The 69,769-nt window shown below is 40.2% G+C and overlaps 6 protein-coding genes across 9 annotated transcripts; 3 read left to right on the plus strand and 3 right to left on the minus strand.

Moving 5' to 3' along the window:
• Positions 1–12,572: 12,572 nt before the first annotated feature.
• LOC121180807 (transmembrane protease serine 6) lies at positions 12,573–23,929 on the minus strand. Its single transcript, XM_041036457.1, has 18 exons — positions 23,855–23,929; positions 22,992–23,124; positions 22,446–22,588; positions 22,159–22,226; positions 21,698–21,885; positions 21,447–21,488; positions 20,879–21,083; positions 20,576–20,712; positions 19,951–20,063; positions 19,752–19,861; positions 18,595–18,737; positions 18,400–18,498; positions 18,036–18,149; positions 17,567–17,683; positions 16,889–17,057; positions 16,025–16,302; positions 14,418–14,554; positions 12,573–13,531 (listed from the first exon to the last, which is right to left on the minus strand). The coding sequence occupies exons 1-18, from the start codon at positions 23,927–23,929 to the stop codon at positions 13,367–13,369; spliced, it is 2,436 nt and encodes an 811-aa protein (XP_040892391.1). The 3' UTR covers positions 12,573–13,366.
• A 1,092-nt stretch (positions 23,930–25,021) lies between these two features.
• Positions 25,022–39,147, minus strand: LOC121181144. 3 transcript variants are annotated; one of them, XM_041036969.1, is made up of 12 exons: positions 36,213–36,352; positions 34,056–34,128; positions 31,142–31,200; positions 29,358–29,560; positions 29,056–29,173; positions 28,879–28,969; positions 28,477–28,564; positions 28,255–28,382; positions 27,887–28,094; positions 27,492–27,585; positions 27,324–27,387; positions 25,022–26,403 (listed from the first exon to the last, which is right to left on the minus strand). In XM_041036969.1, exons 4-12 carry the CDS (start codon positions 29,458–29,460, stop codon positions 25,420–25,422), a joined length of 1,878 nt encoding a protein of 625 aa, XP_040892903.1. In that variant the 5' UTR covers positions 29,461–29,560; positions 31,142–31,200; positions 34,056–34,128; positions 36,213–36,352; the 3' UTR covers positions 25,022–25,419. The 3 variants fall into 3 exon arrangements, with proteins under 3 accessions (XP_040892903.1, XP_040892904.1, XP_040892902.1); XM_041036970.1 differs by lacking the exons at positions 34,056–34,128; positions 36,213–36,352 and adding an exon at positions 39,002–39,147; XM_041036968.1 differs by lacking the exon at positions 34,056–34,128 and having other exon boundaries at positions 36,213–36,364.
• Positions 39,148–39,908: 761 nt separating this feature from the next.
• On the minus strand, positions 39,909–44,278 carry LOC121180057 (3-mercaptopyruvate sulfurtransferase-like). Its single transcript, XM_041035181.1, has 2 exons — positions 43,572–44,278; positions 39,909–40,806 (listed from the first exon to the last, which is right to left on the minus strand). The coding sequence occupies exons 1-2, from the start codon at positions 44,140–44,142 to the stop codon at positions 40,508–40,510; spliced, it is 870 nt and encodes a 289-aa protein (XP_040891115.1). The 5' UTR covers positions 44,143–44,278; the 3' UTR covers positions 39,909–40,507.
• A 785-nt stretch (positions 44,279–45,063) lies between these two features.
• On the plus strand, positions 45,064–47,309 carry rps19bp1 (ribosomal protein S19 binding protein 1). Its single transcript, XM_041036986.1, has 4 exons — positions 45,064–45,230; positions 45,430–45,609; positions 46,067–46,164; positions 46,548–47,309. Exons 1-4 carry the CDS (start codon positions 45,176–45,178, stop codon positions 46,695–46,697), a joined length of 483 nt encoding a protein of 160 aa, XP_040892920.1. The 5' UTR covers positions 45,064–45,175; the 3' UTR covers positions 46,698–47,309.
• Positions 47,310–47,421: 112 nt separating this feature from the next.
• Positions 47,422–52,860, plus strand: LOC121181161 (apolipoprotein L3-like). The gene is made up of 8 exons (XM_041036985.1): positions 47,422–47,525; positions 49,011–49,061; positions 49,937–50,038; positions 50,134–50,173; positions 50,263–50,314; positions 51,041–51,170; positions 51,332–51,520; positions 52,043–52,860. Exons 1-8 carry the CDS (start codon positions 47,517–47,519, stop codon positions 52,469–52,471), a joined length of 1,002 nt encoding a protein of 333 aa, XP_040892919.1. The 5' UTR covers positions 47,422–47,516; the 3' UTR covers positions 52,472–52,860.
• An 865-nt stretch (positions 52,861–53,725) lies between these two features.
• On the plus strand, positions 53,726–58,651 carry atf4a (activating transcription factor 4a). Of its 2 annotated transcripts, none has more exons than XM_041035999.1 (4): positions 53,726–53,892; positions 54,945–55,124; positions 55,517–55,819; positions 56,817–58,651. In XM_041035999.1, the coding sequence occupies exons 2-4, from the start codon at positions 55,076–55,078 to the stop codon at positions 57,803–57,805; spliced, it is 1,341 nt and encodes a 446-aa protein (XP_040891933.1). In that variant the 5' UTR covers positions 53,726–53,892; positions 54,945–55,075; the 3' UTR covers positions 57,806–58,651. The 2 variants fall into 2 exon arrangements, with proteins under 2 accessions (XP_040891933.1, XP_040891934.1); XM_041036000.1 differs by having other exon boundaries at positions 56,820–58,651.
• Positions 58,652–69,769: the final 11,118 nt, after the last annotated feature.

Here is a 69,769-nt window from a genome sequence, read left to right on the forward strand (position 1 = left end):
GGAAAATGTAATGGTAGACAGAGACAGTGGCATGATGATGAATTTTCATCTTCTGTGATTAATGGAGCATAAAAATTACTCTTGACTTTTTGCCTTTTTTATTTTCTTGTAATGAAAAAAGAATGAAAAATTCCTTTGAAAGCCCTTAAAATCATTTTCCTTCAGTTCTGATATAAATAGGAATTTTTCACTTCAAGAATCCAACAGCAAGTCAAAAGTTACTCATCTCTGTGAACTTACTTTTTTTGTGCTTCCTCTCCACGGAGGGTGATTTGAAATAACATGAGATACTAAAACATCAGAAAAATGAGAACACAGTGTTGAGCGGATTGCTTACAAGAAGCTCAGTGCTGATTATTGAGGAAAGGTAGGCTGGTATTACTCACTCACTCTTATAGTCCTGATTTAGCCAGGGGGCTTGTGAGTCTTTCAATCTTCAAAGCAGGTATTATAGTACATTTTCCAAACAGAAGACGCCTGTGTGGCGTGAAATGCTGTTCATTTCAATCACTGCTCATTACTGCTTTCTGCTTCCATATGTTCTAAGTTAGTCCGCACTTCCTCCAAGTTCCCATTCTGCTCCTTGGCTTCGAACTATACTGTGTATGAATGCATATTTTATCATTAACAGCGGGCCGAGCAGGATCAGGGTCCTGCATGACTTGGCTGCAGATGTGACTTGCATGTCTGTGTTCATTTGATGTGGAATTTGTTGAGCTTACCAGTTCATTGAGCGAGCAGAGAAGAGAGTAAATCAGGAGACTTCATATGGATGGGGGGGGGGGGGGGGGGGCGTCGTCCAAGTCTTAAGTTGAGATGTCACTTTCTGCAGGTGGGGAAGTGTCTATGCTGACAACACAATTTCATCTGGGCAAACAGGGAAAATTTATGGCATCACAGTAGGGGAGTAGATTTAATATGTATTCACAGCTGTGGCCCTATTGAAGATGAAGTTGCAGCTGCTGAAATCATTAGTTTTACATTAAAAATGGATAAAAAGAAAAAAATACTAGGCGTAATGTGAAAGTGTTACTTGTAGAGATAAACTCAGCAACGTATCACCTGACTCTTCAGTATCAGTGTTTTAGCCTCTTTCAGCTCATTGTTTTTGGTTTTCCAGCCTGCAGCTTTACTGTTTTGGTTCACCATTCTCATCAGCATTGTTTCCAGTAGCAGTGGGCACCTGTTTTCAGTGGAAAAAGCTTTAAAATCCACCGTACACCACCTGCCCAGCGCAAAACAAATAAGCAACAAAGTCAGTGGAGCATTTAGCAACCGGACAACCAGATACTTCCTTCAAGATTAAGTGGATGGCAAAACAGAGCTAAAAAGGACAGTGAATTTTGGACTTACATTAACCATGTCCAAAAACACAACTCTAAACAAATGTTAATGTTGCTCTGTATCAGCTGCTAACAAATTTGACCCGAGCTAAAAAAGGATAAAACCACATTTGGTTTAGCTTGAGGTGATTAAAATCCAGACATGGCTAAACATAATCTCAAAACCAATTACGGAACATTGGATATTTAAAGTAGTAGCGTTGTTATAAATGACACAAATGAGATGCTCAAATTTTTTCTTTTAACGTGGCCTTCTTTGAAAATTCAGAATCATAAAACTTCAAGGGGTTTTCTTCTGGGAGTTTGCTTATCCTGCTTCATCTGCTTCAAAAACTAGTTTTGAAGATTAAAAACCCCACTGCACTATACTGAAGAAATGAGCTTTAGAGAAAGGTTTAATATTTATGCTTTCACTTAAAAATCAGGTCAAATTAACCAGGATTAATCATAGTTTAACACAGGCTTGAAGTTAATTTAAATTCACTCACCTTCATGGGTTGATGAGAACTGGTGTACTTTTCCCTTCACATCTTGCTGAATGCAGCTGTGAGCTATGAGTAAATAACAAAGTTCGGAGATGTAAGTGAGGCTGAATGTCCCCCAAGCAACTCCACATGTCAAAAGTATTCACAAGTATTCACAATTCATCTGGTACCTTGTTGTATGAATGTAAAACTTTTGTAAGACTGCCTGTGTGTCACATCTTTTGTTCTGTGTGTGTCTCTGTATCTCTGCTCTTCTTTGTCTCTTAACATCTTTACCAGCATTGTTTTTTTTTTGTGTGTCCCATCTGTAGAAATTCAACATGGAAGATGATGAGACAGATGGTGGGAGGGTAGGAGAGACCAGGGGAGTGTGTGTGTGTGTGTGTGTGTGTGTGTGTGTGTGTGTGTGTGTGTGTGTGTGTGTGTGTATAATGAATACAATTCAGAGGGGGCTGGAGTGTGTATTTCTGCAGCCTCTCTCTCTCTCTCTCTCTCTCTCTCTCTCTCTCTCTCTCTCTCTCTCCTTTGTTTCTTTCTTGAGTGTGTGTGCTTGGTTGAGAGGTAGAGAGGTAGAGAGAGGCACCTCTGTGAACTGGAAAGATAATCATAGAGGGACAGCACAAGAGAGTGTAGTTATGGATCTAACATAAATGCCTGCATAGACACACACACACGCCTACACACACACACACACACACACACACACACACACACACACACACACACACACACACACACACACACACACTTCATTCTTTTCTTCATTCTTTTCTTCATTCCTCTTGACTTTAGACTTTCCTCAAAGACTAAAATATATATATCCTTCTTGAGCTTCTCAGCTTGAGCTCTGGTTGGAACACAAGTTGAAGGGAAGATTTTCAAACACAGAAACACTGATACACACATGAAGCCAAGAGATTTGAAGGATTTGTAATGTACAAATATGGCATCCACATACACACCTTTGTTTCTGTTTCTCCGTTATTGGGATTTTGCCTTTCTCTGTTTCACTTTTTTCTATTTATGTCTCGTGTATTTATTTTCCTTCCCTTTGCATCAGCGCAAGCAGTAACAAAAAACAACTTTTCAGCACACAACTTGCTTCTAATGTCTGTGTTTACTGTCAGTGCAGGAAGAAGTGTTTCCTTCATTTAGCAAGGTGGAACAAAATGTTTTTAACTGTAACCATGACCTTTCTCTAAACTTAACCAAAGTGCTTTTGGTACCTAAACCTTAGATGGAAGTCTGGATGAAAACTCTGGTCTCTGGTGTGACATTTGTACAATCACCATTCACCCACCCACCTCCTGCTTTTAATAAATCTAGTTCTTAGTTCATTAAAAAAATAATAAAAAAAATCTTCCTCTGGACATAATCCAGATCATGTTTCCCACAAAACGTATTTGCTGCTGCACTTTAGTTGTATGTAAAACATGATTTCTAGGAGGCAAAGTTGGACACAGAGTGTGGGTATGAATAACTCAGCCAACCAAGAATAATATCAGGATAGCACATTTATACAGTGGACCAAAAGGTTGTGGTCAGACGGAATACAAATACTCTTGTGATCAATGGATAAGGCAATTTCGTATTCAGATGCTGTCTGACAAACAGTTTGCACTGACAGAAGGAGAGATGAAATCAATGGATTAGAAAAGGAGGGGGTGGGGAAGCAGTTCCCAGGTGATACTTGATTGTCACCAGGTACAGAAGTGTGACCTGACAGGGTAAGTATTGTGTTTAAATGAGACCAGAGAGCAGAGGGAATGAGGCAGTATTTGTAGAAAAACCTTATAGAGTCACTGAACATAATCCAAAGTCAAAGTTAGGTCTAACAACAGGGTTGCAGCCCTTTGAATTAATATTTCTCTCCGTACCACGAACAGATTGTTTCCGTTAAGGACCATGACACTGAATGGCTCTGATTTAGTGCTACAGTCTCAGATCTGGACCTCAGTGTGTACACTACAACTTGTCTCTGTGTGCTTTTGGTTAGTTTACTCTGTCTCCGTGACTCTGTCTCCTGTCCGCTTCTGTCATTTCAGCAGCTTTATTGGTTTATATACCTGCAGTTTTCTCTAAAGTTAAAATACAGCGGGATCTGGAGGATCAGTGCATAAAAAAATGTGTCCTCTCAGATATGCCAAACCTGCCGATCTCGCCTGCCATGTACAAGTCTTGAAGGACTGCATGAGTCACTCACTAGCTGTTGCACTGGATCAAAGCATGAAATATAGTCAAAGAAAAACCTTGTACTCAAAACAAATCAATATTAAATCAGATTTTGTTGTAAAAAAAAAAAAAGACTTTTTGTTATGAATTTTTAATCTCAGTTCATAAAATGTGTTTACTCTCAACAACTTATAAGAAAAAAGAAATGCATTAATCTATCTAAAGTCTCTGGGTATGCTTTAATGGTGTGGTTTTGCAGCCATCATCCTCACATCCATACTAAATACTAAATACTTTCTGCTGTTTGTCTTGTCATTAAATTGTGTGTCTCATTTTATGTAAAATCTGTGTCTGTGTGTCTCCATGTCTTTTGCATAACCCTTCCCTCCCTCCCTCTTTCTTTTTCTGACTAGTTTCCATTGCATTTAACATTTTCGGAGGAAAGGGAAATGTTTTGTTGCCCCCTTGTCTCTAATAACTCCTGGTTTATGAGTCAGACACATAAACCTTGGAATAACCTTCCGTGGACTGCTCTGCTCAAACCTCATTATCGCAGGCCAAATTTGGATATACATGAAATTAAAGTTTTATTTAGTTCACTCTCGCCCTTTCACTTTAGGTTTAATTAAATTGCAATTCATATAAGAATATGCACCACCATTTCAGCCATAGTTGACTGGAATGATGGCCAAAACTATGGCAACAAGGCTGGGCTTACAAAAACAGGTTTTCCTTTTATTTCTTGCACCTGACTATTGTATCATATAGCACCCTCTCATTCTGTCTCTCTCTCTCTGCCTCTTTTCTGTCTCTTTATGCCCAGCATTTTCTTTCTTCCATCTCTTTCTCACTATTACATCTTCCTCACTCGTTGAATCCAATTTTCTCCTCTTCCTGCCTTCTGCCATCTCCCATCCTCCTCGCTCTCCACCCCCACTCCCTCACATCATTTAGGTCTTTTCATCTCCGGGTCATGCTGTCTATTTGATTGGAGCTCGCCTTGATGGAGTTTTCCATCCTGTGGCTTTTTTTCTTTTTTGTCATTTTCAGTCCGTCTGTATTATTCCCATATCCTCCTCTTATATTCTTAATTTTTCATCTTTATTTGAAGTAACTTTGAATCCTCTTTCCTTTAGGCCACCCTCTGTCTTTATTCTTTTTTTGTGCCCTACTATCTACATTCTCCCTTATGCTGTGCCATCACCTCTTCTTTCTTGTCTTTTTCCAGCTCATGTTTCCGTTCCCTCGGCTAACAACTCTTTTTTGGGCTTTTGCCTGATCTTATATTCCTCGGGCTCCCACTGCTATTCTCTCCTATGACCCATTTCCATACTACAAAACTAGTATGTCACCATTTAGTAGGAGACTCAGTAGGAGACTCACTTAAGGTTCACTTAAATCAGTGGTGGCATCATCACAGGCATCATAAATAAATGTAAGCTACGAATTGGAGATAAATGTACGAGCCTTGCAGGGACAGGTGGGTCACATCTATTGAATTAGCTTTAATGAGAGCAACTCTTCAACATAAGTAAGAGGAAATGATGTTGCAGTGTGACTCCCGTCTGTTGGTCTAACACTTTGGTCCAGAGTGACTCAACAGCTGTTGAGGCAGGTAACAACAGGTCAGAGTTTCCACTTGTCCGAAACTTTAGCATGTTCCCATCTGCTTCCTCATCTGTATCTCCCACATGACCCCCCAGTTTTTTCTAAAGCTGATAAACTTGACAACTATTTTTTGCTCCGTGTATGTTTGCCACGCTTCCACGTTATACAAGTGTTGGACAGTCGACAACATATCTCCAAAGCAGATAAACCTTTGATCTCAGGTGCCGTTTGCACAAGTGCAGTGAAACAACTTTGACTGCCATGTATTTACAGACATCTGTTTATCACGGGATTCGGAATCTAGCACCAGTAAACATTTCAGTAAAACAAATTTTTGTGACCAGTAAGCTTTTACAAAACAGTCTAAAAATGCTACAGTGGATGGAAAATGTTTGACATGTAAACTTCACTTTCTAATTGATCCAACTCCAAGTCCCTTTCTTTTTTCCTCCTCCGGTTTCTTCATCTCTATAGCAGCGAGCTGCAGGCAGTCACCATGAGCTGCAGCCCTTCAAAGCTTTGATTAAATGTCAGTTTCAGAGGGAGTGGATGTGGGTCAGGCTAATCAGAGCACTTCATGCTTCTGCTCACAAAGTAAGAAAATATAATGAGGTTTATCCATCTTTGTCTGCCTCTTAATATCTCTCACTCTTTCTCTTTAGTCAGCATTTCTCTCTTTCAGTGTCTCTTCTCTCTTTCTCGTTGTTTTGGTGCCCTTGTTGCACAAATTGGGGAAAAAAAAATCTTCTCCAGATATAAACAGTATAAAAAATGTGTTTACTTCCTTCAAATTTGTCTTTCACTGCTCAACACAAACAAAACTACAGCACTCTTTTTGTGAGGAGTCACCCATGTGTCTGTTTTCCTCTGTGTGTGTTTGATGTTAGACTGTGATTTTCCATACGCAAGTTTGGGTTATGTATTTTACTTTGTGTGCGTGTCTGTGTTGTTTTTCACTCACAGCAAAAACCCACGCAAGTACTTCAAAGCTCTCAAGCAAAGCTCACTTTCCTTTTTTCTGTTGTCATTGTTTTCTCTGCTAGCTCACTTTCCTTCTTTGCATACATTCTTTTATTATATTGATATGGCATGTATACATCGCTAAACTACCCTTTGCCCTTTCTTTCTTTCTTTCTTTCTTTCTTTACGTAAATTGAGGATAGATGGCGCTCCAGAACCAGTCAGTAGACTGAGGCAGCCTTGAGCATTTCATCTGGGAAAATGAGCCACACCTGATCCCCATTAACCTGGGAAAAAAACGCACAAGCTGTGTCCTATTTCAGGGGCTTAGGCCGCCTCCTTCTGACTCCTCATTTCAAGGCTGAAAATGTCACGATGACTTGACAGGGTTGTCCTGTACCAAATGATCCTCCAAATTGTTCTGAGAAATGCAGCCTTGTTATGAATTTATACGACACAAGGTGCACAAAGGTGCAGATTTAAAATACCGGCCCTGAAATTAGTCACCCAGCACTTTTTAAGGTTACCAGTAGGTTTTTAAGGCCACGTGAGAAAAATGCTGGAAGTCAGAACCAAAGAAGCTCATCAGTGCTCCACTCCCCAAAAGACTCAAGGCAGTAAAGCCTGATGAAAAAAGCTATAGTGGCTGGAGGTTTTTGTTTTTTTCCAAAACTTCTGTTGAGTTGCAGAGGACGCAGTGTAGCACTTTAGCTCTTTGTTAGTATAGAAACTGTACATAGCCTGTAGAAAACGTGTGCTTCAAAGTCCTGCCCCTCTCCTTATCCTGTCTCAAGTAATTCTTTTGTGTCTCCTTCTTTTTCCATGTTTCCTGCTGGACCCCTGCACATTCTCATCACCCTCCTCCCACATCCTCCTTCTCTCTCTCTGTGTAACCACTTCTCCCAAGATAAATCTCAACCACAATGAAAACACACAGCCTTCAGCTGTTTAACCCATTATTGCAAAGAAGGAGAGGGAGAGGAGCCCAGGGGAGCAGTGGAGGGATGGAGGTGAAGGAGGGGAACGGAGAAAAATTAAGCAGGAAGGTTTTTTTTTCCTTTTGAAAAATCACGATTGTGAGTAAAAAGAAGTGCGATTTAACAACAATGTTAAATCCAGTAGCCTAAATCATAACGTAACATGGAAGTTGCAGCAACTGAAAGTCTGACTAGAAACTGAGTATTACAGGATTTCATTTTTGTCAAAGATTATCTCAGTGATTAAGATAAAATACATCTCATACATTAAAACATTATCTTTTCATCGCCATCAGATTTGGCCAATTAGGTTGTTTGTGTTCCATTAAATGAACCGAACTGCTGGTGTTGGGGATCGATCTTAGAAGACTGCTTTCAGTTTGATGTTCAGTCAGAGATCACTGTGTATAAAAGACTGAATAAGGCAGAATAACATGCCAATGCTGGGGGTTTCACAGCTGCCGTAACCTTAATCTGCAGGCAGCTGTTTTTATCCACCCCATCAGTTTGTCTCCATGGCACTGTCAGTCGATTAGTTCGTTTTTTCCAGTACTGTTGTCCAGAGTGTTACATCTCCACAAGTATTGGATTGATTGCCACAAATTTTTGGCTCACACATTCTTCCCCAGGAAATGAGTCCACGTCACCCGGTGACCTCCTGACTATGCACCCCACACCAGCAAGAGGACAAAATGTCCACTTGTCAAACACTTCATTTCATCAAAGGTATAGCATAGCATAACATACTGGTCACTGACATTTAGCATGCTAACATGCTAAATGTTTGCATAAACAGAGAGTTTGACATGAACAGAGAAAGTTTGACATGATATAAACTCTTGCCTCCTACATAATCTGCTCTTATATGCTACCAAACTAACCACAAGTCAAATAAATGGAAGCACATTCAACCTTTAATAGTGTTACAAACTCACTTAAGCAGCACTATTGAAGGTCATTTCAGTTTTACTTCTGCTCTGTTTTTATTCTCCTGTTCCTAAAAAAGTGCTTCAAGAAATTCACTGTTTAACTAACTTCTTGTATCAAGCTACACTTGGCCCAGATCATGTTTTTGTATTTCCTTATTATTTCCCAAAAAAATGGGGTAACGAATGAAACTCGCTCCACTTTCTCACTAGCTTGTGGTGTTTGTCATCAAAACAACGGCTCCCCTTCGCACTCCTCTGTCTTTCTTTGAATTACGATGATAAATACACTGCATCTTAGCCTGCATCCATGGCGTGTGCTCAGTTGTTTCATAACTGTGAAAAATTGGTTTGCAAATCTTATTGTGCATGAGGACACTGCTTACATTACTGCAAGGCCAGTGTTCATGGTTCAGTGAGTGCAGTGAAGATGTTTTAATCTTGCAGCCCTGAGGACAGCAACTAAACTACTGGATGGAGATTAAGTGGATTCCTTGTTGCTGTGGACAAAGTTATTACCACACACACACTCAAACAAGCTATAGCTTTATCTAAAGTATTATTGCAAAGACTGAGCAGAATGCATTTTGTGCTTTGACCTTGTTTATGAGGACACATGTGTTGTGTTAACCTCCAACTGTGAGTTTTAGAACATGTCCAAGGTCACCAGATATGTAAGCCATCACATGCAGGTTGAACCAAATTTCTATATAAGGCTTTCAAGATCATCTTTGCTTTCTCCACTGGAAAATAATTACTCATGCAGTGTTATACTGCTGATGACTACTGGTTATCTGATATTACCTCTCTTTACAGAGCACCTCCAAGTACTTATTTGCTATGTCTCAGCACACTGAAGCTGTGACCAGCAAGTCACCTCATGTCCATTCATTTCCCCAACAAGTTGGCTGACCAGAGAAAAACATCTGTGGACAGGCATCAGTGTCTCTAGCCAAGAAAAGTTGGTCACAGCTATACACAGTTTTTTTCTTTCCAGTCATCAACCCTCAGCTTCAGCTGGCAATCACTTATCTGCTCTCCATAGTTTCCCTGCTGATTTTCTTCACAAGAAAACAGATTTGCCAGCTCAAAATGTAAGAGAGGAAGATTCCAACCATTCAAAGCTTCCAAGTTATTGTCAGCTTTTTTTTAGTTCACAGTAATAAACATCTCAGAAATTACATATGGGATTGTTTCTGATAATTGCTGGAGTCAGATGTATGCTCTCTATACTACCTGTGACAGTATCGAGTCATGTTTCGCTCATGCAAACAGAGAATTTTGGGAAGTATGACTCTGGACGGGCTTCAGATTCCTAAGAATACATTTTCATGTAGGTGATGATATTCCAGTGTTGCATGTTCTTCCATACCAAATGTAAATATTGTGGTCACTGACTGATAAGATTTTAGTAAAGACAAGACAAGTCTGCTCCATTTGTCCTACTGTTTTCACAGGCAAAGCAAAACATAAGAACAGCAAGATGGCCGATGTCCATAATATAATAAACATCCCACGCCAAGTCTGCCCGCCTTTTCCTTCTGGCTCGCTCCTCTGCACGATTTTGGATAATCACTTTCCTACTTTGGACTGCACTCCTTTTCAAAATAAATATGCTGATTGATGGTTGGGTTGATCTACAGTATACGGATGGATTGCCGTATTGTTTGAATACATAAATGATTAGCTGACAGAAGAATAAGAGATTAAGGGGGCTGCAGATCATCCCTGTAACTCAATCAATGTCTGTATACATCTTCAGTCTGGCTCTCTCCTCTGCACTGTCACAGGCTGTCAGTCAGTGACCTTAAAAGCCCCCCAACTCCTCCAAGGCTGTGTGGGTAACAGCTCACGATGCAGGAAAACAAACTGAAACACTGCGCCGTTTCCTTGTTCCTCCCAGGGAAATAATGTTTATGAACTTGCATGGCTGATAAGTAACAGATATTTTAAGAAAAGCATCCAATTTTTAGAGGGTAAACAGACACCTGAACCTTTTTAAGACCTCTGGGGATATATGTGTGTGACGTCGTCTGGGAGGCTGAGAAAGTCAAAATATTTTTTCAATACAACTTCATCTCAGTGGCCCAGTTTGGTAAACTTTACATCTCTAAAAGAAAGCGCCAACAACTGACACTGAATCACAGATGGAAACCATATTTTATTCAAGTTTTATTCTTAGTACATCGCTGTGGACTGGATTACATTTGCAGACATCAAAATGGAGCAGTCCTGTGGCATCTCGAATAGTTTGTCTGACAGTGTGGACGTAATTCAGTAAATCTGAGAAAGACACATGGATAGCGATTTGCAAAACATGTAACGTCGAAATTTCAAGAGGGGTTGCATCTGCAAAGAATTTCTTTAATTTATCACCTGAAATCCAAACATCTCAGTTGCTATGCTGAATATGAGAGGAACGCAGTGCAGAACAGTAAAATCCCTCCCAGCACGCCCACTCCATCTGTGGCGGACGTTTTTGAAAAGGCGAGGAAGTTTAAACCTTAACAAAGCGCTGCGACTCTTGGTGCATTTGTTGTTGTTAAAGGCCTACGGTTAACATATGGGCTATGGCAATCTTTGTTTTGATACACTATTATGTTATAGTCCTACAGCAAAATTTTTAAAAAGCACTTGACTTATATGCATTTGTGTTTTTATGAGAGAACATATTTAATTTTACAATCTTGTTTAAATTGACTTATTCTTTGAAACATTCATATTTATGTAATCGCAATGCCTCGCAATTTTAGTGATGTTAGTACACAGTCATAGCCATAAATGCAATGGTACTGATAATTGGCATAATAATTTCTTTTGGTTTCGGTTTTCGGCCTTGGTTTCCTCATATTCGGTTTTCGGTTTCGGCCAAGAATTTCCATTTCAGTGCATCCCTAGTTCACATTAATCAAAAATGGTGATTGTGTTTGTCCATTCATGTACACGTACCCTTTGTGTTCAACTGCACCCCCTGATGGTGGCCAAAGGGAAGACACCGTTTGAAATTCAAGAAGGCAATGTCATTTAACCCTTTGAATGTTTGAGAAATCTGTCTGCTATTTTAGAATCTAAATGTCAGTCACAATGTCCCTTTGAAATGATCTCTATAGAGAAGTGTGAAGGTCATTTATAAGCACTGAACATTTCTGTGTGGGCCACTGCCATGATGGATGGTTTCTGTGGCCCCCAGAGGCCAGTTTGAGCACTGTAGTTATGCTACATAGAGCAGAACTGTCATTATGGTTTAAAGCCTAATAAAATGCCAATTACACAGAAAATGGGAACTTCCAAATATTGAAACATCCCCTGAGGACTGGGGCTCATATCCAAAGTGAAAAAAGATGAGTGGGAGAGAGGAGAAGTTAATGAGACAGAGAACAGGGAAGATAGAGAGGAATACTAGGCAGGTTATAGACAGACAGAGGGAGACAGACAGAGACAGATAGACAGACAGACAGATAGATAGATAGATAGACTTCCAAGTACAAACCCTCTTCCTCCCACTTTTCTTTACAAATCACAATGACTCATGAGCAACTAGCCACAGGGAGGGATGCCAAGCTCTGGCACCTGCTCCCAGTCCCTTTTGAGAATACCGTTGTTGTTGATAATAAAATCAGTTGAAAAGAAAAATTGGCTCTCCTCAGACACTGTGATTCATAGAGCCCAAAAATAACCGCTTACACTCTGAAAAAGTGGCTTGTGAAAGAGGACATTAAACCTTACACCTGCAAACCTGCAAAGGTATCTTGTGAAATCAGGTGCCAGAAGATGAAATATTACCTCAGATGCAGGTGTATGTATTTCCACAAGAGGGAGGTGTCAGTCAGAAATTCATACACTGTGTAAAGGAAGTAGTTCTTAGACATGCTGGCAGAATGGCACTGGTAAGGCAATGTCAGTCAGATGGCTGATCAAGAACTTTGGTACAGAAATGTGACATAGCACATGAACATTTATTGTCCCCAGAGGTTGCATCCTGCTGACTCTAGTGATCCCTTAACTTTTCCTTAGCAGGTCAACGTTTTCACTTATCCTTTGAAATTTCTGCTTAATTTATTGCCACAAAATTTGCGACACGTGTTCATGATTCTCAGAGGATGCATCCTACTGACTGACTAGCATTTTTAGTGACATGTGTCAGCATCTTGTCAGATGGATTGCCATGACATTTGGAACAGACATTCATTCCAGGATAAACTAACATTGATGATCCCTCAACATGTCATCTAGTGCCACTGAAAACTACCTAGTGCCATTTTAATTTATTAATTCAGTACTACAAAACTAAGGACATTTCTATCAGCCTTAGCTGAGCTACACTTAGTGCTAATTAGCAAAGGTTAGCATGCTAACATGCTAAACTAAGATGGGGAACATGGTATATATTAAACACCTGTGAAACATTGGCATGTTTGTGATTAGTGATTTTGAACATGTTGGCACGCTAACATTAGCATTTAGCTTGAATCACTGCTGGCTACGTACAGCATGCCTGCACTCATCTTGCTGTATTTCATATTCACTTCCAGCCAACAATGCCCTAAAACACAGTACATTGCAAACTTGATTTTAAAACAGAATCATGTTTTACTATGGGAAAAAGAGTCTATAAGTCTTTGAAATATAGATGATCCAGTCTGTAAAAGAGTAAATGATCAAACAAAGGATTACATTAGCTTTTGCAAAGCACCTCAAACTTTCATTATGCATTATCATTACATTTCAGTACTTTTGTGATCTGAAAACTGAGGGTTTAGGCATGTTCTTTTTTACTGTATGCTGGATTTATAAGATCATCTGCCAGTGCTTTTTATGCTCATGTGGATAATGTTTTCATTTGCACTGGGATGAAGAGAATATTGATGCAGGGATGATCATTGAACCTCAGTGTCTCAGGGGGTGTTGATGACATTCTTGATCCAGTCGGTGAGTCTGGTGATGCGAGTGTAGACGCCATAGTAGTCTGGACGACCGCAGCCTTTGCCCCAGCTCACTACCCCGGCCAGGAACCAGCGACCCGATGGCTTCTGGCAAACCAGGGGCCCACCAGAGTCTCCCTGACACAGAAAGGCAGAGCAGGTTTAAAGTGAGATTTTATATGGCTCTATGCACAACGTGACCATAACAACTGACAAGGCTAATGGTCAGTACTGGTGATTCTGGTGAGTCTGAGGCTATGATATGACGTCACTATTCTATGATGCACCCTATCCATGAGTTTATATTAAGTGGATCATTCTGTGCATCCCACACTGATGTTTACATTTCAGTGTATTAGATCCTCTTTAAAATACTGCAGGAACCATACTGAATACTAGATAACTGCATGTAGTGCCAAATATAAAAAAGTCTGAACATCTGATTTGACTTGCATCTATTTATTTATTTTGTTGGACACTTGGGGGCAGCACAACAACCTCTAAACACAACACTGACTTACAGTATTAACACCTTATGGAGGTGACAATGTATGCAAACGGATGCCTTTTTACATGTCAGGCAAATATAGAGCAACGTTAGCATATGGAGTTGTGTTTGTGTCCACCTAACAAATATAAGTCCAGTATTCACTGTCTATTCAGCTCTGTTTTGTTCCTCAACTCCTAAAGGAAATATTAGGCCGTCTAGCTGCTAATTCCTCCACTTTGTTCACCAGCTAGTTTCTAGCTGTGTCCTCTATTTGGTGCTGGGCTGGGTACAGCAGCTTAATAGAGCTTTTTCACTGAAAACAAAAGAGCTGAAGGGAACTGTGGAGTTGAATGACAGTTCTCTGTTGGACAGTCACTCCGAGTGTCATCTTTTATTTCTCACAATAAATTGGTCCAATGTTGATATAAAAATGTAGATTATAGTGCAGCTTTAAATTCAAACTGGACAGTGAAATGAAGTGGGGGGAAAAGAGCGTTATGTCTTTAGTTGCTGTATGTATGTGGTTCTATGTACCTGACAGGCATCTTTGTCCCCACTTTGGTAACCAGCGCAAAGCATTCTGGGAGTGACCAGGTGGCCGTAGGAGCGAACACAGGCTTCCTCACTGACCAGGCGAACATCCACCTTCTGAAGCACATTACTGGCACTGCCTGGAAGAGGTCAGAGGGGAAAGGTCAATAGAATATTCCTCTTTTCATCATCTATTTATACAGTAGATATGATGCATAAACTTTATTTTCTTGACAAAGCCTTAAGTCCGCATGCACCTCCTCTTCCTAAAGCTGCAGTCACATTTGGCTGGTCTACAAAGAGCTGACACTGATGTCTTCGCTGCTCAGTTCTGATTCACCTACTCAGTGTCAGTTCTATATACAATGAAATATGTCACAAACTGCAGCGATAGTTCTCGTCTTCTCAGCTTTAATCATTTAACATATGAATGTTTAACACTCAACAATAAGCAAAAAAAAAAGTCAGTCATAAGTCATGCCAATTTTCATGAAGCTTAGCTGCCTTCATTTCATTCAGACAACAGAAATCATATCCCACACGCTGCCACCCACGTTACTCTATGTTCTGTTTTCTTTACAGTTTTAACTTAAAGAATGTTTACTCTGAGATCCCGACAGCATACCCACTCTGCACCACCATCAGTAACACCTCAAAAACTCCCCACATATTGCTTTCAAAGCACAACTGAACAAAAGGGTTTTTTTTTAAGACCACAAAAGTCATCACATCCTGTGAAAATAATGCATTATATTGCATAATACAAAACTGGTGGAAAAAAAAGTTTTATGCTCATCCTGTGGCAGGAGTAAAACAACTTTGTAGCAAAACAAAATGCAGAGCTTTGACACCATTTGATATAAAGTAAGCCTTCAAGTCAAAAGCACCAAATAAAAGTCCACTCTAAAGTTGTTAATATTTAGAAAACTTCATAGTTATTTTAAAAGTGTCTCTTTACAAGGTGTGATGTTGTGGTCCCCTAGGCCTACACATACCAAAGCCAGAGGTCAAATGGAAACTTTTATAATGCAGGAGTAAAAAAAAAAAAAAGATTCCTTTACTTGTGGTCCTGAGAAAAGCATTTTTCAGATTACTGTTTTGCAGCATTGCAAGTCCTTGCACATAGTTTGGAGATTTGTTGAGTTTATTAAATCTAAATAATCAGGATGTAATAATTAGCCAAGCTAGTTTGTTTCTTAAGCTAAAGTGAGTGAGCTCTGAAAACTGGCTCTGATTAATAACAATGTGATTGTTTCCTCCGTGGAAACACTTCACACTAAAAGGGGTTTCACGACACAAAATGCTGTTGATCATGCTAATAACCATATTAACTGAGACTTTAAGACTTTAAATTCCATCTTACAACAATAACTGCAAAAACATAACGATACTGACGTCAGAATAAATGACTAAATGGCATAGGTTGTGTTAGCATAATGGATACTACCAACATATATTTCTTCACCTGTTCTAATCTAAATAAAGCTGTAGTTGAGAGGAATTATTGTGGTTTCAATTAAAACCACAATCACTGTCTCTACAACCAACATTTCAGCCTCTCTCCTCTCTCCAAATCTCCTGAAGCTTCCTTTCCCTATTTCTCTCCTCACCCCCTTCACGGAGAGCCCCCCAGCCAGTGACCCAGCAGAGCAGGCCAGGCTCTAGCTGGTGGGTAGGCGGGGGCAGGCAGGCGGGTCGAGCATGTCCAGCCAGCACTGCGGACGCGGACCGGTCCAGCTTCAGGAGGGCCAGGTCATAGTCGTGGGACTCGTTGTCATAATATTGGTGAAGATGGATCTGCTGAACCCGTGCCACCTCCTCTGTGGGGCTGCTGCGGCTGAGGAGAAGTTTACCCAGATAGACTGTCCACATTGAGGGGGAGTAAAGACTGCAGGATGAGGAAAATAAAATAAAAAAAAAAATAATGTATCGCAAAGATTTTAGATATAGCTGCAGTTGGTGACTGTTGCCATGTACATGGGAAACTTTATGTCCTTCAAAACTTGCTATTTTCCAACCAAAATCCTCCTCATCCACTGAAGTTTCAAGATTCACTAAATGCTGCACATACGTTTGATCAAGGTACAAAAAAATTAAGTAGAGAGGAATTGTTAATCCTCCGCAGGATGTTGCAGTTATATCTTTGGCCACGGTCCAGCCAGCTGCTTCTGGCTTTGAGAGTCACAAGCGTACGTTAATGCATTAAAACTGCTGGCTCTGAGTCACAGCTAAACCCTGCACAGCAAAGACACAGCAGCAGGACTGAACATAGAGGAATTTTAGGAGAAACAGAAAGGTATACGTGATTTAGTATAGTTGATTCAGAAGCTTAAAAAAACAGATTTACTGATAAGAGTTTAAAACTTTTCGTTTTTTCCTCAACAAAGTGCTTCAGGTTGTGTTTATTATGGGAACACTTTCTTACACCTCAGTCATCAGACCACTTCCTCCTCAGTCTCTCTTCCTGCACTTACCGGTCGTCATAGAAACAGTGGGCGGCAGACACCACCCACTGGCTGGAGATCAGTGCCCCCCCACAGATGTGGGTACCACGCACCTGCAGGCTGGCCTGCCATGGCCACTCCCCCTCTGAAGCGTTGGTCCCCCCAACTATGCGACTGGAGAACTGCCTCAGGCCACAATCTGAACACACACATATATTGAAACACTCAGTTACAAATATGTGCTTAACACTGTACATGAAATGTAAATAAAATCCACAGTTATATTTAAAAAATACAAAAAACCAAATTGCTTGACTTACTACAAAAAAGTTAAAGCGTATATGCGTATTATTATTATTATTTTTTTTAAGATCCACTATGTCTAATTCTTCCTAAAGCCAATAAGGAAAAAGAAAACTAAAGAAAACACAAGAAAAATCTAATCGTTTAATAAACTTAATTTCATTTTTATTAAAAAAAACAGATTGACACTGAGCTGAAGAAAATCTTGAAAAACCTTCCCCACAGACCATGAAGATATCTCAACATTTAATGGTACAAAGTCAAAACACAACCACAGTTGAATTGAAGTGCTACAAAAAAAATTTGTGTGTGTGTGTATGTGTGTGTGTGTGTGTGTGGTGTGTGTGTGTGTGTGGTGTGTGTGTGTGTGTGTCTGTGTGTCTGTGTCTGTGTGTATTATCTCACCACACTGTTTTTCATCCGAGGCGTCCGGGCAGTCACTGACAGAGTCACACTCCGGGTTGGGCTTCTTCAGACACGTCCCATCAGCACACACATAGGTCATATCTGTGCACTGCACCCCTGGTCACGCACACACAGACGCACACATTTTTAATGTTTTGCTTTGTTGCTGTTAAAACCTCCACACAGACATTTTTCAGGACTAGTGCAGAAGTTTTGTTTGTCAGAAAATGTACAGCAAGTTTTATTTATTTATAGTTTGTGGGATTAAATATTTATCCACGGTGTAAACTCATGAGACAAGATATATAGGTACAGTGCGGTGTAAAAAAAAAAAAAAAAAAGTTTCATTTCAGCTGTAACCAATGGCCTCGCTGTGTATCCCAGGCAAAGTTTTCTTCACCCATGACCTCTAGTAAATATTCAGTGTAGTCTAATGTTATAAATCATTTATTATGTGTGTGTGTGTTACCATTAGTACAGTTCATCTCATCCGTGGCGTTAGGGCAGTCCGGGTGTTCATCACACACCTTGTAGTAGTCCACACAATGACTGTCCTCTGGACACTGGTACTGAGCCACACACACTGAAACACACACAAGGAAATGTATCAGCTTCCATGTATGTCCCTATATGTAGTAACATTCAGTCATATGAATGAAGTTCATATAATACTGGCTTAAGTGTCACAAGTGGTATCACAGTTGGTGTTCATTCATCCATTCTGAAAAATCTGTTGTAAACTCAGCATTATTTGACAGTGGATTCCTTTGACATGAAAATGCTTTAGTGCCATTTTCCTGTAAATCAGTCAATTTAAAGCATAAAATAAATACCACAGTTTCTCTCATCAAGCCCATTGGGACAGTCCTTGATTCCATCACAGGCAGGAACACACAGGCCATTAATGGTACACAGAAACTGGCCTGGGCAAGCTATGAAACACAGACAAATGCGCACACAGTTAAAAAATATGCTCACAAACATAAGTGAAACGAGTAAAAACATTAGGTAAACATAACACAACTTACGATCTGTTAGGTTGAAGACGCTGTAGTGCAGCTGAAGGCCCGGCCCTGTGAGTGACACCTCGGACGTCATGAAAACAGTTGCTGTCATGGAGCGCAGGAAGAGGCGTTCGCTGTAGGGCTGCAGACCCCTGGAACCACACAGTCTGACAAAGGGACAGAGACACTGAAATCAAATGGAAACTCCAGTTACGTTTCCCTGTAGAGACAAAAAGAAGGCTGTGGTGGAAGGTTTGAGAAGCGATGTTTAAATAACTTTGGAGTGTCCTCAATCAAGGCACTGGACTCTGTTTGTTCAAGGCACTAATGACAAACCTGCCGTGGATAAACAGAGGTTATACAAGCTCAAAATTCATCACTTTGAAAATAAATAAATAAGTAAAATATGCCTGTTAAAAAAAGGCCACATACAGGACGCTGCTGCCCCCTGTAGTTCAGCACAGAATAGAATAAGGTGATGATATGAACACAGCATTTTTTACTGTTACTGTTTACTGTTAATTAGGTCAATTAGTGTTTTATGTATTATAAAACCAGCTGAAATATCTGCACTTCATGACCTGTATGGAAAACTTTTCCATGCACCAGTGTTTCCTGTCACATCTAGCCCCTGAATCAGTTTCAGAATTATTTCCTGCCCTCCTGTGTTTCCCGCCTGTTTGATTACCTGGCCCTGCCCTAATGTGTTGCACCTGTTTCCCATTGTTCTCTCCACCCCCTCTTGTATTTAGTCGTGACTTCCCCTTTGTTCTCTGCCAGTTTGTCTTCGTCCTTGTGGCAAGCGTTTTTTCCCCTTGTGTTTCTTGAGTTTGCCTAACGATTTGGATACTTTTGCCTTATTCTTCTGACCACCGTGTACCGACCCCTGCTTGTGAATAAACCTCCCTTTACTCACCTGAGCCAGCGTCGAGTTGTTGCATTTGAGTCCCCGGTCCGAGCCCGGCCTGATATTTCCCAGTGTTTCCAGTCAGATACCAAACCACACACTTTTATTTTCTGCCTCTTGAGCTTAAATCTCAATGGCTGTTTTCAGCGTTGCTCTCAGATTTTAATCTCAGCAAGTCTCAGAGTGCTGCACACCCAAATAAATTTGTACTAATCAGACTGGACCAAGTAGTTCTCACAGACCAGCAGGATTCACTATGGAGTCTTGGGCTCACCTGCGGTTCTGGATGATCCACTGTCCCTGGGTGCAGGCTTGGTTGTAGCTGGCTCTGCTCAGCTCGTAGCCCTCAAACTCCAGAGACAGGCCCATCTCTGCACTGGACATCTGAGCACACAAAGAGGACAGTAAATACAGTGATGTGCAAGCACATTCAAACAGGAGGTGTAAGACACGTGGATGAAAGAGTGTCTTACAATAAAGTTCCATGTACAATTTGTGTCAGGGGGGTAGTAGCTTGGGAAAAAAGGCGTCCTCAGTGTCCCTTGGACCCCTGATACTGCCTTCAGCTCTATGGTGGAGTTACAGTCTGGGAAAGAGAGACAGAGAGAAATGTTTCAATCCACAATACCAATCCGTTCCACTCTGTGGCATTTAAACTCAAAGATATGAGATGAGAAATCAGAGGAAAAAATTCATCTTGATTTTTTGGGCATCCAGGCCAAGGCTTGACAGATCTCCATCTGCCACTGAGAACAGAGCCTGCTGGTTTTGTTACAGTCCGACCAGATCAGGCGGCAGAAATCTACATAAACGTAAGCTGGCATAGCTGCTAAACGATCTCAGTGTTGGTCTTTTGGTCTGTCTCTCAGTTTACCACTTTGGTCCAGACTGAAGATGAGGATGTATCTCTCTGAATTTGTTGATTCCAGGACTTTTCCTCTAATGAGGTACACTTTTGTGGTTTTGACTCCTGGTCTTTTTTGTCTTAACAATTCCCCCCTTACACCTTTTCACTTGGCTCAGTCTTTGTATTTATGTTATATTGAATGCAACATGTCTGAACTGGTTAAGAAGGACTGGGTCTGTAGGTGGTCTTACCCTGGCGGTCCCAGGCCTGTGCAGACAAAGAGAAGGGGTCCTTGTAGTTATACAGACCCTGTTTCCAAACCACCGTCATCCACTCGCCTGAAGACAGGACACTGACCACACGCTCATGTCTGCTGCAGCCGTACACACTGGGAGGACAGAGGTGAAGATGGACAGAGAGAGAGAGACAGTGGGAAAGACAGTTAATCACTTAATGCTAGTGGTGAGAGCAGTTCTTTAAAGGACTGATACGTCACAGCATGTAATTAAAAAAAAAAAAAAAAAAATCTGTCTAATTCTGTGAAAGAAACGCACGATGTGATGAGGTGAGCATCGGTGGGGGTGAGGGAGTTGTACACGGCCAGCCTGTCCTGGCACTCCGGCAGCAACCACTCCATGTGGAGCTCCAGCTGGGAGCCTGGGTCGGCCTGGAGGTGCCACAGGCAGGAGGAATGCTCTGTGCTGGGGCCACGGAGAGCTGAGGGGCTTCTAGACACCACCTTCTGATAGCGGTAACAGTCTTTGGGAAACATTGCCCAAAAGTTAGAGTTAGAACTGAATTGGTCTAATGTAAGATCTGAGAGCAATAAAATATTTTCAGTAGGTTATTGACTTATCTGTGAAAAAGTGAAACATGATTGTTTTATTAGTGTGGGAGTTAGGGTTTCATGTCTCTCATAACAAGCACGAAACAACCACAACTGTACAACATTAGATGGAAAAAACATCCTAGTTTCAGAAGTTGCTTCCATGCATACATTTTTTGTTCAGGGAAATATATATATTGTGCCGCATTGTGTGCTAACTGCAGTTCAATCACGATGGATAAATTAATTCAAAATGAGAAATTATGAACAAGCAAATGAAAATAAAAGTGTGATACCAAATGTAGCTTTCAAAATTTCTCTAACTTTGGAATCAGCTTCTGTAGGAAGAAGAACAAAAAGACAGAAAAGAACTTAAAGGGTCACTAACTGTGGTTCTATCTCACTTTTACCTTTTTTCCCTCACACTTAGGATTTAATTTCTGTCTCACACACACACACACACACACACACACACACACACACACACACACACACACACACACACACACACACGTTGTCTCTGCCCCGTCTCCCCTTGTTCTCTCACCACTGACAGACAGTGAGGGGAGGTGGAAGAGGTATCCATCAAAGCTGGCCATCACCTCCTCCTCTGATCCTCTGTACCCCCTGAGGCCGTCCTCCAGGCTTGTGGTGACCTTCTTCAGTGTGACCCTCCCAACATGGCTGCCTGGCACAGACATCACTATCCAGAAGTGAGCCACAATGCTCCCTTCCCTGCAGAAACAAAGCAGAGATCTACACAGTGGTCAAAGATGTATTTGAACAACAAGAGAGAGACAACATTTCCCTCTGGTTAAACGCTTCAAATGTGTTGCACATGCGACCATGGCTTGGTGCGGGCAGAAGTGTGCCCTGTTGCACCTGTACCGAACAGTGATGTCAGAGTGCTGATTAAGCCAGCAACGGTGTCTGTGGCGGGTGAGCGATGTAAGTTATGTCACAGCCGTTTGGCCACGAGATTCCACAGTTATTATTGAAGTCACGTACCCAAAAGCAAAGACAGTGGTGTGGTTGAAGTATCGAGAAAGACTCGAGCTTTTCATTATCTTCTCTACCTGAAAGATAGAAAAAGACAATATCACCTTCCCTAACTTCTATCTATCCACCCTCCATATTTTTTAGCTTCAAGGTATTGCTGTTTGTGTGTTTGTTTTCAGGCAGTTTACTGTAATTGAATTTATTTATGTCTGGAAGGACAGAAAAGCTTCACCTCACTCTGAGGTCCTAGAGTTACTCTAGTATCAGTATAATAGGACATCATGGTGCCTGCTCACCATGGTGCTTACTCCTTTGGCCTCTTTCCTGAATGCAGGGCTGGTGTGAGAGGACAGATCAGCAGAAAAGGTCCTGTTGAGGATGGACAGGTAGGCCGTGTACTGCTGCTGGACTCGGGGCTCCAACGCCCAAACCCTGTACTCTGTTGGACAGAAAGATGTGAAGATCAGCACAGCATAAATAAAGAAGACTTCAGGAGGATTTTGAGCGAAATGCTAACAATGCTAACATGCTGATGTTTAGAATCTATACCATGATCAAAATGTTAAATGGGTTAGCATGTTTACCCACCAGCATATATAAAGCAATATACTGGAGCAACTAAACGTTTGACCCAATTAATTTATTACAATTAATCCTGAGGGGAACATGAACTGGTAACTTTATGATAATCCATCCAACAGTTGTTGAGGCATTCAACGTAAAACCAATTTAAAATTATTGATATCTGGCTGATGCATTCTACCACACAGTCATGTGCGGATATAAATTCACAAATTAAAAGAAAAAAAAAAAAAAAAAGGTAGCATGAGAAAATTGCTCACCCAGGAAGTACCAGGCCAGTGCGGCTCCTGCGACAATGAGGATGACTATGAGAATGGTGAAGAAGGCCAGGAGACACTTGCAGGACCGAGTCTTCCTTATGGGTGGAGCTACAGCTTGTGTACCAGCTTCTACCTGTAGAGAGAACAGACACAAACTCACTGTGGCCTATGGAGAATTTGTGCCTTCAGTCAACATGCAGAAGCCCCTGAAGCTGGATTTTAACTGAACACACAGGCAATTTTTGGTGGGAGGTGGTTAAAAATATATAATTTACAAATGTAAAATTCAGTCTGAAGTGTTTCTTCTATGCAGTGTCTGAGTGAGGGCACTTCAGGGCATAGATGTAGGCACTCAGCAGATGGTTTCTCATTGGATTACATTTAGCTACAGGGTTGTCAGGTTCTACTGTTTTTTTTCTCTCCGGGTCAAATCATGATCTAACAAGCTCTTTTTCTTTTTATAAAAGATATTCTGAAATAGTTTGAACCATATATGGCACGCTTCTCCACGGACGAACAGATGGAAACCAACAAACTAGGCATTTCAACCTTTTGGTTTGAGCTAACACCTTTTAGCTTGAATCCACTCTAGATACGATACCTTTGGTTTTGTCATTCAGTCTGTGAAACCGTCATGAATTCCAACTTCTGCATGGTATGGAGATTTCTGTCTCTAATAGTCTATAGTCAACAATCAACCAAAACAAGCTCTTCCATTTGCCCTCATTTTGAAAAAGACCTGCATAGAACGAATTCAGTTAAATACTGGTTTTCTCTAACAACAGGTTCGTCATACAGTAATCTAGATGCACTAGGTGATAAATCTCAGACTGAAAATGTATTTCTGTATTAGCATTACTGACCCCATTCTTCAGAGAAGGACTTGTGTTCCCCTGGTCACATGAGCCGTGCCCAAGCGCCATTGTATCACTCCACATCCTTTGTTCCTTGAGAAACCATCTTACTGTCCATGGGGCTGAATTTTCAATTCACCAGCTTTTATTTAGCATCTCTGGAAATCACATAACCCACCATGTTGCTCAGACATGACAGAGAACGGTTTCCTCTCTGTTTATAAGTCCAAAGGTAAAAAAAAATAAAAAATATTTCCCAAAGCTCCTGTGGATCTTCTTAGAGGTGGGCTGAGTTATCTCAGCTATTTGGATGTGGATTAAAACCAAAATACATCCACAAAGTCATAACTGGCAGCTTGATCATAAATGTTGCAGAGCACTTTCACATCTACAAGGAGCAGCGGTGAGTCAGGTGAGAACAAGGTACACTGATGTCACTAATTGTCACTTAGCAACAGCGATGCTCCCAGTCAGCTCCGCTGCTCAGGTAAATCTGATGGGAATGATGCAGGGTTGGACTATTTATGTTTCAGCTCGTTTCCCAGAGTTCATTTCACTTTCCACGCAAACATGAAATCCCAGCAGACCATGAAGCGAGTCTGCTGTACAGAGAGAAAGCCTGAGCTTGAGGCGGAGACTTATGGATCAGGACATCTGCAGGTGTCACTAGTATAACACTGCAGGTGTGTCATCATTGTGTGTTTTGTGTGTTTTTTGGATAGTTTTGCCAGTCTTTGTCTGAGCTCTGTGACTTTATCTCATACAGGAGCTCTGGCCCAGGTCCCCCTCTCCAGGTCACATTAACTAATAAATGTATGTACGCCTCAATAAATGTATGAACGTATCAAATAACTGACGGTCTTTGTATGTATTCTGTTGTTCTTTGACCACGAAAAAGCCATTAAATTGCATTCTATGCAGTATTAAAAAAGGCCTTTAAAAGTCTTAAATTTTATTTGGTGAACACCGCAGAGACCTGGTTTATTTCACTCCATGCACTAAAGATTCAATATTTTCACCTCACACGCAAAACGGAGGTTGTAAGCAGGTAAATAGTTTTTCATTATTTGTTCTGTTAAATTCAACTTCTCCCACTACAGTGAACAAAGTTGGCTCTTTCAGCATATACAGAACAGCACTGCATACAATGTGAAAAAAATAACAAAACATGTGACATGGCTGATGATTTTTTTAATGATTAAAAAAAAAAGAGGTCAAAAACATATACGTCCATTACAACTTACACAACATATAGCTGCCATACGAATATAAATCAGTAAAAGTTACTCAGTGACCCAGTCTCTCTTATGGAATATATGATAGAGGTGTGACTGGGTCTTGTTGCACTGGCAGAGAAATCAAACACACACAAGCCATAAGCATAGATAGAGACTCAATAAAACAACACTGTTGACTATAGACTGCACTGACAGACAGCCAGTGTGGGTATTGTACCAATGCACCAGCAAAATAGGAGAAGAGCATCAGATACAACATCAGCTACAATCCTCTTGTTCCTGCTAAATTGGTGGCAACACTGAAATATAAAAAACTGATTTAGACATGGTCTATTTTTAACTCTCTTCCTGTCTCACTGGCATATATCCATCACCAGAGGGTTCCATTGATCTGGACACTGATGTCAGAGCAAGCCCCCCCAATAACTGACTTGAAAATGGAGGTTGCACAGCTGGACTCAAACCTGTTCCAGAGAACTTCAAAGGCAGATGTGGGAAAAAAGTCATGGAGCATGGCAAAGTACAGGGAAGAGGAGGAGGAAACAGAAAGCTTGAGGATTCGCTGGACTTATCAGTGTCCTCCAGGCTCTCCTCGTGACTCAACTGCTCCTCACCTCCACTGCTAACCCCTGAATCCATGCTAGGAAGCTCAGGGCTGCCAGGTTGCAGCTGCTGGACTCGCTCATAATCGGGACAAACCTGAATGGACCCTTTGCCAAAGACACTTCCACTGCCTTCAGACAGCTTCCAAAAATCTATTTCTATTCCAGTCCTTCCCCCTCTCTCCTGCTCTTTGCCCTCTGGCCCCTTGTCATGGCTATCAGGCTCATTTGCTTCCAGGCTCTCTTGACTGACCTCTTCCTCACTGCATATACCTGAATCTAGCCTGAAGCGCTCGACCTGGAGCTTCTCAACCTTCTCATAGTTGGAAATTACCTGCATTTGCTCACTGTTGCTATTGTCTTTGGAAAACATCTGTAGGAGCTCCTTTTGTTTCTTTATTTCTTCCTCCATATTCTGTTCTGCAGTTTTACCTTCCCCTTGTCTACCAACAGGTCCATTAGGTGCATTGTTAGCACAGAGTTCCAGATTCGCCATGGCGGGCAAAGAGACAGGAGGAGTACATAGCTGGGAGTAACTGGGGTTGGAGAAGCTAGAACTGGTCGACTCATAGCCGCTTTCGCTCCTTATTTTCTCAAGCAGTGCCGCCTCTGACTCGCAGAGTGTGACAACATCCACGGTGGAGGATACCTCTACGGAGATGATTTCCTCCATTTTCGAGGAATGAAAGGCTTTGTCGGCTTGAGGGCTCAACCAGTTCTGGAGGAGAAAAGATCAAACATGGGGTACTTAGATGGAAAAGAAGAGGTTAAAAATACTGAAGACATTAAATTTGCAGTAAAACCACATTAACAGACTGAAAATCTGCAAATATACAGGTTTCGTGGTGTTTTGTCCTCGTTCTCTGCTGTTTTTCTGCCTTTTGGATCACAAAACTCATATGTGTTTTACCTGATGATTATTTTTTTCTGTCTGGTTTCACATCCTGAGTGGGCAGTACATCTTACCGTTTTGTGTCAGGCTGTTCTTTGCCCTTTTAATACGTGTTGTCTTGTGCTATATTTAAAGCTGCACTAATTGATATTTGTACGTGAACAACAGAAAAAATGACAATGTGTAGTGTCAAAGTGTTTGCGGGTAGTGTCGAACCTGCAGAGAAACAAGCAGTTCCCCTAAACTTTACGCAGCATTTTAGCACCTTTGTTGTTTTGGTTTCTAGTTAAAGGCCAAAGTTTGGTTCTGTTTCTTTGCTATCAACAATTTTGTTTCCATCTGCAGCAGACAACTGTTTTCAGGGAAAAAAAAACAACTGATAAATCTGCTAAATGCTAATTGCCCAGCAGGAAATGACAGACAGAACTGTTAGTCAGATGCTTTCCTAAGAAGGTGGTTGACACCAAAACAGAGCTTAAAATAGAGTCAGTGTTGGACTTACATGGTGGCTGAGACACAACTCTGTTTAAATGTCACTGATACCTTGTGTCTGCTATATGCGTGAATAAGCAATTTCCTGCTAACATATTCACCATAGTATATGTTTTATGTATATCTATGAAAAAAAATTAATAAATACATGTTTTTAAAAAAGTGAAAAATAGTGAATTTTTTTTTTTATTTCCAGACACATTCCTCTTTTAATTCCTATTTATACACATCGTATATATATCATATAAGCTCACCTGCAGGAAGGATTTTGCTGGGTCTGGTATGGGCTGACCCTTGACCCTCTTCACTATGTCAACCCTAAAAGAATGAAACAGTCTTTTAGCAGGGTTATCAGAAACACAAAAGATTTATATAAAGAATTTAACATATTTTTGTAACGAGGGTGACACAAGTTTGCTTACCAGGTGGTTTTGTGGCTCCTAAAGAGTACAACGGCCAGAAACAAGGCAAATGCTGTGCCTGTGACAATTATGCCAAATACACTTCCAGCAAAATCTGCCAAACACAGGAAAGAGCATGTGACATTAGCTAAGAGGTAAGCATACCCAAATCTGGGTTGTACACGTACAAAAAGCAAATAACTGTATTTTCCATGTGATATAAGAAAAACATCTGCTCCTTTTCGTGGATGTATTGTTCATCCAACTGGTCTCCTTCCCCAGAGCTTCGAGGCAGAGCCATGAAAATGCAAAATTTAACTCCTGAACTTGGCTTCAAAGGGTGTGACATTGGTAAGATTTAGCTTTCCGCTGACTGCATACTTTAAACTAAACCAATACATTTTGTTCACATTTACCTGATGGTGGTGGAGATTTTGTTCTTCCCACAGATGACACCCATGATGCAGTGGGGCTCCACTCACTCCAGGTTGACATTAGCCTTTTTTCAGAGGCCTGCACTCGAACGCGTGCCTCGTACCTCTCTCCTTGTATTAGATGATCCAAATCCAGCTCTGCTTGGCAATTTTCCTTACACTCCTTGGTCTTGATATTCACAGAGGGACCCTGACAAAGAAAAAAACAATGCATTGATGTTTAACTGGTTGATTCTCATGTCTGTTCTGTTACCTTTGTTGTCTGTTGCTTGGCTTTCCTCATGTCTGACAACATGTGCACACACATTTATGTATCCACTTATATACACAGACAAAAAATATGCACTCACACTCCATGACTCATCCCCTTTTTTCCACTGCAGCTCGAAGCGGTAAAATGTGATTCTTCCATGCGTCTCAACTGGCCAGGAAACGGTAGTATTGTTGATATCTGGTTTGCTTGGAGGATTCAGCTTTACTGCAGGATCACACAAACATAATTTGTTTTAGGTCACCATGAATAGCTCACAAGGTAAGCCACAAAGAGTCAATATATTATTCATTTCACTCACCATGGCAACTTGGTTTGTAGGAAATTGAGTAATTTTTCTTTGCAGGGTTACAGCTCAGATTCATGGACAACACATGGAAACTTTGAAACTGAGAAAAGAAAAGTTTTTTTAGGAAAAGAATATTGCTCCTAGAAAAAAATTCACAACAAAACATTCAAGACAACTATACAAAATGAAGATACAAATGAGAGTCAGAGTTTTTAACATGGACATAAACTGTTATGATTAAAGGCTCCAGCCTTAAATACAGATGTAAGAACTGCATGTCAGAAGACTTTAGAGTGAATGAGAGTACTTTATCAAATTCCTCTCTAATTTGGAAAGTGCACATATTCATTTGATTTTTCCAAACAGGGCCTTGTAACAGTAATGTTTGGTTACTACAGAGCTTCTCAGACTCACAGTGCCATCTTTCTTGAAGATCAGGGAGCACTTCTTTAGCGCTTGTCCGACAACAGGCTCTAAGACACAGGAAGCTCTGTACTGACGAGAACTGAAAAAAATGTCATGTTCATTTTATTTTGCTGCACTCACAGCGTTGCTTGTGTGCATATATATTTTTGTGACTGTTGTTCCTACATTTCTGAAACAATCCTCACAGCGTGTAGCGTGCACACAGCATCTGTGTGGTCAGACTCATTTATGCCGTTCCACACACAAGTGATGTTACGACTGAAGTCGTTGTAGCAGGTGAGATCTGTGAGAAACAGTAAGACAAAGAGATGAAATGCCAAGTGTGTTGTGTGAGAGCTGTGACAGTGCCATTTTTAAGACATTTTTTTGTTATTATTTTGTGTTCAGTCTCGTATAACAGAAAACTTTGAAGTCAGATGTGCTAGACAAAATATTAATATAAATTAAGTTATCAAAGAATCACTAACGTTTATCCGGGTGGCTGGGACAGTTTTGGTCCATTGTGACAGTGCAGACTTGAAGCATAGCAAAAAGTCCAAACAGCAGAGTGGTTCTGTTATTTCTCTCCATTCTTTTTTTTCTGTGAGATCTCAAACCACAGAGATGGTTGGTTTCCAAAGCTGGTCAACTGCTTCAAGGTGTAACTCACTGCTTCCTCCTTCTCCTCATCCTGTGCGGATAAAAATATAGAGCTGTTAACAAGTGGTAGAGTGATGATGTACACGTTATATTGCTACGCTTCTTTATGTTGTGATATTTTTGTCAGAGTTTGTTTCTGAGTGCCCCCAAATGTCCCTGACCAAAAATACGACAGGAAACAGTTGTGACACCAACAGGTGATCGAAAATGCAGAAATAGAAATGTTTCACATCCTGCTTCAGTTTGTCCGCTCTGGTTACACTCACAAAACACCTGTTAGTATGTGCCAAATTTATGATAAAACAAAATGCAACACTCTGGGAAATTCTCTGTTTACTCAGACTTCAAAGGTCAGGACCACCACCACATTATTTTTGATTTAATTCATGTCATTGACCTATAACTTTTAACTACCTTGAAAACAAGTTCTAACAACCCCGCCCCCAGGTGTTAAGGTAACTTAAGGTAACTTAACACCAGACTGAAAAGCAGTGTTTTGCTGCTGTATACGTTCTTCTCCTCTGACCACACCCAGCATCACTAATTGTGGTGAGAAGTTGAACCACTGGAGGTCATCAAAAGCAAGATTTTCACAGAGTGTTTTGCATGGAAGTTTATTTTTGACCTTTCCACAGTCCGCTGTCCATCATCTTTGCTAAATGCATGGTTTTAAGCGGTTAGAGGGGCAGCTGGGCAAAAATTCAGTCTTGATTCTGCACCAACCACCCACCCTGACACACTCACAGCTCTTCAGTCAGTGTGCATGTATCCTGTCACGTCCTCCCACTACCACACAGCAGGCTACAAACAGCAGGTTCATTATTTGCCCAGACCCAGAACCCAACCAGTACTCCTGTACTGGAGTAACACATCCTGGCCTCATGTCTTCTGTGTGTCAAAAAGGTCCGTGGAAGGAAACAGGTTAAGAACATGTCCCCAGCTGGTAATTTGACTTTATCTAGAAGCATACATCATGTTAGCCCACTATAAAAGTAAAACAATTAGTCTCTAAATCAGATTTTGACACACAGTCCCTCTATGGGACACGGCAGCAAGATTCAGGATAGAGCAAAATTTCTTTAAAGATTCTTTGGGCATTTTTATCAAAGGCTATTGACATGTTATGAACATGGACATCTTGGGGCCCCTGAGGACTTTGGGCCCCAGAGCAATTGTACACTCTTACATGGTAGGGTGACTAAAGGGGAACCAGCAATACTGCAAGTCAAAGCTGCTGAAACATGAAGAACGCCTGCAGAACAAAGTTAATAAGCTGTTAATAAACCGCAGCTCCTTTCATTAGATGTGGGTGTAGAGCTCTGCAAAGCAAATTACTTGCGATGAACCTGAACAACCCATGGTAAAGAGAAAAAAAATCAGTGACACACTTTATAAACATAAAGTCATCAATCAATTTCTCATGAAAAATCAAAAAATGCCCCCACATTTGAGCAGAGCGGCCGCCCACCTGTCTGAGTATCAAATCCTCTTTTACCACCTGCTGACATGTAACAGTAAATGATGTGCCTCCTCTTACAGACATTAACAGACTTAATCTGAGAAAAAAGCATGAAATATGAACTCAGCATAGACTTAGGCTTTAGTGTCTTACCTGTTGCTGAAGCTCTTCAGAGTCTGTTATAGAGTGCAGATTTTATTCCACTTCATGCCCTGTAAGATAACAACAGACAAAGAAATTTTCTCAGATGAAATGGTAAACCACAAGCCCGTAAAAGAGACGGCAGAAGATAATGCGCGTTCTTGGTATGCCACTACTAAGAAATCACGAATCAAGATGAGTCTTATAGGCCATCTCTCAAAATCCCACCCCTCCCTCACCTAAAACTTGGAGGTGTGAAAGTTGAGTTTTTGTGGTGAAGCGTGTTAACACTTCAGAACACTTTTACTCTTTTATATGGCTTTGACTCATAAATAATTGCAATTTTTTATGGTATTACTTGTTGTGCACTTGTCTCTATAATTAGAAACCGATACTTTTCAGTAGAAAAAAAAAAATCCACCACACGCTCTTTACACAGGTGGATGCTGACTTCTTTGGTGTTGATGCTACAGTTTTTATCTCCTGGACAAGTTTATCATCCTTTACTTCCCTATATGCATTTACACTGTGTGTTCATACACACAGATAAACGCAGTGAGGTTTCAACATCTCAAATTTGATGTGCATTTCTTCTCTTTTTTCCATACTTAACCTTTGTAGCAAACATTCAACCGACACATATTGAGCCGTACGTGCCTTTGTATCGGCACCACATTGACATTTAAAAACTGTTGAAAACAGGATGAAAATTGATGTGTGTGTGTGTGTGTGTTTTTTTTTTTTTTTCAGGTAGGATTTGTGGTATGCGGTTATTGCAACCCACTGCAAACAAACCCACAAACACCTACAGCCCCAAATACAAAAATGTTCACTCTGCACAGTAGCAAAAACAGTACAATATCTCTTAAACATTTTAGACATGTAAGAGTACATTTCTGTCAAAGCAAACGTTTCTTTTTGCAGCGTGCAGCATAATATTCATGTATACATTTTTTTTCTTTTTCCATTTCCGTGAAAAGGGGAAAGCAAGTTTTTACTGGTTAACGGTCACCTGTTTATGTGGCTTAATAAAGGTCAGAGTGTTTTTTGTTTCTGAGAACCTGAATGTTCCAGTATTGTGAAAGGTGCACTCCCCGCTAATGACATTTCCTGTTCTTAAAACAACATTAATCAGATTGCAAGTCATGACCTCCTGGTAACCGTTAACTTATCAGTTCGATGACGGATGGAAAAAACTGAAGTTTACCTTTTCAGTGTTTAATAAGCCTCACTTTTTCTATTTGCTTTATCTGAATGCTGAAAAAAAGGAAGTTCTCTCTTGTTAAAAAAAAAAAGTGAGGAAGGGGAACATGAACTGAACAGATCCTCGGAAAATCATGGTATATGCTACGTAACAGATTCAGGCTACTCTGATCCTGTTCAGACCTGGCATTAGCATAAATCACAGGTGATCTGATCACAAGTGGACTGCTTCATGTACAGGTGTGAATGCACCCAAGACACAGGGCACATTTGAGATGCAGTCATTCAGAGGTGGTCTGGTGGCTACTGGTGGCCTGACCACATTCTTACGTGAGTGTGAAAGCTAATGTGTCCTGGGCCACATTGAAGGGCTGCCCACTCGACTGACATCCTCTGTGTTAGTGGATGTACGTACTCATTCGTAAATAAATACAAGTCGTCGTACAAATCATATAAGCTGACTTTGTCCATGACGTCTGAAAATATCACAAGTGCATCAAAGATCTTCGTCTCCAGTTAAAAACAACAATGCATTTGTTTTTTGCAAATGGAACAGATTTAGATATCTATTTGCACATAGAGCAGGAAAGTGACATCCGATCACAAGGGGTCACCCAAGATGCACGTTCTAATGCCAGGTGTGAACTGACGACCTTAGAGCAGTCCACTTGTGATCGGATCAGCCGAGATGCACGTGAACACCAGATCTGAACAGGGTGCTTGAGAAAGTAATGTGGCATCTTGTGGCAAAACAAGGTCACAACCATGAAGTTTTACAGAACACGACAGATTGCATCCCAAAGGCTGCATGGAGTTTAAGGAGGATTAACTCTACCTCATTGATAACAGATTACACGTGATTAGATTACATTAATCTTATTTCAAAAATATAACCTTAGTCTGTTTACATTTGCTCTGTTTGGTCTGTCAATGTACAAATCTGTGTAAATACACCAACATGACTGTAATCCACAACAACTTCTCGGTGTGTGTGGCCAACAGAAGTCAGAGTTTTTACTCTGGCTGATCTGTCAAACTTGAATTATGGGTAATGCGATCACAGTAATCTGTAGTAGACTGCCAAAACAAAGTAGGTTGCCCTGCAAGATGCTTGATGAGAGTGTATTATCCTGCTTATACAGTTAGCTGCAGTTTTTAATTTTCAATGCATGTTTTGAAATAACTGGAAAACGGATGGGAGACTGCGCTAACAGCAGACGTGTTGGAAATGTAGGATCCTGGGTTTTTGGAGCCTGACCCAATATCAGGACCAAAACTCAGCCACTACTGTATCAGTCATAGTCTGCTTCTTGCGTGTACCCCCACTTAAAGGTCGTGCAAGTCTAAATTGCTCGGCCACGTCTTTAATGTTATTTCAAAGTGCCAGCCCCATTTTAGGACAAATCCTGTGCTCTGAATCTGAATGCTAAATGCTAATGCTGTAAACTCTCCAGTCTGATTGGACCTCTGCTAAGACACGTTCAGTGTAACCTACTGACTTGGCAGTGTGTCTGCTCAGGCTCATATTTTATCAAACCAAGTCGTATGTCATGAGGCTAATGACCAGCTTGTCTCATCATAAGTTACGTGACCATTAGACATTTTAGGGACAGTTCAGTTGACCACACTGCATAATTACACTGGGGAAAACTGTTTATGCAAACCTTTGAGTCACATTAAAAGGAATCAAGAATTCTTTCTAGTCACAATTTGTCACACTTACCATCTGCTTGATGCTGAGGTGCGTTTTGGTTCTGTTTATATCCGTCTTCCTTTGACATTTGGACTTCCCCTAACTAGCTCCAACGGCAAAATGAAAAAAAAAAAGACACTGTTGTCTGTCTCTCTTTCCTCTCACCATTTCACAGATACAAGCAAACAACCACATAAACTACACACACACACACACACACACTAAACCACTTCCTAAACCCCCTGGCTTCCCAGAAAGCTACTGCTGTTTAATTAAAAAAAAACTGATTGACTATGCTCTTTCACACCAATTTTTCTTGATGATACTGGTACAAAGACTTCTGAACTTACACTCTCTAACAGTCATTACTTGTTAGTTCATGCATTCATTCAGATCTTTTCTTTGTGAAAACATATTTGAATTTGTACACATTGTGTTGAACAATGAAGGCTACTCATGTTAGCTGAATTAATAGAATCAGTAGGAGTTTGTTAACCATTCCCATTTTAGTCACAAGCTGGTCATTACTGATCCTAAAACAAGCCCAAAAAACATGTATGACTAGTCACTTAAGCTATTCCTGGTTTAAATGAAGTCACAAAGCCTTTGTGTGGGATGAAAATGAACTTTTCTTTTTTAATTACTTGGTGAGTTTTGGGGAGGACCACATTTAGGCCTATAGCCTTAGCCCAAGCATATGTTCCTGGGAGACTTTGTAAGGTGAGTGCTGAAGTTGTAAAGTTCATGTTATGATGACAGAGTTGTAAAATCTTGTCTCAGAGTAGTATAGACCACTGTGCAGTGTTTTGGCATCTGTCAAGCCTTCAACTTGGACTTCCTGGATCATATTTTATGTCTCACTGATTCCTGAAGCAACACACTGCTACCAACCCAGCCCCTTGCATTACCATAGAGCAGGGTTTTTCAGTGTTAAAGTTCATTTAGCTGTCACCAGTTGAGTTTGCTAAGTTTGCATGTATGTACTAGACAGTATTACTTCATGCTATCAACTCAATGATTCTCAGTGCGTTAACTAATGTAGAAGAAGGTAAATACTTTGATCGCCCCACCAGTCAGTCAAAACTGAAGAAGCCTTTTGGGTGAAAGGTGAAACATCCCCAACAACCTCATGCAAGTCCAGCTACCTTAGTATAGCATTTAGAAATACCACAACTTGAATGACGGAGAAACTTCACAGACATGCAGAAAAGTAAAGGACAAGAAACGTCATAACTGGTTTAGTTATAAAGCTATAACTGAATCCGTGTGGGTGGCTGATGGACAAATTTGCATAAACTGCAACAGCAGCAGGTAGCATGTAGGAGTAGGCAACATAATGTGAAAGTCTGACTGTAGACTGTTTTTAAGCCAAAAAAAAAAACAGTTAAACTACTGATATGGGCTTTTAATACCCGTTATCTGATACCTTTTTTTCTCTTTCTCTGTCCTCACTCCTCCACCTTTTACTTTTCTCAGTCTCTCACATCCTCCCCTTTCTCGAACCTTCCCACACATACCACATCTCTCATTTTCAAAAACTCTTTTTCCCTGCACACTGACATTTCTCTTTCTTTCTTGTTAACGTCCTCAACTTTCTATATAAGAACTCTGTGTGTATGTAGTACAGGACATCACAGTTAATCTTCCAAAGTACTTTCATGAGTCAGTTTCAGAAACACAAAGTTAGATGGCATTAAAAGATTACTGAGCGTAATAGTAATTATGATAGGGCTAAAAAGATAGTTTCCACAATGACACTCTGTAGGGTAAGTTTACCTGCCTAAACATCCACTGTTGTGAGGCAGGTGTGAGGTGCAGTGGCAGCTTCAGAAAAAGGCAGTGAGTGGACCTTGAAACCTGAATGTGATCCTTTTACACAAGTATGTGACAAGTAAAGTGACACAAGATTGAATCCCTTTAACTGTCATCATCACCATGACAGATGTCATTATTGTCATTATTGATATTAGACACATATACACGCACATACACAAATACACACACACACATACACACTAAAATCACTTCTGTCTTCAATCGGTAAATGTCTCAGCAACAGACCAAACTTTATCATCCTCTAAATCAACATTTCCCGCCGCAGACTCCTTCAGCCATTACACTCAACAAGACGTTTGATCTACATAAGAAGATAGCTCTTGACCAGAGTTAATTCATAGAAGAACCTACCTGTTTATAGCAGTTCTGAGGAGAACTCTTCCTGTTTTGTGATCTATCTCCTCACTTACAGTCAAAATGACTGAAAAGTTGTTTCCATGTCTGTAGACTCAGACGGTACTGAGTAGTTTGGTTGACTATCTGTGCTCAGGATCGAAAAAGTGACGCATAGGAAAGCTTTCTGAAAAAAAAAAGGCTATGGTGAGTGTGGTTTCCCTGAAGTAGTATCTGGGTGACATATTATCCAGGTTTCAAGAAGTGTGAAACAACAGGATGGAAACTCCTTTTAGTGTTAGCTCTTTTTTTTCTTGTCAACCTGCTATGTTACTTTCAGTTCCCATTTTTACTGTTGTGCATATTAGTTTATGTTCATCACGTTAATCATTGCCTCTTGTCATTGTGCTACAATCACACGTGGTGAGAAGTAACAGAAGTGTGTGCTTTCCCAAAACTAGGTCTTAAAATGTCCTTAAGAAAAACCCTTAAAACACACTGAAATACCCCGATATGAAGCTAGAGACAGCAGATGGTTAGCATAGCTTGGCATCAAGACTGGAAACGGGGAAACAGCAAGCCTGACTCTGTCCAAAAGTAGTAAAAGCTGCCTACCAGCACCTCTAAAGATCACTAATTAACACATTATATCTTGTTTGTTTGATCCACACATTATGGGGGGAATGTGAGGGACTATTTCTTGGCTTGGAGCCTGGTTATCACAGTGAAGCTGATAGACAATCAACAAGCGTGTTCCTTGATAGAGCACACACAGTTGGTTATTGTAATCAGAGGGGTACTTCCTGGTAGTAAGTTATCTAAGCATAATTTCTGGAAGAGGCATACAACTCAGAAATTGTCATGAACTTCATTTAGAAAGACGTAGTCACATTGGATGCAAACTACTCGAGAGCAAGGACAGGTACACAGGGAAAGAGAAAGAGTGGATTATGTACTAAAAAGACTTAATTTATCTAACTCAGAGTTGAGGGGCGACACGGTGGTGCAGTGGTTAGCACTCACAGCAAGTGAGGCAACCCTGTGCCTGCGTGGGTTCTCTCCGGGTACTTCGGCTTCCTCCCACAATCACAAAAAAAAAAACCATGCACAAATTGGCTACTCTAAATTACCCGTAGGTGTGAATGTGTGTGTGTGTGTGGTTCGTCTGTCTTTGTGTGTCAGCCCTGCGACTGACTGGCGACCAGTCCTAGGCGACGGTGTACCCCGCCTAGGTTCCAGCTCCCCCACGACCCTGACGGATTAAGCGCTAGAAAATGGATGGATGGAACTCAGAGTGGTTCAGTCTCGTACTAACTGTGGCTGAACGTTAGAATGTGGATTCTGTCTCTCATCACTTACAGTGGAGTCATTCTAGGAGGGGATAACTTTGCACAAGATAAATAATCACAGCAACCAATAGCGCTTCCACCACACACACTTGGGAGTATTGTCTGAAGGTAGACTAAGCCCGCCCTTTCAGAAACAGGGTGCGATTCTATGAACTACTCTTAGTCTGGCCCCTCCCCTGGGACCACTTTTCTTTAGGAGTCCCCACCAGGGGCTATTGGCCCAGACAACACAGACAATGCAGAAAAAACAAAAAAAGACTTAACGTGTTGCTGTTATGCAGAATGACCATCACAAGCTGTCATTTGTTGAACAAGGTCAACAAAATCGGGCCTTTCAGCTGCAGAACACTCATGTTCATTGATCATTGTTTTCCAGATTGGATTCTATGACACATTTGTGGGTGAAGATGTGAGAGCTGACTAGTATCACATTACGCACGTACGTATGCCACAAGACTAATAACTTCAACTTTTTGTAAAACAATAGAAACAAATGAAACTTCTGCTCTTGTCACAGCAGCTCTCACACTTCTGTTTCTGTGCAGCGGCAGCACAAATGGATTAGTGAATGGCCCAGAGACTCTATATGAAGTGACTGTTTCATGCATTTCTTGTCAGAAAGTCACAGAGCTCAGTTAAAAGACATATAATGACCACAAAGAGATGCAAAATGACAACAAAGAGACGAGAAATGACCATAAAGGGGTACAAAATTACCACAAATCATCCAGTCCATTTGTCTTTTTGTACATTTTGTTTAAAATATTTGTCAGCACCCTGATTCATGTTCACAAATGCTTTAGTTTGACCCATTTGTTAATCTGTAGGCAGAGCACCAGTTAATACAAATGAGAATAACAGCTAAAGGACGAACACAGCATTCAAATTAGGCGTTGATGAGAAACCAGTATCATGAGCAGAATCTCAACATTTGGAGTATAAACAGTGTGCATGTTAAAAGATGTCATCTGAGTTCATACCACTGCTGTGCTGCTGTAACACCCCATGGTTAACAACTGTTCTGATACTTTACTGCCCTCAAGTGGAAACTGTTTGAACTTATCATCACCAGCGTGACCAAGGTACATTTTTCTCAGTTTAAAATCAGACATTAACTGATTTTGTAGTAATACAATAAAAATACCTTAATAAAATGTCAAAAAAGAGAAGCCTGCTGAGCATGCATGTTACTGATTTTCCACAACTTCATGGGAATCTTGAAACAAGACAGTAGAAAACTGCACTTTTTTTTGTTTGTTTGTTTGTTTGTTTGTTTTATGATGTGATTCTCAATTTTATTTTTACAGTTGATAAAGAAAATAATTTAGGACTGGATAACAAAACAGATTTTTGGCAGTGTACTATGTCCTATAAGCCACTTCCAACAACTGTCCCTGTGGACTTCCTGTTTACAGCAAGATAACAGAAATAATTTCTTTGTCAGATCAACACACTCACCCACTGTGGCCAGGGCAAGACGGTTTCTCCCTCTGGCTGGAACAGAAGCGATAAACAATAAGGCTGGCTCCACTTTGTGTTGTTGACATCCGTCAAAGAGAATATTTGGGCACAGCTACTCAGAAATGACCTTTGCTTCCTGAGTGACCACTTTAAACCAAAAGAGGAACCGAGGAATTTTTAAGGTTATTTCCCTTTCACTGTCACCCAGTAAAACCAGTGTCAGCAACTCATAGTCTCTTGACTTTGTATATTTGTATCTACAGCAACATCACAACTCGCACCACTGCAACTCTTTCCCTAGGAAACAGAATTGTTTGAGTATTTGCATATGTGGTGATACATCAAAAGTATGTCACCGCAAAATGACATTTGCTGCCACATGTGGTCTTACTTAATGGTTTAAATGCATTTTCTCATTTTAAGCCATTATTCTACTCTCATTTGGAGGTTAGCAGGCTTACATGTTTTCATGATAAAGTGTATGGCTCTCTGTCTCTTCAACCAACTGCAAGAATCTGGACGTTTAAATTTTGAGAAAAAAGCAAAGAGAATAATAGGTGTAAAATGAACATGCTGAATTGCTAGTTACATGGTAGTGACCTGGACTTGAATCATTTCTTTCTCCGGTTTTATGGTTTTATCTTATGTTGATAGAAAACACAGACTCTCTGTGTGTGTGTGTGTGTCTAATCAGCATTCTGAATATTCAGCTCACAGGTCCGAAGTCTAATAGTCAAACGCAAAGTACATTTTTCTGCTGGCCTGCCAAAGTAGACTCTACCCCCAGGTCATTTTTGTGTCCCTTCTATCGAAGCCTTGAGTCTAAGCAAACATACTCACATATATTTCACCAACAGTACATGTACGTGACATTTCAGCAACTCTCGACTCACTGTGATTCAGTGTGCAGCTCTGTTTTATTCAGACATAAACATTGCAGCTGTAAACAAACATCTTCCAGTTTCAAAACTGATTAAGAAAGTCAAGTTTAGTGTTCACGTATTGCTGGTTCTTCAGCTGAGTCATTTATTATGTGTTATAAACATCTGTTATATATAGCATCCCTTAGTGATCTGTGTTTTCCATTGTGTTTTTTTTAATGTTGAAAATAGTTTGACATTTTGGGAACTTTGCTCATTTACTTTTCTGAGAATTACAGAAGCTGTAAATACCAACACCATGCTTGTCTGTGAGCTGGCTATCAAACAAGAGTATTTACATTTCTGTGCATGCACCAAGTAAACAAACAAGATATAACATGTCTTCGGAAAATTCTTAGGTTCTGGTAGGATTTTTTTATCCTTGGACAGAGCCAGACTAGCATGAAAGCGGTATCATTCTTCCAATTAAATGAGAATGCAAACAATCAGTAAGTATTTCCCAAAATGTCAAACCATTCCTTCAAACTTTCGCACATTTTCCCCAGCAACAAGCTAAGAACAATCAATCGAAGTCTGGTCCAGTCTCAAACCATCAAACACACCTCCTGTACTTCTCAGCCAATCACAAATGTTTCCCTCGTCCTTCAGATATGACGTGTTCGGGGACAGCACGGGTGTACCACTCCGACCACCCACCGTCGTACACTGACACCTCCAGGTGCCCGCACTCGTGGGCTGCCAGTGCCACGTGGCAAGCGGTCACAGCTGAGCCACATGAGACACAAAGAGGGCGACTGAGATCTACACCTGCCCGGGTGAAGAAAGCCTGGAGTTGCTCCTTGGGCAGAAAGTGACCTGATGGGGACAGGAAGGAGTGGAAGGGCACACTGATGGAGCCAGGGATGTGGCCAGGCTCTGTGTCTGTCAAATAGCGAGAAAGAAAAGAGTTATAGCTTTATATAGCCAGGAAAGGGTGTCACAGACATTACAGTTTTTCACAATTTCACAACAATACATTTACATACTAACTGTAAAGACTGTTTACGTTCCAGACCTGAAATAACTTAAAATGACTGTAAATTAGACTTTGATTTGCTACATTTTGCTGAATCTAAAACAAAAACTCGGTGAAAGATTTGTGCCAGGTGAGGAAAGGGGGGGCAGATGAGGCAGAATCCAGAAGGTTTTATAAATTTATGAGACGATGTAGCATTTCACCACATCTCTTCCATTCACAGACTGGTTTATAGTCCAGTTCCTTCCACCTTCTTCTCCCTTCCTCAACCCCACAGAGGAATTAATTTCCTCACTTGGTGGAAGATTTATGATCAGATGTCCCTCATGGCACAATGAATTCTGAATGCCTGAATGCCGTATCCTGCAGATGAAAGATTCTTTCCTACTGTGATGAGCATCTTGAAATATGAATGTCTTGTGTTTTTATTGCTCTAGTGCATTTTGGATGTGGGATTAGCTGCTGTGCCAAGCTGAGTGTTCGTAGAGAGAACTGTGTGAAGTGAACTGTGTTGCAGAAGTTTTCACAGAAGTGGCCTGGTCAAGATAGCAGCACCCCACCCACTACCCCCACCCCTCATGGCTTGTCACTTGCAGTGTTTCTTAGAATAGATTAGAATTAGATTATTTTCTGACTTTCCATTCCAGTTTGACAGTAAACTTGCAGCTGTGAACGCTGCATGAGCCACAGAGAGTAAGAGGTCATTTAACCTATAGAAAGGGATAAGTTTATTTTGAATAAAAAAAAGAACAAGGCAAAGTTAGCAACTGTAGATGAGGATTCCATTCACATACACCTTTATTTAAAAATTAAAGAGGAAAGAGTGCATACACATTCAATAGATTATCCTGTGTGATCATTAACAAGACTGTGAAGCAAATAAATATGTCAGCTATTGAAGAAATTGACCCTGTAACCTCAGGTCTGAATGAAGGACCACTATATAACCAGGCTGACAGAGCAGAGTTTACACCGTGTTTCTCAAAAAAAATCTGTAAATATGTTATTAAACTATAAAACAAATGCTCAGTACCAGCTGCAGGAAATTATACAGTGCCACAAACACATTTGGAACCGATGAAGTAATCTTAAATCCTGTGACGATTATTGATTCCCTCAGATTTAAACTGCATAGAAAACATCTCTGTTCAATGGAAACAGTGTCAGTTTGTCTGAGGTCAACGTTCACTGCTGATATTGCGTTCACATATGGAGTTTCACCCGTGGACAGACACTGTACCAGCACATCAAAGCTTTTCACTATGTATAGCCTATTATTGTGTGTGTGTGTGTGTGTGTGTGTGTCTGTGCATGTAAAATACGTATATGTATATGTGTACGTGTGTGAGAGATATGGATGAAGGTAAAGCACGTACTATAGGTGTGTTATTACTGCATCCAGAACAGTCATTCCCTGGTACTGTCCTCCTGTGTGTGTGTGTGTGTGTGTGCGTGCGTGTGCATGTGCGTGTGTGAGAGAGCATATGGGTCAATGACTGTAGATAAAATGCATGGTTATGCAAGCACGTCCTGTCTGCTCACACTCCTTATGTGTTTGTGTTGTTCAGTGATTCAGGCCCGGCCTGCTAGCTGCGTGTTTGTCCGGAGTAAACTCTGAAAAAAGGCCACATACAAGGAAGTCGTGTACTCTGCAGCTCATTATGGTTTTTCCACTGCAGGCCTATCCCATGCTGAGACCCTGTTGTCCAAGAATGGCAGTCTTTTTGTTTTAGTATTTTCATAGGGATACAATACTCGTCTCGAGTGACCACTTGTGACTGGATCTCATATGGAGACGCATTCTAATGCCAGGTGTGAACTGACATACTTAGGGCTTTCCACTTGTGATCAAATCACATAAGACACATGTTAACGACAGGTGTGAACAGGGCCCTTGAGTCCAAGTGGACATTTGTCATTTGCCAGATGTTATGAAATTCTCTCCAGGAGTCCCTGATATATCCCATTAATAAGAATGGGACAGACGTGAGGTCACAGTGATCTTGACCTTTGACCCTTCAAATCCAATCAGTTCCTCCTTAAGTTCAAGTGAACATTTGCGCCCAATTTGAAGAAATTCCCTCAAGGCTTTCCTGAGATATTGCTTTCACAAGAATGTACAAACAGACGGACAACCTGAGAACACAATGCCTCTGGACACTCACATCTCCCAGGCTGACAAACACCCACTATCATGTTTCCTTTAAATCCAAGACACAAGCATATTCATTTGCTAGTCAACTTTCTGGAATCCAGCTGCAGTAGTGTTTGCATGGAACAAAAACCAACGTACTGATGTGTCACAACATCACATGACCGACAACCACTGGATCCATATGCCTCTGTCTCACTGTGTAATGACATCATATCTGGTTCTAATATCACTTCTCCCAATCTGATCAATGAATGAACAGTGTCTCATCAGTGAGCACATTACCATGTGCTTGACTAATGCAATCAATAAGGCTGCATTCATTCTACTTTGAGGTAACCACTAAATTTCAAGTGTGTGTTTTTTTTTTTTAATCGTGAAACACAAGCAGGGTAACAATATCCTATTGTATAGATTTTTATTTTTGATATTCTACGTGCATTTTGGTTGTTGTTTCATAGTTCACTCGCCGTTGCAAGAGACGTGCCATCATCAAGAACTTTATGGCAGACCACTTACTGTCTCTGGGTTCAGGGTCCAGTCCTCTGAACCTGCCTGTCGGCCTGGCATCTACCACCTGGAACTTCTTGGTCTCCAGGTTATCCAGGATATCCTCATAGGTCTTAATCCAGGTGGGGTTCAGAGAGGCCTTGAACTCGGCCGGTGCTGGTCTGACGTACTTGTCACTCACAGGTCGACCCTCCAGTTCCCAGTTCCTGAGCCCCCCGTCGAGCAACGAGACCGCGCTGTGCCCGAACACCCGGAACATCCACCACACGCGGGGCGCTGAAAACGCGCCGAACTCGCTGGCGTCGTACACCACGACGTGCGTGTCGTTATCTACTCCCAAATTTCCAACATAATCTGCGAAAAACTTCTCCGACGGCAGCATGTGGTCCAGAGGAGAAGTTTTATCACAGCACTGGTCTATGTCAAAGAAAGCTGCACCTGGTATGTGCCTCTTTTTGAACTCGCTCTTGGCGTTGCGCCGCAGTTTGGGCAAATACCAAGAAGTGTCCAAGACGCGCATTTTCCCCTGCGCCTTCACAGCCTCTGCAAGCCATTTAGCGGTGACCAGAGCCCTCGCCATAGTTAATTCTGGAGCGGAAGACAGGCTTCAACAAGTTTACCGTAGCTTAACTTGATAGACCAAATCCTGTGCCAAAGGAAAGAGGGAGAGATGGAGCGGAGCAAGCAACACGCCCCCAGTTCAGCGCGCTTAACAGCTGGAGCTGAAAGGAGGCGGTGACGCCTTACAGTAATTTTTGTAATGATCGACTTCCAGATTGAACTCATTCATATAGTTAGACCAAGGCCAGCAAGTGATTGCATCATCACATGCCACATTTAATTTTAGCCTAACAGAGATCGAAATGATTAGTTCTATTATTTTCAGTTTAACAGAGAAAGCAGAATTTGTGGCCGGATACAGCAACACACTATCACACAATATCTCCTGAAGACTGGTTTCACCTTTGTTGTGACATTGCAGGTTTTCTTTAGTCTCGATTATTACTCTCTGTAGTGTTGATCTGACGTCTTGATTTTCTCATTCAAAGGCCACTAAGGGTGGAGACGGAAAAATATTTTACGGAGTAGTTGTAGTCAAAAACAATTATTATTAAAGTAATTATTTAAGTTGCGCAACTGGTTACCTGTTCCATTATTAATATTAGGCTAAAAGTGTGAATACATTTTTGCAAGACGTTATAATTTTTATGACCTTCTAATTTGGTGACGTACATTTTTAAATAGCTTAAGCCTGACAAAGTTTGCCCCACTACTGCCGCCGATGTTTCGCTCTCCCCTTGATGCTGTAATCAATATTTTAAATACTTTTTACTTTCTCTGAACATGCTCTGGAGTTCTGGAGCCTCTTTCTTTTACAACAGTTTAGAGCACATTTAATAATTACACCGTTATTATTATTATGCCTAGAACATTAAAAACGCAGGTAGGAACCTATCTTCGACTGCTGTCCAGCCGGTTGCTTTCAATCGGCGCACACGCGAGGAGCCCTGCGGATGTTGATGGACTCACATGTTACTGTTTAGCCGTGAAGGCAACTTCTTATCGGTGTAGCTTTTAGCTAGTTCAACAGAAGCTTTCGTTATTAAGCCAGGATGTCGGCGTCGTTGGTCAGGAGAGGACTAGAGCTGCTCAGCGATGATATTAAAGGTCAGTCTAAAGTTTAGCCTCTTAGCTAGCTAGCTAAGTAACTTTAGCATTGGGTGGATGTGCCCTCGGAGCAGTGTTAGTTTGAGTGTTGCATTTTGACATTACATTACACAGTTTAAGTGCATTGGTCAATCATCTACCCAATTAATTGCCTTAATTAAACCTGTTCTTCTGCCTTTGTTATGTGCGTCCTGCTAAGATGTCAATAAAGTGAAGAAGAAGAGGCAGCAGCAGCAGACCCCCAGCTCAGCCACTGTCATGGAGCTGGTCAGCACCAAGCGGCAGGGAGTCACCAAGCAGGTCAAACGGCTGCAGGGTCGCCTGGGTCCCGGCAAGAGCAAAGCCACTGTTAAAGACAAGAGGATCAAGTCTGCAGTGGGTCAGTCTGCTTGTAGTCAATCATAGTGTCAGTGTTCAGAAGGAAACATACACTAAAGTAGAATTCACAACTGTTAAATCACTACTGTGCGGATCAGTTTTGTTTGGGGAATTTAATTTGAGAGCTATGTCTGTCCATACTGTCCAAAATCATTGCAATAAGCCAATGGGAGTTTGTGTTTCTAGTGGAATTTTACTCTTAATGAGTAACATGCTGCATTAAAACAACGTAAAGCTGATTTTCATTCTGTAGATTGTAGAATAGAGGTGGCGTTGTGTCTGCTCTTGCAACTTTGCAGTGGCTGGGCAGAATTGCTGCAGTCTGAATAATTGCTCTGTCACAATCAGAATCCCTTCTATGTGTAGAAGAGTAGTGTAGTGCTGTATTACATCATATACGTGCATCTGTTGTAGCCTCTTGCACTTAACTGCCTCATCTCCTTTGCCATTTGTTGTAGAGGAGTTCAGGAAGAAGCAGGGGAAAAGCCAGATGAGTGCAAACCTCAAGTACTTTATGGAAACTGGCTACAAAGCAACAGACTCTGACACTCTGAAGGTAAGAAAGGCATCAATCATGCTCCTAGTACAGCTGCCATCAGTACTGATTAATCCTTTTCATTACTTTATGTTCAACTGCAATACATTGCTTTTAAAGTTGTGTCTTTTTTACATCAATTTGTTAAGTACAACAATTAAAGGAGGATCTTTTCAGGTGTCTGACGGAAATCTGAAATTTTACAAAAGAGATTTGAAAAGCTTGTCAGTTGTTACAGAAACATGATTATTTATGATGATATATATGTGATTAATTTTTTTACATTATTTGATCTTTTGGATTTACTTAGCTTCTGCTTTTTATTTGCTTTATATTTGCTTCTGCTGCTCTTCGCTTGCTGTCTTTTCAAATGAGTTTATTGACTTGCTCCTTTTCTCGCTTAGATCCTGAGTCACAATTCAGGGAGACAGTCCAGGAATCGCCCGGACAAACAGGGCAAGAAGCCCAAGGAGCCGCAGTCCTTGTTCACAGAGGAGGAGTTCGAGCAGTTCCAGAAGGAATACTTTGGCAGAACTGTCGAGGAGAAGAACTAAAAGGACAGACAAAGACACTGAAGCATCACAGGAAACACCAGGGCCACATTTTGTGGATCAAAGTGGATTTTGTGGACCGGGCTATGTTCTGGAAGTTGGTTCCCCTTCACGTTTCATCAGTGGAACAAGAAACTTTAAGGAGAAATGCTCACATAGGCTCAGTCTGTGTTGGTTTTAGGGCTTGAAACACACACAGGGAATTTACCTGCCTGAGTAAAAAATATGCTGTAATTTTTAAAGTCAGCATGCTTGGTTGCAACAGTTTGTTCTGAATTTTTAACATGAAAAGTTTCATATTGCAGCATAAAGGTCACCACTTCATTTCCTTATGTTTCAGGATCTTTGTAAAGGCGACTCATAACAATTATCTGTTATGTTCAACCACTAGTCCTTTTAGTAGTTAGGGTGGCTTTGTGTGTTGTGTACCTAATACTGTAGTGAAACTTTTCATATGGGTCATATCTGTCACCTCATTGGTAATAGGTCTCTATTACAGTTATGGGGAAGGAGATATACAGATTGTTTTTTTTTTTCTTTTTTTGTGCAGAAATTCAAGCACATTGAATTTTTGTAACTTTATCCTGATAATAGCAATAAATTTACAAGCAAAAAGGTTTTCAAAATGGTTGTATGAGTATGACTCTTTCCAGAAAAACTGGTTTAACAGTTAAATCAACGTACACGAACCGAGCACCAGTTGAATCATAAGATGTCAATCTTTTTCATGTCTAACAGGTTTACATTTTGAGATGAACCTTTACTACTCCAGTGAGAGTCAGTGTGAGAGCAGCGAATGACAGTGATTGCAGAAGTTGCACAATGCCAAAGGTAAGAAATGAGATAATGTAGTTTATGTCACTTACTTTTTCAGATCTGTCTGTATGTAAGTTTATCTGTATCGGCTCTGTTTCTGCTTTTAGTATCTAGCCTGCAGACAGCATTGGTTTGTTCTGAGATTTTGAGATTTTAATGAAGGTGAATAGAAATTAATCAGTGCTGCTCCATGATTTAACATTTTAAAACTAAAATGACATTTTAAACATTCAACAGCGATATCTCTTTTCAGAAACACTCCCAATTTTGTCACAATTATTGAACATATCAAGGAAATCCAGTGCATTAACGATGGAAACACAAGTTTCAGAGACGGATATTTAAAAAATTATGGAAAGTGAAACCAATGTCTGCACTGCTCGATGCGAGTGGGAACAGGCAAGATATTTTATTGGAATTTAAGTTTACTGAGCCTTTAATTCTGTCAGAGCTTTAAGTGTCTGTAACATTGCCTGATAGTTTTTAAATCAACAGACCTTCACATCCCTTTTTCAGTTCCATCACAAAATATCCTCTGAGGCTTGTTGTTTTCATGAAATTTGCTATAAAAGTCACATTTTATTTCTAAACCTATGCTCACTCTGAAGTAGTTGTTAAAACAGAAATTTGGTACTAGATATTGAGCCTATGCTAAAGCAACCAAACAAATGTATTTGTTCCAAAAAACTTTTGAATTTTAAATTTTAACTTTCAAATTTTTGTTGCAAATAGCTGCTTCTAATACAACAATTAACAGCTGATTAGTCAGTTCTTTAACTTCGTAGCATCTACTACTAGAAAACTAGCTACTAGAAACACTGATGTGCTTGGATATTGAATGGTTTTGATCTTGTTACTTTAACAAATGAATGATTTCCACTGACATTACACGATGTGAGTGTGCCAACATCACAAATGTAATCAACCTCGTCCGCCACGCATGGCAAGGTCGATTAACACCTCAGTTGTCTGGAATTCAACTTCAACTGAAAGTGTCCAACTTGATAGACACTGGTATGAATGATTGTTCAGATTAGGAACGCAGATTAACAGTGTTTTGTCTTGATCATGTTTATGTTTTCCTAAAAATACAACAATGAATTTGACAAGAATCTATTATGCAGTTGCTTTGAAACCTTTTTTTCTGATAGACATTCTTTTGAAGGCATGGCTAGATCTCAACCCTGATAGAGGCAGATTGGGAACTGGACTCCAGTCAGGACCATGTTTAATTACATTCATGTACTGTATTAAGTGCTTAATGTAGATCTGAAGTTCTGGAAAATACACTGGTATTTGCATTACTGTTTTAAGAGACAGTTTTATCATCTGGATAAATGTCAGATAAATAATGGAATCATGTATTTGAAATAATGTCCTGTGATTGGTTAAACTTTTTATAATGTGTTATAGAATGCATCGTCAGATTCTCCAAACAGCCTCGATGTGTAGACATATGTAATTTAATGAATTTTGCCTCCTTTATTCCTGAATCCATAGCCTCCAGTTCCAACGCCAAGGAAACAGTCTATCCCTCAAGGCCAGACTGAGGTTGGTGCTCAGTAATCTGTCCAAACTGTTCCACAAAGGGCCAAGTGGCTGCAGGTTATTGTTCCAACCAAGCAGCAGCACAGCAGACATGAGTCATTTAACCAACTGATCTCAGTCTTCAGACAGTTGATTGGTCAAACTGTGTGCTCCTGATTGGTTGGAACAAAAACCTGCAGCCACATAGAGTGTCATGTTGTAACACTGTCAGATCCTGAGACTGATGCTGTATTTTGTTTTTCATTTAAACTCAGGGAGGTTTGGTCTGCTCAGCTCCTCCAACAGTAGGAGGAGCTGAAAGAGTTCAAATGAGTTCATAGGGAAGTGAAACTGTAAATAGCAGAAAGTTACAGTTAATGCAACATTGCTCATCTGATTTTGTCAAAATGCCCAGTAGTGACCCCAAATCCCAAAGGTTCCACCTTGTTTATCAGAAGTGAACTAGGAGAATTTTAGGTGTTTGGGGAATCCCAGTTTGGGGATATTTGGGGAAACTTGATATTCACAGCAAGAAGCCCCTGAAATCCCCCCACAGTAAAGGAAAAAAAAGAACATTTTCATATTTTACAAATTTCTTCAAAAAGGCTGAACAAGTAGTTTGTTTTTACAATACCCAGCTACAAGAACCACAAAATATTTTCTCTAAATGTTCATTTTGAGAGCTGTTTTTCTGGGATAAAGAAAATTGCAAAATTTGCCATGTCATGAGATGAAGCAAAAGTTAGGTAAGACATGAGAAGAATGGAAGTGTTCTGGATGCCTCTGCTGTCAAAATCGCCACCATATGAGATAACTGATCTCATATGTAATCACAAAGATCTAAAAACAGGTTTTTGTTCTTTTACTCAGTGAAGCTGGATTGACTCCTATTTTCACAGGTGACTGGTGAACAGTCAGTTAAAAATAAATGCAAAGCAAAACCTCCTCAACTGCCTCCCAAACCTCCCAAAAAAAAGGCTGGCGGGGAAAATAAAACCGAGGTAATGACTTTGAAACAATTATTTCGCTAAAGCAGTATCAAGGAATACATTGTCTTTTTACCTGTGTTAATAAATTACCTCTCATCTTCTACCAGGATGATTGCTCTGTGATGGATTGGTGGCAGGAAAAGATACGTAAGTAAGAAAAGCAGTTTGAAAGTATTCATGTTCCCAGTGAGACTGGCTTCTTGTTGTTGCTAAACTACAGTTTAATTGACTTGCAGCCTGGAGTTCACTGGGAGAATGCCTCCAGTTTGCAGGGGAGAAAGAATCAAGGTTACTACATCTTTTCAAAACATCAGAAAACATCATTCCTGTTTCTGTAGTTGAGACACAGCAGCACTTTGAGCTAAATGCTAACAGAATGCTAACATGCTCAAAATGACAAATCTGAGTTCTCTAGCAGAAATTATGTTTTCCATGTTCTCCAGCTTAGTTCAGCGTGGTGGCATTTTAATATTTTCCAATTTGCTGCAGCTGAGGATGATGGGATTGTCATTAGTGTTACAGGTATTTTTGGTCATAACCAAAATTAAGAGGTCTCCAAAGTGGTAACAGTTCATCTTGAGGGGAACACGAGTGTGTGTCAAATTTCAGGAAATTCCAACCAATAGTTTTTGAGACATTTCACCAAAAACCACAAATGTTAACCTCATGGTGCCATTAATGGACAAGTCAGGGAATCACAGGATGTATTCAGCAGGATGTATTCTCATGTACTGATATTAGTACCAAATTTCATGATAATCCGTCTAATAGTTAAGTCAGTCAAATATGTTAGTCTGGACCATAGTGTTGGACTGGCTGACAGACATTGCCATCCCTAGAGCCTTTCTGTTTCTTCTTAGGTGAAAATTTTAGACCTGAAAGGTCATTTAAAAACCACACTGCTTTTCCCCTCTTGACACAAACTCAGTCTTGATTTAGATTAGACTGAATAGGTTTCTATAATTAAAGCACAGTTATAATAAGCGGATTAAATGCTCTTATGATACATTTCAGGATCATCAAAATTAAAGCTCGAGAGCTTGAGAAAGCTGTTCAGGTTTACATCTACCTGCTGTCAAAAGACGGCGGCACCCTGAAGGAATACATTGTGGAGCTGCTCTCCATTGCTGACAACTTAGACAAGGTAACAAGACCTTACATGACAGTGAAAGGTCATTTAATTTGCAGGTAGCTTATTCAAAAGATTGATGAAATTAATTCTGATAAACTGCACCAGTTCATTTTAGAAATGTTTCGTTCACAATTGAGTTTAAGTATATCAAATAAATCCACTATGATCTTAAGTTCTCAAAGGGGACAAAGATTGCGGGTATTACCGGGGGAGCTTCAACTGTAGCGGGAGGTGTGGCAGCAGCTGCTGGAGTGATATTGTCGCCATTCACACTGGGAGCCTCTCTGGCCCTGACTGCGGTTGGCGTGGGTGTGGCTGCAGCTGGAGGCGTCACTGGTGCATCAGCAGCTATCGCCAACAAGGTGACCTGACATGAAACAAACATTACGGATTTAAACTACGTCTTTGTTTGTAGTTTGTGGGGTTTATAAAATATTTTTTTCTTGCAGATTTTTTCTTATTTTCTTTTGATTGTGTTTTGTTTATTAGATCCTGCCGTAAATGTTGCTATATGCATGTCAGACAGAAGCACTCTGAGTTTATGGGTAATGAAATGTGCCATATGAATAACACGGCCTTGCCTCGCTTTAAGGTACACTATTGACAAAATGTCATGGTTAAGATTTGACAGATGTTCATCAGCATCATTCCTTTAGGCAACTATAACACAGCAAGAAAACAAACAGTGCTGTACTTGGGACATAAAGAGGGAAGAAATCAAAATGCATTGACTATAGTGCACTTTATTACTTCTTCCTTCATATGAATTACAGAGAATACTACCTGTTCAGGTGTTGCCGTTTTGCCTACAAATTATTAAAGTTAAAGCCAGTAGATGTGGAACTTAATTTCCTGATTCAGTGCCCCCCGTTCTGTTCTTCCAGGTGAACGTCACTCAAGACAAGAAGAAGATTGAGAAGATCTGCAAAGAGTACAAGGACATCATGGTGGAAGTAAAGGACTGCTTGAAGTACATCAACGAGGGCATGGGGAGCCTAAAGAAGCATGATCTGTCCGTTCTGAGTGAAGCCAGGAAGAGCTCGGTGAGGACAGCAAAGATGATAGATCTTGCTGCTAAAGGAGGGGTAGATTCCAAGGCCATGGAGGCTAGCAAAGCATCTGGGCTGATTGAAGGCTTTTCCCTTGGCATGGATTTCTACTTTACCAACGGAAAAGATGGGCAAAAGCTGAAAAAGGGCCTTGAGTCGAAGTTTGCACTGAACATCCGCAAACTAGCAGAGGAGCTCAGTGGTGGATTGGATGAGCTCATGCAAATCAAGGAATTGTTCAGTGAGCACTGCCCAGAGTGTTAGAGTAAAGTAAATGTTTTTAAGTCCTTCTGCCTGTCTTTATGTTCACATTTATACATTAAGTATGGCATTTATGCATTAAGTTACGGTTTGACATGTGGTATTCCTATGTTAAAAAAGTGAAAATGAGATAAACATAAAGGAAAGGGTTAAAGTTTTTCTGCTGATCCCCAAGAAATGTCTTTAATTTTGTTTGTTTTGTTGACACTGTATACTGTACATCCCACTGTTTTTGTAGCTCTGTGGCTTCTGGTTTCAGACTGTTTACTTTGACTGATATAATTATTGTATGTACCTCTCCTGCTTTAAATATTTGCTGTTCTTTGCTACTTTGCATGATGCTCTTGCTAAAATGTTTTCTTAAACTAATAAATCCTTAAGTATCATAAATATTCATACAGTAGCCAGTTTGTCATTTGTTCACGTGTATACACTGAAAGTTATAAAGAAATATTTTTGTAATTTTTTTTTTAACCACCTGAGGGCAGTCCAGTTCCTATCCCCTGTTAACTATAGCCAGGTTCATTAATGTTTATCCACCAAATGCCACGAATTCACAAGGGACTAATAAAGAAATATTGTAGTTCTTTATTAGTTGTTGATGTCTAAGGTGCAGGGACCGCCCGCGAAAGGGCAAAGGCTGGATATATAACTGATAGACACGTGATTTTAAAATACATATCAGTATACAATTTTATTAAAACCATCCGTAAAAAGTCCATACAGCTCAAACCAGCTGTTTTTCATACCACTGAACTGAAGACATGCTAAAAACGGGGACATTCTGACTTCAATAAAATATAATATAAATGTAAGAGTTTTATTTTATTTTCCTTTGAATGATATATCTTGACATATGTGTTACGTAATATACGTTTTATGTTGATATTTGACGTTATTTGACCGTTTTTGTCTTTGCGTGAAAGACCCACAACAGTACCTCCCTCCTCAGTGTTTACATTCTGGATTTGACCTATATTTGAGGTAAAGCGGAACTCGTGCTCAAAGCCCCATATGGATCTATCTTGTCAACCGTATTGACATACACATGTAACCAATCAAAAACAAGACGAGAGCGGAGTAATCGTAGCGGTGCGCATGTTTGGCTACTACAGCTACTGCCCAACTGACATGGGCGTCCGTTATTGTTTGTGATCGTAAAGGAAACTCCTCTGACTCTCGCCTCTACCGCAAACAAACGTGTCCGCGGAGGAATACACTAGGCGGTGCTGCGGCTGTATATATAGCCGAGCGGCTCTCTCCGCCCGTTCTTCGCTCTCACAACAGGAAAGTGGTCAAAGGCGGTTAGTGGTAGCTCTCCCGCGTTAAAATGGCAGTGTAAAGGCGCGCGGCGGCGATCCTTGCAGCGGCAACAACCCGGCAGTGCAACGGCTAAGTGCACTGGCTATTTCTGGCAAAATGGCGTAAGTACTTTATTTTTTTTGTCGATATTTTTCATCTTTGTTTATGTCTAGTCTGAGTCGACATTTATGTCAGCTCGACCGGCAAGTGTCGGAAGTTAACAGACCTGTTGAGTAAGGGTTAGGCGCGCTGAAAATCGTGTGTTCCTGAAGGCTACTGGGATAACTAAAGTAGACCCTGAGATGTGGATTTCCTGGTTTTCAGTTGGCGTGTCGTGTCGGTGTCTAATTACAGACCGTCAGCTGAGGTAGTCCCCGCCAGCCCGACAGTCTGTGTTGTGAGCCCTTTTGTCTTAAATCGTTGAGGCGTGTTAGTGGCTGTTTCAGCTGGCAGCGAAATGATCATACGAAGCACTTGTAAAGTTCACATGTATTTCACATCAGTACTAAGACTGTTAAGTGTTTGTCAACATTGGTTGGGTTTGTATATATTAAACTCTGACAACGTGGCGTGTCCAAAATGGCGCGCACCGAACGTCCTTTCCACACAGCCCTCACACAGATGGCAATGTTGTGAAAATGGCGGTTGCCTTCTTTCGGAGGGCGGGGTTACGAACCAAAGCATGACCAAATTAGGAAATGTTATCCCCCGGTGGAGGGCGGGGTGTTAACCATCAACACGGCTTTGACAGCTCAGTGGAACGGATTAGCCAAAATTAGCCTCCCCCACCCCCCATGTGAGACATGTTAACGTCCTTAACGACGCAAGCGCACACGCAGAAAGTTGCATTGTTTGCATGAGGGTAGTTATACTCATTAAATGTGTGGGTGTTCCGAAAAAGAATATACACCATGGGGAGTCTCTTAGGTGCACAGATAAGGTTGGCCTGCTCAAACTCTTCTCAACCACGTGGCATAATATTTTTATAGGATTGATGATGGGGGGGTCCCAACACCCTTTCCTTAAAAGTGTGTTTTTTGTTATGTTTTGCTTTGGTTGTACACATTCTGCTCCACCTATGTTTAACCTCATAATAAGTGAGCGCTCAGACTGAGTTGTGTTCCTCATTTTCTCACCGTGTGGGTGTTTTCATGTCTGTTTCCCCTTTACCCAGGTCTCTCTCGGCAACCACCCTCAGCTTTGCTGCCGTCGACAGCAGTACCAAACCCCTCGACTTGTTAACGTCATCGGACTCGCCTTTGTTTTTATTCAGTCTTTTGCGGCTACCACTGACCAGCAGCAGCCATGACACTTTCCCAGCTGGCCTTGGAGGACGTGGAGGCCCTGTACTTAGGTTGGTGTAGTGATGATAAATGTTCCCAAAGCATTACCACAAACATTACTGAATAAAGGGAAAAGTTTTGCTTCCTGGAGTGTTATCTGACACAAAAAATAAATTGAAAGTTTAGGTTTTTAGGCTCAAAACAGACATGTATGTGGACAGTGTGTTGTGGCATTAACCTATAGCTCTCCTGGTAGCTCATCTTATTTTATAGTAACTTGTGATGGTGTCCCTAACTGTTAAGTTTAATAGTATTAAGGGTATTTACTTGTGGCTTTAGATGGCTGTATTTGGCAGGGATATGATCTGAAACAAGTTTAGGATTATTCAGTGTTAAATGAGTGGAATACTTAGATAATTTGCACAGAAAATTAGATTCTTACTGAGGACATCCTTGTCCACAGGGCCCTCGTATCTGATGGCTGACCCCATGGGGCCCCTTCTGGACCAAGATGAAGAAGAAGCTCTTTCTCCCTCCTCTTCTCTAGAGGGGAAGGCGCCAGCTTCGCCACCCCCCTCTTTCTCTTCCTATGCATCCTCCCTGTCTCCCTACCAGATCGTGTCGTCCTCCCCACCTCCCTCTCCTCCTTCTCCCACCCATCTCCCCTTATTCCTGGGAAACAAGGCGAGAGCGGACTCACTGTCCCTCCCCTGGCTCGGTGCCAGCGACCTGCTCGATGCCCACGTTGGAGCAGACGATGGTAAAGGTGAGAGTGACTTCAGGTTTCCATTTCTTAAATGTTTGAAGAAGATCATTCTTATTAGTCTTTAAAAAGAACACCACATTGGAAGCGCAGTTGAGCTGGATTACAGAGACTACAGGAAGATGGAAAAAGGAAAGTTGGTGACTAAAACTGAGCTGAGGAAAAGTGACAAAATTAAATTACAGGTTAAATTAGAAGCACATTCTTTGCATCAGAGAGAGTGTGCATTGAAAAAATATTGTGGGCGAAAAATTGTCTGGCAGTTAGAGGTGATTGTGAAGTTGGGAATGTTAATTGCTCTCAGGTTAGCAGTAAATATTTTACATGGGCGGTTTTGTGTCAGTAAAGCATTTAAGGTTGCCCTGCAGGCAGCGCGTTCTAGATAAATAAATTCAGTTTTACTTAGTCATGTTGTGCTTTCTAAAGAGAATGGCACATTATATTCAGACAGTCAGAGTTGGAAAGTGAGGGACTAACGTTGCTCAAAATATTTAGGATTTAATGTGTTTAGTAAATATGAAAGTGTGCAAAGTATTTTGTCTTTTGCAAGACACTGCACATGTTGTCGAATACCAGAATTCAAAACATGAGTGAATAATTGGTAGGTGTGGTAGTCCGTGATGAACATTCACTGGTTCGCAGCTGGCAGGTGTGGCTCTAAGTATGTGTTACGTATATTTTGGCTCAGACTGGCTTTTTTTTTTTCTTTTTTTTAATGCGTTATTTCACAATGACGTGTATTCCTTTGTTACAATATCCTCATTTGCTGAAACAGAGGTCAAGTGTTTTTGTGTGTTACAAAACATAATACAGGGTTGGAGTTGGAAAGATTTGTGCTGAATAAATTATCATGAAGATACTGATTGTGACTCCTTTGCTTTTGTAGTCTTTGAAAATCTGAGTTCCAAACTGCACCTTCAAAATGTCCAAAGTTATTGTTTCTGTCTTAGTCTGTAGTTTGGTTTTGATTCAGTATCAATAAGTAAATTGTTTCTGTCAGCAGATGATGCCTTCTCAGGTATGGATTGGATGTCAGAGAAAATTGACCTGAGTGAATTGGACCTGGATTCTCTCATTGGCTCCTGCTCATCCGATGATTCTCCCAGCTCCCCTGAGGATTTCCTGGCTTCGCTCGACTCCCACATGGATCTGGATCTCGACTCCTTCGACACAACCATCCCCACCTCGCACAACAGCCTCGACCTGGGTTTGTCACTGCCCAGTATCCCCTCCCTCCCTCTGGAGCTCCCAGCTGAGGCTGAGAAGACAGAGATGGCTCCTGACCAGGAGGTTGCTATGAAGTCTGAGCCTCCCTCCCCAGCTCCCTCTCTGTCTCCACCCTCTCCAGCCGACACATTGGAGCTAGGAAGCGAAGTGGATGTGCTCGATGCAGAGAAAGTGGCTCCATCTTCTACTGCTAGCACCATCCCTGATCCCAGTCGAAGCATTCAGACCACAAGCCCAATTGTGTTGTCTCTTGCCCCCCTTGTGTTCCTGGTCACCAACAAAGATGAGTCTTCCCTTGTATCTCACCCGGACCAGCCCATTAAATCCTCTTCTCCATCAAGGGACCGTGACGATGACTCCGGAATCGAGTCACTTGTTGGCTCACCGTCTCGCCTCCCCTCACCTCCTCCCGCCCCCTCCCCTACAGCTGATTCCTCCAGGACCAAACCCTACTCCAAACCGGAACCCACCACCGCTTCCCCCTCAGCAAAGGTCTCAAGGGTAAAATCAGCGTCTGGTGCTCCCAAGGTGGTGGAGAAGAAACTGAAGAAGATGGAGCAGAACAAGACGGCAGCCACTCGCTACCGGCAGAAGAAGAGAGTTGAGCAGGAGAAGCTGAACACGGAGTGTGAAGAGCTGGAGAAGAGGAACCATGAGTTGACAGAGAAGGCGGAGTCCATTAGCCGAGAGATTCAGTATCTCAAGGATCTGATGGAGGAAGTTCGTAAGCACCGCCGCGGCAAGGCCAGCTCTGTGGCTTAACTACCAGAATGTTCATGTGGTTCAGTCTGGCTGTTGCAGAGTAGCGATGGGGTCGATTTCCTACTCTAAGGCTCACATGCCATAACAAAGAAATCCAGTTTAGTATTAGAAGTACATGTTTTAAGAGATTAAAGAAAAAATGGCATGTGAGGGTGGATGTATGAAACTCACCACTGAACAGAGAAAAGGGAATAGCTGAATGAGAAGTGAATAGCCTCTGGAAGTCGATGAGATTAGTAGTGTAGCGCAGGGGGCTGGGAGGTAGTCAGGTGAAGCATCTGTACATGCTTGTCTCTCAGTCCCCTGTTGGATCCCCATGTGTACTCCCTGTCTCACTAGCAGTACTTGTTCAAGCAGGCAGGGTGTATATTTGTCTTTGTAGATTAGGCATGCGAAACATGAGTCACCATAGATCCGTGTAGTGTAGACTTGTAACCCATTAACTAAATATCCCCTCACACTCCAAGCATCAGTTGATAGCCAGACCCCAACTCAACTTCAGGAAAGTAACTCCTGTGTCAGCAAAGTGATACCACGATACCACCTCTACCTTGTTACCCACTCCTTTTTAACCCAGTATCAACCCATTTCAACCTTCCTCTTAACAGCTTCAAGTCCAGAAAGGGGCCTCAGCATATTCATGAATTCTTGATGTTACACTGTCAGCATTTTTTTTTGTGTATATAGTTTTCTTCTCCTTTGCTTGCCTATTGTGGCTTTTGTTATTTAATACAGGATAAAACGTGATCATGTCTCCAATAGCACAGTTGTAGTGCAGGTGTTTGGCTTGTAAAAATGCTTTGCTCTTCTTTTTTCTAATAAATATCTATCAGTACTCAAAAGTGACACGTGTAATGTGCTTTTTTCCGCAGAGTTTTCTTTACACAGCATAAAAGTAGTGATTTATTGCTGCAGCATTTTTTTAGAATCCGTTAATGCATTGACAGTCGAACCAACAGGCCTTTTTCATGCCAAACTATCCTGTTTCCTTTTATCCAAGAGGACTTCTTTGAACATATTGTCTATCTTGTTTTGAGTTATTTATGCTTGTTCCTATTTATATGTGATTAATTCTCACAAGCTCTAAGCATCCACAAATGAAGTCTTGGACAGAATTTGCATTAGTGTGAATGTATTTTCTCCTGACTCAACCTGCCAAACAAGTTCAAACCGGCCAACTCTCAGATGCAAAACGCTGATGTGAAGTCCTGTGTCATTACCTGGAGCTAAAACTGCAGCTTTCAATTAGGAAATGGAAGGCGAGGAAGAAGAAAGCGAGAAACAGCTGGGCAAATGTTTTATGGGAAGGTCCTTGTAATTGTGAAACCAGACTACATTCTCATAGTGGGTTTCGCAGGTGGGTGACAGAGAGAAGGGGGAGGGAAGGACATTAACATGAGACTTGAGCCACAGGTGTGTGTGTATGGTTTGGTTCAAAGCTTGAGTGCTAAAGATGTTTTTATCAACCATCGTGTGTGTGTGTGTGTTGGAGACATAGTTTGGAAGTCAAAGCAGCTGAGGACAGCCTGTATGACTGGTTTAAAATACTGGTGTAACGTCATTTCTGTCTCAACTGTGATGGCATTTATGCGAATATTGGTAATGATTAACATTATACGTCCTGGGACTGAATGAAGTCAGCGTACTATCTCCCGACAGTAACAGGAACATGTGTGTGATTCAGGGTTAGCTGAGTGCGCGGACTCGTGTCAAGCAGCTGTGTAAATTTAGTCCTGGCAGTAAAACCACTAAAGCACACAAACACACACACACACACACACTGACACATACATACGCCTAAATACTCCTCCCTGACAGATTCCGCGGCAGGGAGGCCTTGCCCTCCTCAGTAGGCGTAGATAAGAAGAGCAGGCTGATCTGTAGACCCAGAGAACTACAGATAATGGAGGCTGCTTCATTAAGACTTTGATATGTAGTGTGTATGTATAAATAAGTTGCTCTGGATATTAATCATTTTATCTAAATATGATATGCACAAGCTTTCTGTTCTGTTCTCTTTAATTTGTTGTCGTTTTGTGTTGATGTTAAGAGAAAAGTAGGCCTTGGTCACATTTGTTTGCATCCATTATTTAAAAATGATCTTTGTCATGTTGTTGTTATTATTATTGTTATTTATAAAATGCTGTTGTTCCTCATTGGTTTTATTTCTCCAGATACTTTTCTGGAGAAATAGGGTAGACATAAATTTGCATAATGTGCTGACTTCATGTAAACAGTCTATGGACGATGTGAGAGTGCCACACACTTCACAGTGTTGGATTTACTCTGAAAAGTCAGCCTGCAAAGCTGCATTTTCACATTTTCACAGCAGAGGCTCAAGTCTAACCAACAAAATTAACAATGGTTTTATTTCATTTTGATGACTCAGGAGGCCCATGTGTCCCAAATCCATACTACACACATAATTGTATATAGTATGCGCTGCAAACAAATTAGCATTGTATACTGTTTTGTCAGGGAAGGACATTATTGTCTCTGGTGCGTATGATGTACATGTGTCATAGAGGTAGGGAGAACATGTTTTAAATATATGTCCCATTCCCACGTGAGATGTGACCTTAAGAATCCAGGGTACTGCTGAGGTTTGCATGCATGGAAACTCCAGCGTCTCTCTGTAAGAGACACCTCATGCATGCTTCACACAAAGATCCTTACAGAGGCTGAGAAGTTTGGTTTAAAGCACAGAGGATTAATAGAAAATAGTAAATAAAAAATAAATAGATAAAGGAATGTAAAAAGTACATGGTGAAGGTTATCTGTGCTTCAGCAGATTGTTTGATAGAAACATTTCTTTGTTGCATGAGGGGATTATGGGTGTGGTGGCTCCAAGCGAAGCAGCGCAGATTATTCTTGTCTCATTACATTCCTTTGCGGTCTGTAGTAATCGTGGTGGTTTCATTCACTTCATTTAATCATGGCACCGTGACAGTGCGTCATTTTGGCCTGCTCCTCACACAGTTAGACGAAGACGTTGTAAAACCAGAATGCCAGACTGCGCATGTTTGTGTGCAGTCATGTGTCTCAGTTCATGAGGGTTTCACGACTCAGTTGGTCTGAACTGAAGCGTTGTTTTACATACGGCACACAACAGGCTGCTTTGTTGTTGGGAAACTTGTTGGGAGGCTTTGGTTCCAGATGGCGTGATAAATGAATGATTGAATTAACGCTTTTGACTTGCTTTGATGCTTGGTTTTTGTTGTGTATACATATTTTAAGAACGGCAAAACAGTTAATTTTGAATTGAACCAGATGTGTGCTAAGCTTTACAATTTTTAGCCAAAAACCACATAACTGATGATAAGTTTATCTCTGCTCTTAACTACTTTTGGAATTAAGTGTATTAAATATTGTTTTATGGCATCTCGCTGCTGATACAGATAGAGGACCACAGCAGCTAATGTTAGGAACGCTGTTGCAGTGTGTTCCTTGCTCTCAGAGTCTGTTTTTTTTGCGGAAATACTAGGCTACAATTTTATTTTGTCTCTTTTTTCACTTTAAAAAGTCAGACACTGCATGGACAGAGCAGCTCCGTCAGTAAGCGGCTGCTGTTGTTTGTGTGCTGCTGTAACTGTAAGTGGATAGTGGATGGAGGCAGCGGTGAAAACCGGTAAATATTAAATATTGCTCTGAGCTAAGTGGGCGGGTTCTCGGCCGGCTGACCCGTAGAGTAACCGCCTCTCCACCAAATATGGAAAGTACACTCCCACTAAAATCCAAGATGGCGCAGCTCAAATGCCCATGGTTTGATCGCAAAACCGACTCCCCAAAACCAATGGGTGACGTCACGGGTGCTACGTCCATGTCTTATACAGTCTATGTGGGGGCAGTGTGGTGTTGTTGCGTCGCTGAAAAAAGTTGTGCAAACGACAAACAAAAGCCCCAAAAATCTCACAACCCAATGCCAAAAAGACAAGAAAAAGTAGAAAATCGTGGAAGAAAGCTTGTGCATGCTACCTTAACAGGCTGCACACATAGTGACGAATGCACACTTTTCCCAAGCCCCTCATAGAAAAGTAGTCCTCCCATTACTGGAGCTACTGGAATTTTTAGCTGGTTTCTTTTGAAATGATCTGTAGCCCAGTAGGGGCATTCTCATATGTTTAGGGCATAGGTTTTGGCATGGACAAAACATAACCATATTAATGTTTATAAAGGTTTTCAAATACAGGTTTGTTAAAGGGGTCGCACATTAGACTGCATTAGTTTTAGCCAGGTTGTACAAACCAGCAACTGAGTTAGTGGGCCTACTATAAATCCTCAAACCCTCCTCTAATTTCTTTTCCTTCTTTTTAAAATCTGGTCTGTGTAGCCTGTTGCCTGGTGCTAACCCAGTAAAACCGGTTTGACAAGAAAACAAATTGACTTGTAACCTTGTACAGCCTGCACTGTAATGTTGGGAGCATTAAAGTGCAGGCTGCTGAGACTGTCCTCAAGTATATTTCACGTTACACTACAAGACTTGATGGCATTTGACTCACCAATGGGGTGAAACCTAGTAAGGCTGTAAGGCTATTCATAGTTTGTCTACTGTAAGTCAGCAACGGCAAAGCAATCTGACACATTCTGATATTCTGAGCTCAGGCTGTTGGCAAGTCTATTTCTGGCATTAAATACAACATACATACATCACTTCATGAACAGTTTCATATAAACTCTACCTGTGGACACTGTCATGTCCATACAATACATTGTGACCACAACATGGAGGTATTCATGTATTAAAATCTGTTTTACGTATGAATGGAAAGTCAAGCATAACAAACTGGACTGTGGGATTTATCTTGGAGTGCAAATGGTTACCACTTGTGTTGACACACCCATGATACAAAGCAGCAAAGTGTGCAGAGCTACTGATTCTGAGTTTTGTTTTCCACTGTAAGTTTAATGATAACCTTGACATTAATCCACAAAGAAACTCAGGACAGTTCTGGACATTCTTACAAAAAACACAGAACACATTAAAATACATGTATGCAAATATTTTAAAAACACAGGATCGTATCTTTCCACACATAACAGTTTAGTTTACAGTAAACAAACTTTTGGTGGTGAAGACATTTCACAATGTGCTTTAAGTGAAGAGAACAGCTGAAGCCTCTAACATAGAAGATTGACCAAACAAGACTAAAGCAGAAAATCCAGCTACCTCTGACTTCGTATTCAGTCGCCTCATATCCAACATTTAAACATTACAGCATCTGCTAAGTGATTCACTGTACAATCAGGAACTGAGGCAGAAGATCTGAGGGAATATTATGATGAAACTCTGATATAAATATCACAGTCACTGTTGGTGTTGACTTCCAACAACCACCCATCAGCCATGACCATCAACAAGCCATGGTGGTACCTCAAACTGTTTTAAGATTAGCAGAGTTTTGTCCACTGGGAAAGCGTGGTGACAGCAACAAGTAACGGAGATCAAAAGAAAAATGAAGGGATTTAGAAACAATGCATGGGGCGGCTCTATCAGGCAGTGTGTGTGTGCTGTTTGTGAAAGAGAATAGGTGAAGACTGGGTTACAGGAGCTGCCTTGAACACTTTATTACACAGATCCTGTCATTTCTCAACACCACTCAGAAAAACTGTTTACACCCATAAACTACACGTAGTTACGGCATTAAACATGTCTGAGTTCTGTGATTAGTTAGTTACAGTAAAACTAAGAGAAAGAGGGAAAAAAGCTTCGTCCCTCGAGATTTTTTTTTAACCTATGTGTGAACCCAGAGACAGTTTGGGGGCTTTCAGTGGCTGGTTTCTCCTTACAGTTAGTATTTGTAGGTTTGTCATGCTTTAGACATCTGGGTTTAACTACGACTCAGACATTTGTTACATCACATCCTGTGTCAGTAAATGTTTTAACACCCACTACACCAGGAAATAACACTGAAATTAGAAAACCTGAGGTGGGAGTCATTTACCCAACTGAATACATTTCTCTTACTGCAGTGGAGCGTCACTACGGACATTTGGACATTTTAATTTGGAGATTCAGTATTAAAATTCCTGTCTCTTTGATTTGGTTCCTACAAACCCAGAAGTGAATGTTTGAAGAAATTCACTGAAGAATCAAAGAAGGCAGGAGAAAATTTGCAGTCCCTGCTCCTTTTCAGTCTAATATGAACAAGAGTTGATTTTCTTCAACTATCCAACTTTTCTAATGCTGTTTTTTTTCAGAGGTTCATGTTGAAAGTGGATTTAAATGAGCCACCAGTTCATGTCAGGCAGATTTTTTTGTACAAAAAATGTTACCTTCGTGTAGTTAAATCTGTGTAAGATCACACCTATGTCATCTTAACAAAGATATTTTGGTATTTTTTGGATCTCCACTCCTGAATTTCACCCGGTCCGACCCTCTGCCCTCTGTCTGAGTGAATCATCGCGCTGGTCTTCAGCTGATATCCTCCACAGAGGATCTTTGAGCAGCTGAGCTCATTACTGAGGTCATGGGCTGCAGATTAGGAAGACAGATTTACTCTCAGAAAGTGGGACGACACTCTTTTCTTCACTGTACCTCACTGTCTTTCATGTGAGACCACATGCAAACTAAAGAAGTTAACATCTATTTTTTTTCTTCATCTATTGAAAATCTTTTAGATAGATAGATAGAGATACTTTATTAATCCCCGTGGGGAAATTTGCTTTTTTTAACTAAAGAAGACACCATATCCTCACCTATGTTTTGCAGTATGTGACAATTTATTGTCAGTGACTGTTGCATAAAAGACAAAGGTTCTTTCTATCTTTCTTTTATCTAGATCAAACTTATCCAAATACCTTGATGAAGATTATGTAGAGGCAGTGAGAGCCATTGACAGCTTGACATACATAGTAGTATTAGTGTGTGTGACCTTGTATGTCTATCTTTGTGAGGACTAACGTGAGTTTGTCCGGTGCTCACTTCCTCAAAGTGCTGTTGAATCAAAAGTTGTTACTTGATTTAAAGGTTAAAGTTAGAATTAGGTAGAATTAGTTGTGATGGATGGTTAAGAGTAAGATTTCTGAGGATCCTCACAAGTGTAAAGGTATAAATGGGCTTGTGTGTGTGTCTGAGCGTGTGTGTTGAGTCATTTCAGGCCATAGAACCTGGAGAGAGGGGAGGAGACAGAGAAGAAACATGTTCACAAATGTGCTGTGTGGGTTTTTTTTTACTCTCACATTCTGAGGAAAGAGGAAGTGATTACACTTCTGAGAACATGGCAAAGATGAGAGGAATTCACACTCTGTTGACACGGAAAATCTGATCTGAACTGGTGTAAATGAAATATGTGTTAGACAAGTAGTTATGAGTCAAAGGTTTTATGGCACGAGGTGTTTAATTTGGTTCTGAAACCTTTTCTTTTTCAATAGTTTTTCAGCAGTGAGCAATTCACTCCTTTTTTGTCTGCAGCTCAAGAGCACCCTCTGATGTCTTTTCTTAAAACTGCAAACAAAGATTAGATCATATTAAGGGGTTGTAGGTCCTAAGCTGGTCCCTGTTGGTTGTCACTTTTATCAACATTTCTTATTGGAGAGTCAAAAGCTTGACTTTAATGTTAAGATTTTGAAACCTTTCATCAGAATGTCATGGTACACTTTGGAAAACCTGTGTCAGCCGGTCAGGTCAAAGTAACCCTGCACAAATGGGTAAAACAAATGTGCAGGCCCCTTTCCACTACTCAAACAAAAAGCTGCATAGCAATTTCAGTATGAGTCATGTATTATTACTGAGACAAAAGTTTCACCTGCTGCGAGTAAACAGTAAAGGCACAGGCTTTATTTGGTTCAGAAAGCAATTCAATTAATGGATCTTGGGGTATACAAGTTTTATGGTCCACAATACCTGTTAGCCTATACCTGACTGACAAATGGTGTTTTTTATTTTAATTTCATAGTATAGCATCATAGTATAGTAAGCCGTCAAAATCGGACAAAAAAAGTCAAAAATTTTTTTCACCTCCAAAAGTCATAAAAAACGTCATAGTATAGTAAGGCGTCAAAATCGGACAAAAAAAGTCAAAATTTTTTTTCACCTCCAAAAGTCAAAAAAAACATCATAGTATAGTAAGGCGTCAAAATCGGACAAAAAAAGTCAAAAAAATTTTTCACCTCCAAAAGTCATAAAAAACGTCATAGTATAGTAAGGCTTCAAAATCGGACAAAAAAAGTCAAAAAATTTTTTCTCCTCAAAATGTCATAAAAAATGTCATAGTATAGGAAGGCGTCAAAATCGGACAAAAAAAGTCAAAAAATTTTTTCACCTCCAAAAGTCATAAAAAACGTCATAGTATAGTAAGCCGTCAAAATCGGACAAAAAAAGTCAAAAAAAAATTTTTCTTCAAAATGTCATAAAAAACGTCATAGTATAGTAAGACGTCAAAATCGGACAAAAAAAGTCAAAAATTTTTTTGCGATCCAAAAGTCATAAAAAACGTCATAGTATAGTAAGGCGTCAAAATCGGACAAAAAAAGTCAAATTTTTTTTTGCGCTCCAAAAGTCATAAAACACGTCATAGTATAGTAAGGCGTCAAAATCGGACAAAAAAAGTCAAAAATTTTTTTCACCTCCAAAAGTCATAAAAAACGTCATAGTATAGTAAGCCGTCAAAATCGGACAAAAAAAGTCAAATTTTTTTTTCACCTCAAAATGTCATAAAAAATGTCACAGTATAGTAATGCGTCAAAATCGGACAAAAAAAGTCAAATTTTTTTTTCACCTCCAAAAGTCATAAAAAACGTCATAGTATAGTAAGGCGTCAAAATCGGACAAAAAAATTCAACATTTTTTTTCACCTCAAAATTCATAAAAAACGCCACAGTATAGTAAGGCGTCAAAATCGGTCAAAAAAATTCAATTTTTTTTTTGAGCTCCAAAAGTCATAAAAAACGTCATAGTATAGTAAGGCGTCAAAATCTGACAAAAAAAAGTCAAATTTTTTTTTCACCTCAAAATGTCATAAAAAACGTCATAGTATAGTAAGGCGTCAAAATCGGACAAAAAAAGTTCTTTTTTTTTCACCTCCAAAAGTCATAAAAAAAGTCATAGTATAGTAAGGCGTCAAAGTCGGACAAAAAAAGTCAAAAATTTTTTTCACCTCCAAAATTCATAAAAAACGTCATAGTATAGTAAGGCGTCAAAATCGGACAAAAAAAGTCAAAAAAATTTTTCTCCTCAAAATGTCATAAAAAACGTCATAGTATAGTAAGGCGTCAAAATCGGACAAAAAAAGTCAAATTTTTTTTTGAGCTCCAAAAGTCATAGAAAACGTCATAGTATAGTAAGGCGTCAAAATCGGACAAAAAAAGTCAAAAAAAATTTTCACCTCCAAAATTCATAAAAAACGTCATAGTATAGTAAGGCGTCAAAATCGGACAAAAAAAGTCAAAAAAATTTTTCACCTCCAAAAGTCATAAAAAACGTCATAGTATAGTAAGGCGTCAAAATCAGACAAAAAAAGTCAAAATTTTTTTTGAGCTCCAAAAGTCATAGAAAACGTCATAGTATAGTAAGGCGTCAAAATCGGACGAAAAAAGTCAAAAAAAATTTTCTCTTCAAAATGTCATAAAAAACGTCATAGTATAGTAAGGCGTCAAAATCGGACAAAAAAAGTCTAAAAATTTTTTTTCTTCAAAATGTCATAAAAAACGTCATGGTATAATAATGCGTCAAAATCGGACAAAAAAAGTCAAATTTTTTTTTCACCTCCAAAAGTCATAAAAAACGTCATAGTATAGTAAGCCGTCAAAATCGGACAAAAAAAGTAAACATTTTTTTTCACCTCCAAAAGTAATAAAAAACATCATAGTATAGTAAGGCGTCAAAATCGGACAAAAAATGTCAAAATTTTTTTTCACCTCCAAAAGTCATAAAAAACGTCATAGTATAGTAAGGCGTCAAAATCGGACAAAAAAAGTCAAATTTTTTTTTGCGCTCCAAAAGTCATAAAAAACGTCATAGTATAGTAAGGCGTCAAAATCGGACAAAAAAAGTCAAAAAAATTTTTCTCCTCAAAATGTCATAAAAAACGTCATAGTATAGTAAGGCGTCAAAATCGGACAAAAAAAGTCAAAAAAATTTTTCACCTCCAAAAGTCATAAAAAACGTCATAGTATAGTAAGGCGTCAAAATCGGACAAAAAAAGTCAAAATTTTTTTTCACCTCCAAAAGTCATAAAAAACGTCATAGTATAGTAAGGCGTCAAAATCGGACAAAAAAAGTCAAAATTTTTTTTCACCTCCAAAAGTCATAAAAAACGTCATAGTATAGTAAGGCGTCAAAATCGGACAAAAAAAGTCAAATTTTTTTTTCACCTCAAAATGTCATAAAAAAACGTCATAGTATAGTAAGGCGTCAAAATCGGACAAAAAAAGTCAAATTTTTTTTTCAACTCAAAATGTCATAAAAAACGTCATAGTATAGTAAGGCGTCAAAATCGGACAAAAAAAGTCAATTTTTTTTTTGACATCCAAAATTCATAAAAGACGTCATAGTATAGTAAAGCGTCAAAATCGGACAAAAAAAGTCAAATTTTTTTTTGCGCTCCAAAAGTCATAAAAAACGTCATAGTATAGTAAGCCGTCAAAATCGGACAAAAAAAGTCAAAAAAAAATTCATAAAAAACGTCATAGTATAGTAAGGCGTCAAAATCGGACAAAAAAAGTCAAAAAATTTTTTCTCCTCAAAATGTCATAAAAAACGTCATAGTATAGTAAGGCGTCAAAATCGGACAAAAAAAGTCAAAAAAATTTTTCACCTCCAAAAGTCATAAAAAACGTCATAGTATAGTAAGCCGTCAAAATCGGACAAAAAAAGTCAAAATTTTTTTTGAGCTCCAACAGTCATAGAAAACGTCATAGTATAGTAAGGCGTCAAAATCGGACGAAAAAAGTCAAAAAAAATTTTCTCTTCAAAATGTCATAAAAAACGTCATAGTATAGTAAGGCGTCAAAATCGGACGAAAAAAGTCAAAAAAAATTTTCTCTTCAAAATGTCATAAAAAACGTCATAGTATAATAATGCGTCAAAATCGGACAAAAAAAGTCACATTTTTTTTTGAGCTCCAAAAGTCATAGAAAACGTCATAGTATAGTAAGGCGTCAAAATTGGACAAAAAAAGTCAAAAAAATTTTTCACCTCCAAAAGTCATAGAAAACGTCATAGTATAGTAAGGCGTCAAAATCGGACAAAAAAAGTCAAAAAATTTTTTCTCCTCAAAATGTCATAAAAAACGTCATAGTATAGTAAAGCGTCAAAATCGGACAAAAAAAGTCAAATTTTTTTTTGCGCTCCAAAAGTCATAAAAAACATCATCGTATAGTAAGGCGTCAAAATCGGACAAAAAAAGTCAAAATTTTTTTTCACCTCCAAAAGTCATAAAAAACGTCATAGTATAGTAAGGCGTCAAAATCGGACAAAAAAATTCAAAAAATTTTTTCACCTCCAAAAGTCATAAAAAAACGTCATAGTATAATAAGGCGTCAAAATCGGACAAAAAAAGTCAAAAAATTTTTTCTCCTCAAAATGTCATAAAAAACGTCATAGTATAGTAAGGCGTCAAAATCGGACAAAAAAAGTCAAAAAAAATTTTCACCTCCAAAAGTCATAAAAAACGTCATAGTATAGTAAGGCGTCGAAATCAGACAAAAAAAGTCAATTTTTTTTTTCACCTCAAAATGTCATAAAAAACGTCATAGTATAGTAAGGCGTCAAAATCGGACGAAAAAAGTCAAAAAAAAATTTTCTTCAAAATGTCATAAAAAACGTCATAGAATAGTAAGACGTCAAAATCGGACAAAAAAAGTCAAATTTTTTTTTGACCTCAAAATGTCATAAAAAAACATCATAGTATAGTAAGGCGTCAAAATCGGACAAAAAAAGTCAAAAATTTTTTTCACCTCAAAATGTCATAAAAAACGTCATAGTATAGTAAGGCGTCAAAATCGGACGAAAAAAGTCAAAAAAAA

The sequence above is a fragment of the Toxotes jaculatrix genome, chromosome 4 (genome assembly GCF_017976425.1).
Source record: "Toxotes jaculatrix isolate fToxJac2 chromosome 4, fToxJac2.pri, whole genome shotgun sequence".
In the NCBI taxonomy this organism is placed as follows: Eukaryota; Metazoa; Chordata; class Actinopteri; family Toxotidae; genus Toxotes; species Toxotes jaculatrix.

Coding starts and splice junctions, on each gene's coding strand:
- LOC121180807 (XM_041036457.1), bottom strand. CDS start 23,929: ATGTGGAGTGATACAATGGCGCTTGGGCACGGCTCATGTGACCAGGGG. Junction 17,684..18,035: donor TGAGATGAACTGTACTAATG/GTAACACACACA, acceptor GTGCGTGACCAG/GGGTGCAGTGCACAGATATG. Junction 14,555..16,024: donor GGGGGCTCTCCGTGAAGGGG/GTGAGGAGAGAA, acceptor GACCTCTTCCAG/GCAGTGCCAGTAATGTGCTT.
- LOC121181144 (XM_041036970.1), bottom strand. CDS start 29,460: ATGGAGAGAAATAACAGAACCACTCTGCTGTTTGGACTTTTTGCTATG. Junction 28,383..28,476: donor CTACAAACCAAGTTGCCATG/GTGAGTGAAATG, acceptor GTGATCCTGCAG/TAAAGCTGAATCCTCCAAGC. Junction 26,404..27,323: donor CAGCAAAATCCTTCCTGCAG/GTGAGCTTATAT, acceptor TTTCTCCTCCAG/AACTGGTTGAGCCCTCAAGC.
- LOC121180057 (XM_041035181.1), bottom strand. CDS start 44,142: ATGGCGAGGGCTCTGGTCACCGCTAAATGGCTTGCAGAGGCTGTGAAG. Junction 40,807..43,571: donor GGACCCTGAACCCAGAGACA/GTAAGTGGTCTG, acceptor GCTATTTGACAG/ACACAGAGCCTGGCCACATC.
- rps19bp1 (XM_041036986.1), top strand. CDS start 45,176: ATGTCGGCGTCGTTGGTCAGGAGAGGACTAGAGCTGCTCAGCGATGAT. Junction 45,610..46,066: donor GAGGATCAAGTCTGCAGTGG/GTCAGTCTGCTT, acceptor CATTTGTTGTAG/AGGAGTTCAGGAAGAAGCAG. Junction 46,165..46,547: donor CAGACTCTGACACTCTGAAG/GTAAGAAAGGCA, acceptor TTTCTCGCTTAG/ATCCTGAGTCACAATTCAGG.
- LOC121181161 (XM_041036985.1), top strand. Junction 50,315..51,040: donor GCAGGGGAGAAAGAATCAAG/GTTACTACATCT, acceptor GATACATTTCAG/GATCATCAAAATTAAAGCTC. Junction 51,521..52,042: donor CAGCAGCTATCGCCAACAAG/GTGACCTGACAT, acceptor CTGTTCTTCCAG/GTGAACGTCACTCAAGACAA.
- atf4a (XM_041035999.1), top strand. CDS start 55,076: ATGACACTTTCCCAGCTGGCCTTGGAGGACGTGGAGGCCCTGTACTTA. Junction 55,125..55,516: donor CGTGGAGGCCCTGTACTTAG/GTTGGTGTAGTG, acceptor CCTTGTCCACAG/GGCCCTCGTATCTGATGGCT. Junction 55,820..56,816: donor TGGAGCAGACGATGGTAAAG/GTGAGAGTGACT, acceptor TGTTTCTGTCAG/CAGATGATGCCTTCTCAGGT.